At 39.3% G+C, this 72,089-nt stretch overlaps 1 protein-coding gene across 1 annotated transcript; it reads left to right on the top strand.

Annotated features, from left to right (window-relative positions):
- The first annotated feature begins 34,614 nt into the window (after nucleotides 1-34,614).
- SLC15A5 (solute carrier family 15 member 5) lies at nucleotides 34,615-70,764 on the top strand. The gene is made up of 9 exons (XM_054848758.1): nucleotides 34,615-35,024; nucleotides 36,756-36,978; nucleotides 42,847-43,016; nucleotides 46,760-46,980; nucleotides 49,581-49,767; nucleotides 55,896-56,084; nucleotides 60,316-60,447; nucleotides 68,411-68,519; nucleotides 70,345-70,764. Exons 1-9 carry the CDS (start codon nucleotides 34,673-34,675, stop codon nucleotides 70,487-70,489), a joined length of 1,728 nt encoding a protein of 575 aa, XP_054704733.1. The 5' UTR covers nucleotides 34,615-34,672; the 3' UTR covers nucleotides 70,490-70,764.
- Nucleotides 70,765-72,089: the final 1,325 nt, after the last annotated feature.

Here is a 72,089-nt window from a genome sequence, read left to right as displayed (position 1 = left end):
ACTTCAAGGCAGGAATTGTATCTTCATAAATTTTTATACAACACCTAACGCATATCCCAATCACATAGTGTAATTAGTGCTGTTGCAGTAAAACTATAATTAGTTTCTATTACCACCTTTTTTTTGTTGTTGTTGTTTGGCATTCTAATCATTATCCAAAGCCAGTTTAAAAAGAAGGTAAACCTACCAAATTAACAGAGTTAAACTAAACCCATATTATTATACTTGAGAAGAAAAGCTGGTAATTGATTTATATGTAGTTCTCAGAACTAGACCTGGAAATACCAGAAAGCCAGGAAAGGCCATTTTCATTAGTTGTAAATAGGATATAAAGAGAAGCATAAATGCAGCTAGAAATTCTACAAAAATCACCCTTTCCTTTGGATTTCACATTCCTGTTTTACAGGTTCCGGAAATTTAGATTGATTTATGTGACCTTAAAAACCGTTTCTGAAATTGGGAAAGCTTATACATTCCCAGTCTTTGAATTTTGAGGCCAACACCTTGTTGAATGTCATTGAATGTCCTTAATTCTAAGGAAGGTACAGGAAGAAGATATGAGCAAGGGAGGAGGACAAGAAGGGAGAGAAAAGAGGAGAGGAGGAAGAAAGAAAAAGGGAAAAAAAAGGAAAAAAGAGAAGGAAAAATAGAAAAAGATAGAAAAAGAAACAGAAGAAGAGGAAGGGGAAGGGAAATAAGAAGAAGGAAAAATGAAGGAAGGGAAGGGAAGGGAAGGGAAGGGAGAAAGAAAAAGGGAAGAAAGAAAAGAAAGAAAGAGAAAGAAAGAAAGAAAGAAAGAAAGAAAGAAAGAAAGAAAGAAAGAAAGAAAGAAAGAAAGAAAGAAAACGAAAGAAAGAAAGAAAGGAGAAAAGGGAAAAAAAGAGAAAAGAAACAAGAAAGAAAGAAAAAAAGGAAAAGGGGAAAGAAAGAGAAAAGAAACAAGAAGCCAGTATTTCTCGCAGACCCTGAGCCACTTTAGAGTGGAGAGGAGTCTAAGTAGAGTGCAAAACCGGGGCCATAGTCAGTAAAGCAGAAGTAAACTTGTGCTCAAGGTCTATTTTCTTCTCAAAGTTCAGTAGCAGCATAAAGTGCCTGTACAACATTTGAAAACTGCTGTGATCTAAGTGAGGTTAGATACATAACTGTGGTGATAGTTGCTCCTGAGGGGCCCATTCCCACAGTCCTTACTCATGTGAATTGTTCCTTTGATGCTAATAGGATTACTCTTGTAAATCAGGGATGCCGTATCAGCCCGATGCCCAGGGTTATACTGATCATGAAGGGCTTGATCTTGCAAACCTCATTCCTGTGAGCAACCCTTTTTCATGACAATTTTCCCATTGACTTGAAGAACTACCCATATAGCCAGAGATAGTAGAATCAAGACACAAATTTAGGGTCAGCATAAAAGTAGGAATACAAGAGTTTTTCATTTAAACTCCAGCAAGGAATAGATACTCCTGAAGAAGGCCAGATTAAGCGCTATCATTCTCTTTTGACTGCAGGGAAGGCGAGGGAGAGGCATGTATTGATCAGCCTTGTTCCGTCCTGTCTCCTTCTCTGGCTCCATTTATTCACCATTATTAATTTTGGCACTGTCCCTCATGACATCCTTGTCTCTAAACTGAAGAGACATGGATTTGATGGATGAACTACTTGGAGGATAAGGAATTGGCTGGATGGTTGCACTCAAAGAGTTGCAGTCAATGGCTTGATATTCAAGTGGAGATGAGCAGCATTCCTCAGAGGTCGTTATTGGGACTGGTGCTGTTTAACATCTTTGTCAGCAACATGGACAGTGGGATCAAGTGCACCCTCAGCAAGTTTGCTGACGACACCAAGCTGTGTGGTGGGGTCAGCATGCTGGAGGGAAGGGATGCCATCCAGAGGGACCTTGACAGGCTGGAGAGGTGGGCCCATGTGAACTGCATGAAGTTCAACAAGGGCAAATGCAAGGTCCTGCACGTGGGTCTGCGCAATCCCAAGCACAACTACAGGCTGGGCGAGGAATGGATTGAAAGCAGCCCTGAGGAGAAGGACTTGGGGATATTGATTGATGAGAAACTCAACATGAGCCGGCAATGTGAACGTGCAGCTCAGAAAGCCAACCGTGTCCTGGGCTGCATCAAAAGAAGCGTGACCTGCAGGTCAAGGGAGGTGATTCTCCCCTTCTACTCTGCTCTTGTGAGACCCCACCTGGAGTACTGCATCCAACTCTGGGGCCCCCAGCATAGGAAGGACATGGAGCTATTGGAGCAAGTCCAGAGAAGGGCCACAAAGGTGATGAGAGGGCTGGAGCACCTCTCCTGTGATGACAGGCTGAGACAGTTGGGGTTGTTCAGCCTGGAGAAGAGAAGGCTCCAGGGAGACTTTATAGCAGCCTTCCAGTACCTAAAGGGGCCTACAGGAAAGCTGAGAGGGACTGTTTACAGGGGCATGTAGTGACAGGACAAGGAGTAATGGCTTTAAGCTGGAGGAGGGTAGATTTGAATTAGATACAAGGAAAAAAATCTTCCCTGTGAGGGTGGTGAGGCACTGGAATAGGTTGCCCAGAGAAGTTGTGGATGCCCCATCCCTGGAAGTGTTCAAGGCCAGGCTGGATGAGGCTTTGGGCAACCTGGTCTAGTGGAGGGTGTCCCTGCCCATGGCAGGAGGGTCGGAACTAGATGATATTTGAGGTCCCTTCCAATCCAAACCATTCTATGATTCTATGATTCTATGGTTAGAGTGGTAAATAAGGCACTAACAATACATTTTCACCACACCTGAAGCTTCTGTTCACATGCTAATATAAATTAGTTGTTTCCTCAAATAGTTCTTCTGTAAAATTGACAAATTATGCCAAATTATGCTTCCTGCGGTAAATCAACCAATGATTTACAGAGTAAAAAAAGTCATTAACAGTAAGATTCAGTCCATATTTTAAGTTAAATTCTGATGTACTGTTTACATGCCAAAAGGAAAGTGTTACAAAAATGTTTAGTATAATGGACAAGAGTCAGTTTTTGTGCTACTCCATTAAAACCTACACCTTCTGGTTAGAAAGCACTTTTGCTATATCACATGTTGACACCTGTGTAATTTTGCTGTGATTCACATGCTTCTGTTTCAGAGGATCTCAAACTGCTCTCTGGTTTCTCTGGGGAACTGCTTCAAAAACAGCAAGAAAGGATCTTTCTTCAGTTAGGAATGCTTCTGGCTGGGTATAGCTCAGTGAAGGCTTCTTTGGTATAAGCTACCTTTTGGTTGAGCTTCTAACTCCAAAACAGCAGTGTCCACCCCTCCATCTCTTTTATTCAGGCCACTGTTTGGAGACAACAGTTCTCAGTAGTGGAATTCAGCTTGTTTGAAGAATTCCAGTTGCTCACTTGTGAGGCGGAAACAATAGTATATCATTTAAGTGACCAGTCACAGTGGGTGGTGACGAGCAAGCAGTGAGAGAAGGTGAAGCAATCTCCACAAAACACAAGAATGGTCCTATCTGCTGATTGTCTGCTCAGTTATACGTCGTTAATACATTATTCAGAAATCCCACAAAGCTCATTTGCTGGTTATTTAAAGAGACAATGAGTAAGATTATTCTCTAAAGTTGCTTACTGACTTCCGTCAAGTAGCACCATTGCTACAAGGACTATGCAAGATATATCAAAAGTCATGATGCGGACATATAAGAAATACTTCAACACATGAAAAATATCTGTAGACTGTTGCCCTACACAGCTTGATGTCCCAGCTGAGGAACAACTCGGAAAGGGGTTGGCGGGCATATAGGTAAATCTTTTCAGTAGATCTATATATAAGCATGTCATAGACCATTTTTTGCCGTGATTCCTGTTTCACTGCACGTGAATACCAACGGTCTTGCTTCTGAAAATATGTCTGCAGCACCGAACCAGCTTTGCAGCTGACAGTATTGCATACACGGTGAGGTAGTTAAAGTCCTGTGCTGCACTGAAGGGAAAAGAGCATTAACTTCAGCTTTTGTGATGCTATTTGATCTGTACAATTGTTTTTATTAGGAAAGCAAGATATTGTATATCATTAAAGGCCACAAGAGTCGATATCATTATAATGCTCAGATGTGCCAATAAAACAGATTTTGCAGAAACCATAGTAAGTTACTTTTAAACTAATCCAGTGAGAAGAGTTATTTGTTAAGCATTATTAAATACAGCTTGCGGAACAAAATCTGATCTTTTAAAATAACACTGAAGTAGCAGAAGGAGAAGAATACTCATTATAAAAGCAGAAAGGTTATCAAGTTTCACTTCACAGATTGAACAGAAAGTATAGAGAGCAAAATGAGTTTTAAGACATTGAGGTTTTACTCATTGATAGAAGAGTCCAGTAAAGATAAGTTTTCCTTGTACTACTGCTCTGCTCTGGTGGCACAAGCAAATTACAAAGCTGGAGACCAGACTGGAATGTTTCTTGCTACAGTGCCACTCCAAATGCACATAGAAGGCTTGCAGGCAGTTTAAGTGAGCTACTGAGAAGACACAGAGATGATTAAAAGTATCTGGCAAGACGTTGCCAAGGTATCTCTGCAGACAAGACATTCCTAGAAGTAAACAAGCAAAAGCTTTACAGATACTGGAGATATCTGTAGATGTACAGACCTGGTATGTCTATAGACAAATAGGTAAAGTTATAAAGTTAACTTTTAAAGTGCTCCCATATCATACTGTGAGGTTTTTGTACTCATGTACACATAGGTATCTATGTAAGCCAGTGAAAGAGCTAGGCCCTGTGGACTGAAGCAAGCTCATTTTTCCATGAGGGTACAAAACCGCTTTATGATGGTCTGAACCTTTGGTCACTGTTAATCTTAACTGGATTCATATCAGTTGAATGTCAGTAGGCCAAATGGTCCTGTCGCTCATTATTAGGCATCTAAAATTGTTTTCTTAACACATTTTGTGTGTGTGTGTGTGTGTGTGTGTGTATATATATATTAAAAAAACTGGTGGGATGTGAGCCATGTTTAGCTAATAGAGCAGCTTCTGCCTGGCAGTTCGGAGATGCTTATGAGAGCTGAAGGCAGGCAAGGAGAGGTGCACTCCTGCACAAGTGGTTATTTTTGAGGAGTAACCAGCTGGAAGAAAGAACTTATGTGTTGCTTGTAAGCAAGATATTGATCAGTAATAATCATCTGTCCTGTCAACTGGCATTTATCACTGATCTGCTGCTAGGACTGTGGGTGGGATTCTGTAGAAGTACTAGATCAGAGCATGTGGGGAGAGGAAGCAGGCGCCCCAGTTTCTGCGTGTTTGTTGTCATCCTGCAGCAAATGAAGGCTGGAGATTCCTGCCTTCAGCAATTCAGCTGTCTCCGACTCACAGCTTGAAAGAAGTTGTGTAATGAATGCAGAATGAGTACATTCTGCTCCGTGAGGAATGAGTGCCCAAACTGTGCTTGTCTGGGAGTTAAATTTGTCTGTGAGTTGTTCTTATGTAAGGGTTAAGAGGCAAACTGTGTAGTCAGTGTGAGCCAAACATCATTGTTTTAAAAAATCAATTATCTGCAATTATAGGGCCTACTCCAACAGTACCTTTGCAGTGTGCAGAGCCTTCCCAGGTAGCACAGCTATTTTTATTAGCAACCTCCCCTCCCCCAGCTCTCTGTACCAAGCCAAGTTTAGAGTCAGCAAAATTACTTGGAACCAGCGCTTTTTATCCCCAACAGGCCAACCAACCACAATTAAACTGCATTACCATACATTAGGCTTTAAGGGGGTTCCTTTACTGCAGTATATAAAAGGCCGTAAGGAGAGACAGAGAGGGAAAGGAGAAGACAAACATTTCACGTGTAATGGGTTAAAGTCCTCCCCGATGTAAGTCCATTGACTTCAGTTGGCTAGGGATGAATACAGAGAATTCAATATTTAACAATCAGCAACTTTTCCTTAGTTGGCAAGAAAAGGAACAATTTAAGGTCCAGAGCCTGTGCTCTTTCTGTTTTCCTGAATCTTCACTCGGATGCGGTAGCTCTCTGCTAACAGGAACGACACTCTGCAGGGTTGGCTGTTGGGTATTTTCTGCTGTGGTGCAAGATTACTCCTCATGGTTTTATGGTGCAGCAGTAGACTTTAATAGTCACCCGAGACAATTATTCAGATACTGTATTGTGCAGTAAGATTGCTTTTGAACAGCTGCAGAAATACTTAGAGGAAACACACTCCCTAAAGCCCCGGGATGAGAAATAAAAACAAACAAACCTCAGGAGCAAGACAAGAGTCTGCGTCTTACTCTGTCTTTTAGCTTATAAAAAAAAAGGAGTAGTGTAAGTGATTTAAAAGTTAATGGGGACAGGGACCATTTTTCATTTAGTGGTCCATATAAAGCCCAGTAATAGTAGGCTACAAATTCATATTCAGTCACTACCCAAACACAAATCCTCTTTGGGCAGAGTTGTGACCCATTGTATGGTGCTTTGCCAGGCAATTCTCATTAAAAAGATAAAAGAGGTGATAAGATATGGATGCAATTATTCTCTCCAGTAGTGATGATGTTCTTTGGTGCAATCCCATTTACAAAGAACATCACAAAATCATGCATTATTCTGGTAGAAATGGGCAATTTTCTTTCTCATAGCTTCAGCCTTGCCATTCTGATGAGTAGTATGCCTTAACAAAAATACCATTTGTTTTTGTTTCCCCCAAGCCATGATAACCAGTGTTTCTCTATTACACTCTGTTGCAACCAGTTAATTTCCCTGCCATTGCAATTCTAACTAGTCCTGGTGAAAATCTTTTGGCCGATATGACACATTGTGGCTTAGCTTGATGTTCTATGTTGTTTCAAGTCTCACTATACAAAGGGATTTTCAGCTGCACTGTCTCTTTAGGTTGAATAAAGAGTGCTTCTAAATGCATAAAATTTTACAGAATATCTTAATAGCTATCTGGTCATCAAATCCTGCCTCCAGCTCTGTACTCAGGAGGATCTGGCAGTATAGCAGAGGGAGAGAAATACTATTGCTTAGTTTGGTCTCTAAGAAGGATTCCTGCTTCTTTTTTTCTGCAGGTGGGCACTTGATGGGGGCACAGTAGGCTCTACTAACCATTCCTCCACTATTTCATAACCACTTTTCTCTTAAGACACACTTTGAACATTTCCTCAACATTTTCTCCCAGGATGACCCTGCAAGCAAAGTCAAGCTGGGACAATGTTTTGTACTAAATACAGTGTGTGATATGTTGGGAATTTAGTGGCTGAAAGACTGCTTGTTCACTTTTTCCTGATGTGTGCTTCAGTGAAGTTGCACTTGATTTATAGCTAGATAAGCAAAATCAGAAACACACCCTTGCTGCTCATTTCTGTGGGAGCAGGACTGGGCCTCACATACTCTTGTGCTCATTATATACCTCAGTATCAAGTCTCACAGCTTTGATTCATAGAGTTCTCTTTAATTTGGTAGATGCAGGCTTCCAGACTAGATCACATAGCGGCAGGATAACAATCCTCAGGAGAGCATTTCAGTTTGAGAAATTCATGAAGAGGGTGACTTTGCTGCTTACTTTCAATGACACTTGTGGAACAGGAAAGAGAAGTGAATGAAATGGAATTGCCAGCCTGTTTCAAAATGTATGCTCTATTATACAGCAGATGACAAATAGCATCCTCAGTAAAATAGTTCTGGTAGCTGTGTGAGTTTTTGTTGGGTTGTTGTTTTTTCCCTGCTGTAATCTGTCTTTTCACATTTAGGGCACAGTTTTCTTACCTGTGTGCACTGCACAAGGGAGGTCTGAAATACTCCCTTATGCCCTTCTGCAGAGAAGGTATCCACAGGCCTTGCCTGGGGTAGAGGTAAGCAGGAGGAACAGAGCCTCTTTCTGCCATGAGGCAGGGAAAGATCTTGAATTCACCCCTTTCCCCCTCCTGTCTCCAGCACCGTGACCAAGAGTGTTGAATTCAGAATGGGAGAGAAGTCATCACATTTTGAGATGGTACAGATCTTGGGCAGGTCACTTCCTCATGGAGCAAAACCAGTTTTTTTCTGCTGCTTTTCTGAGCCATGAAAAATCAATAACCTTGCCTTCTTTCAGCAGGAATGAGCCCATCTCCTTTTGGCTACGGCATTTTACTATATGTTTGGGTATATTGAAGCTGAGGGAAAAATACATCCTTGACAGCAAGTATAGTGAATCATCAATATATGTATATGTATAAAATGACTGTAGGAGCTCTGCAGCAAGAGAGGATGAGAAAGTGTTCCTCAAAGAAAAATAGTCAGCTTCCCACTTTGAGGACAGCAGGATTTTGCCCCTTTCCATGGAACATTGGCTTCCCAGCCTGGTGGCTACACCAAGAGTACTGGGAACTGAACTATTGATGCTCATCACCCCATGCTGATTTCCACACAGATACATATTTGCAAAGGGCAATATTGGCCTCTATTGGTAGCATGAACTGTCTTTGTACAAGAAAAAATACTTTCTTGTGAAGCTGAGTAAGGGATTTTGGTGGGTTTATATGTTGAAGAGAGTTGGAGAAATGCAATTGACTGTATCGTAAGAACAGGACAAAGCAAAGGTACCTGACATACATCCTCCTCCTAGTCCATGTCATATTGCCCTGGAAAAAGTGTCCCAGATCATAACCTGGACTTTTAGCTGTAGTGAAGTCAAGAAGCTACAAGAAGCTACAAACTGAGGATCTGTGTATTTTGAGGGAGTGTGGAACACAGGAAATAAATGAATCTTAGAGACCCATGTTCTTAATGCTATTGGGAGGTGTCCTTTAAATGTAATTTGCCTTCCAAAAATCATGGGTTAGAATGCAATCAGATAAGGGATGGGATGTATGTTAAGAGAAGGGAAACTTGTGGTAATGTTGCTTCACTACTTCTAGTGAGATTGCATGACTGCTATCACATAAATCATGTTTGGATGGATATATATTTGGGCACTGCAATCCAACAGAGACCCAGGTACTGATGCATCCTGATTTCAGAATTAGTTCCTTTGCTTTGGTGGGGTTTCATTCCATCCTCACTGCGTCTTTTAAAAGAATTGTTTATTTTGTGATGTAATTAATTTCAATGCCTCAAGATTCTGTATGTGTGCGTGTGCTGACACCATTAGTGTTTGTGGAAGTATGCCTGAAAAATGAAAAAAACAAAAAATAGTCATATGTGTGCAGATCCAGTCATTTACCGCCCTGTCCAAGAAATTAATTTCTTTCTGTTTCATCAGATGATCTTACTGACAACAACTGTCAAAAAGTTATTCAATTGCAGTCATATTCGTACCTTTTACATATTTTCTTCCTGGAACTTTATAGCCCATGTGAGCTCAGAGAAATCATCTAGCAAACAGATCTCCAGCAAACATTTTTCAAAGCCTTCTTTAAACCTTTTAATGGACTTCATGTGTGTATATATTTTTATGTTTTGTGCTATAGTGTTCAGACTCAGCAAGGGATCATGAAGAATAATGATCTTGCTCAGCTGTGCACAGTATGGAGCACTGTACATACAGTCACACTGAGGCCAGTTATGCAGTAGTTCATGAGATACAAACAAATAAAAGCTGATTCAGTAATAATAATATGGTCCATATTGGCCAAGTTCAGTTTTTAATGCTTTGTGACTGAGTAGAGAGTTACCTGATTAATCAGATAACTCAATCTGAGGTGGGACAGGCAAATGACAATCTTCCTAAAAGGGCGGATAATACTTAGTATGTTACTCCTCCCTTCCTTATTCCCAGGACAGGAATAGAAAAGCTTGTTATACCCACCTCAACAATGATCTGAATGAACTACAAGAAGAGGTGAAAGATTAATCAGTCAATGACAACTCAGTTCTTGGATCCTCCTGTGAAGCCTGACGAATATGCTGCTGCAACAGTCACATACTGTCATTTGCTGGGAGGTGAACTAAGATCCTGAACTTGTTTCAACAGCCAACTTAACAATTAATTGTCAGGTGATGACTTTTGGTCACTAGGCATCCTGACATTATGATAGCAGGGATGAAGATTTGATCCTGCACTTCTACCTTGTGCGCTTCATAAATGTCTGTGTTCAGTAGCTTTTGGTCTTTCCAGTTGTGATCCGAAGTCTACCAAAGTCAATGAAAAGACCAACTACTTTACACCTTGTGTTCAGTAAATGTTAAATATCCTTTTCCAGAAAACTCTGTATCTAAATTCAGTGAAGTTCAAGGCCATGAATCATACATGGTCTTTCTAGCTCCATGTTGTCTGGACTTCGGTGAACAACAACTGTCACCTCAGGAGCTCTGTTGAAGCCTGTTGCTGAGTACCATGCTCAGGTGTTCACAGAGTGTTTTTTATCAGAAGCATCTGTTATAACACTTAATCCACCCTTACAACGGGCAGTCTTTTGAAGAGGAACGTTCAGATCTTGTGCTTACTCTAGGATGGAAGCCAAGTTCTCTCCTCCCTTGTGCTGAAACTGACTGCTCTTCCTAGGCAAGACTGCAGGTTTTGCCCCTTTACTTAATAGCAGTTACTTAACTTCTAACAGAGTTAAGTGACTATCCCTAGTTTGGGGGTGTAGCTTTTCCCATCCTCCTTTGATTTTTCTCAGCTGTTAGCACTGGACTGCATGATGCACTCAGTCACTTCATTGCCTTCCCAGTCTACAGCAGTCAAAGCTAACAGCTGTTCAGCAGCATAAATGAACCCCACCCTACATAACCTTATAACCCAAGGGCAGATTCTAGCCCCATATATTTAAATTATGTATATGCTCACCATTACTCTTAGTTCATGTTTTCTTTAAATCTTTCATGAAGTTACTTCAGTCATTTAATTCTGAATTTTCAGATGCAGTGTTTCATTTTTAGGCTCTAAAAGACCTCTCTGAAATTGTGCTCACTCTACTTTTGAAGCCAGTTCAGGGACTCTTATCACTCCTTTCCACTCAGTATTCCCTCCACTCTTCCCAAGACAAGGCGGATGATAAGTTGATATTAATGTTATGTAAGGGAGGTCAAGGGCACATTACAGTGGCCTGATTTGCCTGAGTGCGGTCTTTCCACTGCTGGCCTTCCACAGAAGGTCCTGTTAAACTCTATGGACATTCCATTCAATCATGAGCGTCAGTGCAGGTTTCCTTCCTTTACTAAATTTTATTGAATAAACAAGCCACCTAGAAAGTTTTGTGACCTTTTACGATATGTTCAGAAACACATAAAATATAACTATTGCTTAGTGGGCTGATCCTCACTTGAAGTCAAGTCCTTTGACTACCATTCTTGCAGAAATAAGAGTAGCTGACTAGTTGCTTCCACAGCAATAGACCTGATCCAAATTCTATCGAAGCCAACAGATGTTTTTTTCTAACTTGTAGGCTGTGGCTCACACTCAGCTTAAGTGGCTCACAAGGATTTCAATTATTTTCATGCTTTTGAAAAATAAGCCCAGTCACAAGTAGTGGCACCTCCTTTAAAACTGAATTTTCCCAGTGATAAAGAAGATTCATAGAGTGGATGTTGAATGAGTAGCACCTATCTGCAGTTTAACTCTCGCAAGTGCAGAGAGTGATAGCTGTGGCATATATTTCCTAAGAACTTTACCCTGCAACAGCTAGAGATAACTTATCAGAATAAACACTGATGGGACAAAGTTTCCATCTAGTAAGTCCATGCCAGCCAGGAATCTCGACTTCTTTTATAAAGCAGCAAACTTAATTTTTCATTTCTGCACTTTTATGCAATATTTTTAACAAAGAATACTGGTCGGCTCCCTGTGTAAATTCCTTGGAGAATCAAAGTTCATTGTATAACACTGGAAGGAAAATAGTATTGTGTTGTATTGTATTGTAAAGTCTCTCTGCGGAATGAGTGGTGGTTAAAATCAGTTTGATTTACTTATCGGCAATGGTGGAAGATTAGGATAGGTTGTAATGAAACATGGTTTAATTTCTCCACTTTCATTGTGGCATCAATGCTCTAAATGTAACATGCTTTATTAAAAGTAACATGAGTACTGTTATTTGATATTTTAATTGGAGCAGTAGCTACATGTTCTAGTTTAACTCCATGCTTTAAAAGCATAAAATAAAAGTCAGATCTGTCACAACACCTAAAAGTGGATGCATGTGATTAACTGTGCAGTTGCATTAAGGTCAAGAATGTGTATATTGTGCACAAATTTAGACATGACCATAACTCATTGCAAGATTCAGATTTTCATTGGAGCAGTAGTAATTTTTTTTTCTTTTTACTACTGCTAGTTTAACAAGCAATGAGAGAAGATGGTAGGAAGGTTCCAAGATTATACTCTATACATGCTGAGGCCTAATTATGTACTGCACAAGCTGGTGATAATTCCTGTTACATTTGTGAAAATACCTGAAAGAAACTACAGAGCGATTTGGGTAGAAGGAGTTGAGATATTTTATGGAAGTTCCCTTATGGGGGCTGGGTGAGTTGAACTTCTCCCACAGTGCTTAACTTCTTCCTTACAACCTGAAGGTATTGACTTTTACACAATTCAGTGTTGTTGCTTCTCGTGATTGTGTTGCAAGTTCTTTGATACGTGATGTTTTTCCTGAAATTCAAATCCTTCAGGCAGGTCAATCTGTGAGAATTTTTTGGTAATCCTTTGTGCTAATAGGGGAGGAGGGAGTTAAAAAATGTTTAACTCCGAGTACAGCCCTAAAGGTGAAGCCAACAGAACAAGTAACACTAAGAAACAATGCTCTCATTTAAAAAGAGAAATCCATTATAAATATTTTCACTTACAGACTTTGCTTTTTCTAGACCTGATTTTTTTTTTTAAATTGGTTTACTTCCTGAATCAGTTACTTTGGTTTAGCTTGGGTCAAAGGTTTGGCAACTGTTTCCCCTCATTTTAATTCTCTATTAAAAGAATATTAAAAAACTGCAAATTCTGCAAGGCCTACTTTTCTGGTCAGTACAGAGGGCCCTCACATCACATTGCTCTTAATGGAAATTAATTGTATCGTGCCTATAGACCTTGGAGCAATTTTGTAGATATTAGTTTCTTAGACATCTGTGCTGTTTTATTATTGATTAAAGAATGAGAGGAAATCTCATGGCTTAAGACCTTGCGCTGGGATTTATGAATTACTTTTTTTCCTATGTGGCCCTTGGCAGGTCATTGAATCTGTCTTTCAGTTTCCCATCCGTGAAGCAGGGAATAAGGATGATTTTCTGCTGCTGCACTTTGTCCATCATGCCTACTTAAATAGTTTGCTCTTTGGAACAGGTCTTGTAACTTGCTAGTGCAAAGAAATCGCATTCTGAGTTAGGATCTGGAGCTGTAATACAAATAATTAATATCAGCATTAAACAGTCAAAGGTATTACATCCAAGATGCATTTGGCCTGAGGCCCACATAGTTCTTAAAATGATGGATTTTTAATTGATTATTTGGAATGAGACCTTTTCTCAGACTAGCTAAATCGCTTAAGACCCACGCACGCTAGCTATATTTAGAGGCGAGGAGGTGGCAGAGTAATTCTTCAAGTACTCTGTTTCTAATAACCCAGGTGAGTGACAGTCTGTGAGTGCTGCCTCTTTTAAAACAAACATGACTCACAGCCCCCAGGCGGCAAGCATATGCAGGTTAGAAATTGTATTGAACTGTCCGCATTCAAGAAACAATGAAATACAGCCATAATCATAAACATTTAATTTAATAATTTGAGGTTAGTACAAGAGGGTAGGCATACTAATGGCTTGGCGTCCGTAACAGCAAAATGCAAAAAGGCTGTGTAAAATCTGTGGGGGGGGTTTAAGGTGAGTCTGGAGTAAACAAGGCAATATTTCCATCCCACACTACAGCCTGATGCTTTTAGAAAACAGAGATGTAACTGGCGTATCAGACATTGTTATCAATTCTGCATAAACTACATCTTTACGAGAACAAGATTATCTCCAGTGTCCAAATGACAGGCAAAATGTAAATGGCCTTCTAGCTGCATTGCTATTTAATTCTCATTGAAACGGATCCCCACACATATGGCAGTTTCCCAGGCGTTCCTTGTCCCAAACAATTGCTAGCACCCATGAATGGTTTCTCTCAGAGAGCGTGCATGGTGAAATGAAGCTACGTCCTTAGAAATTGCCAGGGAGCTGCAAGGGAGGAGTGAGTACCACGCTAGCCTTTTCACATCTCTGACCAAAGCTAAAAATAAGCAGCAGAACAGGGAGAAGCTGGTTTCCCACTGGGAGAAGAATACTGCTGTCTTTTTGAAAGATGCTTTATGTCAGTTGTGCTCCTGGGGACAATGGGCCCAAGCGATTCTTAATTTGCGCCCTGAGCTTGTCACTGACCTCGGCACCCCAGCCACGTTGCACTGGTTTCTGTGAGATTACCCAAGGCAAGCTCATCTCTGGGAATCTTAAGACAGGAACAGTATTGCCAGGAAGTCCCACTGATGCAACAACTTTCTTTCATCATGAGCTGCAAAGTTAGAAGCAGACTTCGATCTTAATTGCAATAACAACACTCGGCCAGGCTCTGGCATAGCTGCATCTTTGCTCCAGCAGATTGTCATTAAAGAAGTTAATGGCTACAAGAAAAATGAAGCCAGTTCTAACTACTTACCTTCTTAAGGTAGTTTCACTAGAAATTAGATATGGTCCTTCTTCCCCCAAATCACTGCCTCTTTATTTTAATAGTACCCATGTTTCATTTCCAAGAATTTACAGTGAGCACGAAGTGACGTTTTTGTGTAGTTTGCCAGTTGGTGCAATATGTGTAAGAACACTGAAAACAAGTTAGGCTGAAGACACAATGCGGAGGCTTTGGTTCAGAATTTCCTCACCTCCTTGCTTCCTTTAGAGCAAACACAATATTGATTTTGTATTTGCCTCCTAGTTCTGTTTCTCTGCATTTAACCCGGTGAGAGGTGAGAGCTGGGCATAATACCTGCTTAACAGCAAGTGCACACCCAGCTCTGCTACTGCTAATGAAAACTCCTCATGTCAAAAAATCAGGTAAACATTACTCAGTGGTTTTGCACCAGAATAGGATTCTGTGCATTTTAAAACATCTTCATGTGGACTTGAGGGAGCCTGACAGCCCTGGAAAATAAAGACTCAGCACTGTGTAGCAAGGAGTTAGTAGTGGAAGCTGTTCAGCGTCCTCCTGCCTATCTGCAAATGTGCCTCGAACTCTGACCCACTTTACTGGGTGGCATCTCATGTAATCCTTTGTCTTTTTAAGATTTACGTGTGCAAATAACTCTATAATACTAATATATAATCTATTCTATTCCATCAATGTAAATAGGCTGGCAAGCTCTGAAACTACCAGGGTGTACTAGATACGAGGTTCGTCTGTTTCCTGGGGGTGTTGTACAAGCTAAGATCAGCTTAATAAAAATATGAGAAGACTGAGAATTAGTAATATCTGCAATGTGTAGTGGTTTATGTAATATCTCTTTAACTGGCAGTATTTCGTTCAAGTTATTGCCTAAGATTCAGATTTTGTTCTACTTTCAGAAGTTCCTTTATTTCCACACCACCACAGTTAACTATTTATTTGCAGCTAACCAAATTAAACTGCTCATCGTCTTTGTCAGTTTGGGCTGCTCAGTTTACAGTCACTAAATATCAGAAGGATAAAATTTAGCATCTTTTTGAAACATTTGTTCCTCAAAGTTAATAATTCTATATGTAATTTTCATTGTCTGCATAAATATCCATCCCCTTTTTTTATCTTGTCAAGTTCTTGGCTTCCAAGAGAAATTAATTTCAAAGTCCAATTATATGCTGGCTAAAAAGGTATTGCTTTTTCAGGGTTGGATTTTATTCTTCCTAATGGCATTGAATTGAATTTGTCTTCTGATTCTGTATTATGAGACAGTGAGAAAATAAGCTCCCTATATCTTAGTTACTGATATACACTTTTGGGATTATCCGTTTTATAAAGGACAGTCTTATTATCCTTATTTAAATAAGAGACAACAATTTCAGGGATAGATGCAGTGATTAGCAGATGAATCATACTTACATTTCAAGCTAATATTCTCAGGTTTTTTTCTTCCTTAATATTTGCTACTATCCCTACCAACTTCCAGGAAAGGCTTTACATCTGCTGCCTGTGACCCCGCACTTTACCTGCAGTAGTGAACCCTTCTCTTCCAGTCACACTGCCTACAAAGTCCAACAGAAACAGTGGAAGATTCCTCTTGATTGCAAAAAGCCTGTCATCAGGTCATGGTGAAGTGCAGTGTTAAAGGGACAATTGTCTGTCTTTGTTTTAACCCTTCTAACTCAGCCTGGGAAGATTTGGCACTGCTTCCAGGCTGCTTCAGTCTCGCTGCCCAGGATTCAGTTTTATTAATGTATGTAGAGAAAGTATAATACACAAAGTGACCTTTTCTCCTAAACCCAGGATTCTTTTGGTGCCTGTTTATTCCCTTGAAGTTTCTATTTAATAGGCTGCTGCCCTGAGTTGTAGCTTCTGTTTCCTACAAGAACTAACTTGCTTCATTTGTCTGCCCCCACAATACAGGACTTTACTCCTGAAATCATATTCCATATAAGCCATTAGTCTAATCAGTCCGACACTTGAGGAAGCTGATAAATCAACAGTAATCTAAACCCCAGCCTCCCTTCAAGTGCCAGCCTATGTCAAAGGGCTTTGGAGTTCATGCTGTTCTGTGTAATGAGCTCTGCCCTGGGAGGACGGAGAAAATATGGCTTGATAGCTGATGGTGTTTGAGATTTTTTCTCCTTCTGAGCAGGATTGTGATTTTCCTGCATTTCAGTAAAACAATTAAAAGCTAATTTAGTCAGTGTGTTGTTGGTGGTGGTTAGATGTGAATGCTTGACCACTAAAAACTGAACTGGCAAGCTACACGCTCCTTTCTCCTTAAAGTCACTTAAGAGAAGAGGAAATGATTATCTAGAGTGAGCTGTCAACCTTTATGCCAGCTTTCCTCCTGATATGATTTATAAAACAGCTAAGATAACCTCTGGGGGGGAGCTTTGCAATGGAAATAGCAAGTGATTCTTATTCTAATGAACATAACACTGTCACAAGTTTAAAGTTCAAATCTGAGGTACAAAGGTTTGGGGGAAAAAAAGAGCCCGTAAAATATGAATGTGACAGCATATGTGTTCATTGCCTGCACCGTGTATGAAACAGGAGAAATAGGCAAACTTTATTTTTCTAATGAGGTTTAAAATATTTTTTCAGTCTATCAGGCAGAAGTTCCTCAATACTGGTTGGGGCTTTTTGTTGCGAGGTTTGTTGGTTTTTTTTTTTTTTTGCTTCACACTCCCCGATTGAGACGAGGCATTTTTCTCAGAGCAAGTCGTGCGCCCTTTGGTCCTGCAGCATTGCAAAATGTGCTGTCACACTTGGCACTTATTAAATAAGCCTTTGTTGGTAGCTGCAGCCAACAGGCAGGAGGCTGAATGGACTACAGAAATTTAAACTCCTGGAGGAGGCTTGTCCTGACCAGCATTTAGAAACACCAAACGAGGATTTATCGGAGAACTTATTTCTTCCTTTTCTGTTAAAAAAAACCCCAACAACAACAACCAAACAAAAAACCAAACCAAAACAAAAAAAACCCCCGAATCCCATTAATGGGTATCTGACAACTTTCATTGATATCTAGCTTACTTCAAAACTACTTTAAATGTAAAAACAGACCCTCTTCTAGAAACTGTTACATGCAAAACAACAACAAAAAAAAAATTAGAAAGTTTATAAATCAATGGCAGGTTAACCTGCCCCTGAACTTATCCAGCATATTTCTCATGACGAGAGCTGTATGAATGCAATTTAGATAGTCAGTGAACCATAGTATCCGCAGGTTTGCTGAGGCTGATAGCTTTTCATTGTCCAGCCAGTATCTTTCTGTCTCAAGGCTAGAGTTGCACTAGATCCTTGCTATCAGCTGAAGTAGAAAGAGTCAGCTGAGTTGAAAAGGATAGTGAGCTAAAACTTTAACAAAGCTGTAAAAACACTTACAGTAATTCTGCTTACTAGCCTCGCTTTCTGAAGGTATATCTCACTTTGACGCCTTGTGTTAGTAAGAAGCTCACATGTTGTACTTTCTTCTGGGTGCACTGCCCGATTGGAAATGGTGTGGTGGTGTCTCATGGGGTTCAAGAGTTCTGTGTTGGTCTCTTCTTCAATGGCCCAAGCCACTCCCATTAGGAACAGAAGGGAACAACATGCATGTGGCAAACTCCTGCTCAGTGGAAGCATGGAACTTTTCAGAGAGACATCAGTGGAATGCTTATGACCTGGAAGCAATATTGAACGTATCAGGAATCCAAAAAATCCCTTCTGGTGGTTTGGTGGGGTTTGTGCAAGTTGTACAGAAGGTGTTCACAGCCAGTAGGGACAGGTGCCACTGCTGTGTACTTGCTTGCTGTGGAGTCCTGCCATGCTGAAGTTCCATAACTAGCACCAATATTAATTTGATCCCCCTTATTTGTTCTCACACAAAAGCTGTGTACTTACAAAAAAGGTACTGAATAGCCTAGAGACGTAAAGAGTTAAAAAAGAGGAAGTGTAGAGCTAAGTTATGTTTTCCAATGTGGCACATGATTGCAGCTCACTTTACTGTGTTGTGAAAAACAGAAGATAGTCTAAACTACTTTCAAAAAAACCAAAAACATGCTTGAGAAGTATTTTCTTACACCTTATCTGCTTAAGTAACTAATTGGTAGGACAGATGGTAGATAAAAGAAAGCTGGATCTCCAGGAAACCCCAACATCCCCTTTGAATTTTTTGGGGGGAAAAAAAAAAGGAAAATGAACAGCTCTTATCATACTCCAGCTGTTCCCAAATGATAGACACTACCACAGCATTAGGAGGTTCGTATTTACTCGGGGAACCTGACTGCATATGGGACCTACCTGACATTCAGGGAGCAGCAGCCAAGTGAGAAGTACCCTGTCCTTCTGTGGCACAAAATGAGCACTGAGTGAGGGCAATGTAGCTCGATATTTCTTTCAACAATAATGTTTCCTGAGATATGGTCAGCATAGGTTTGGATTAGGAAATACAAAACTCAGTATCACAGCTTGTTGAAAAAGTCAGGAAAACACTGAAAATTCTTTCTCTTTGTTTTTCAGCAAAGTTTGAATTTCCACAGGAGAAATAAAATCAGTAATTCCTGATAAATATGAAGCTTAATATCAAAAAAACTGTGAAGGTATGTCCTGCTTTTGGCTGGGATAGAGTTAATTTTCTTCCTAGTAGCTGATATAGTGCTGTGGTTTTGATTTAGTATGAAAATAATGTTGATAATACACTGATGTTTTAGTTGTTGCTGAGCAGTGTTTACAATTAAGTCAAGGACTTTTCAGCTTCTCAGGCCCTGCCAGTGAGGAGGCATGAGTCTTCCACAGGAGGTGCACAAGAAGCTGGGAGAGCACAGCCAGGACATCTGACCCAAACTGGGTGAAGGGTTTTTCCATACGATATGACATCATGCTTGGTGTATAAGCTGGGGGCATTGGCCAGGGAGGGCCACGGCTCAGGAACTAACTAAGCATCGGTCAGTGGGTGGTGAGCAGTTGTGCTGTGCATCACTTGTTTTGTATATTCTTTTATCATCATCTTCCTTTTCCGTCCTATTAAACTGTTTTTATCTTAATTCACAAGTTTTACTTTTTTTTCGCTCCTCTCCCCTACCCCACTGCAGCGGGGAGTGAGCAAACGGCTGTGCAGTTGTTTTAGCTGCCTGCCAGGTTAAACCACGACAAGGTGATGAAAATAAGCAGCCTCTCTGTTTTCCATTAGCAGGTGTCTGAAGCCTTGTTGGGTCTCTTACTGGCACAGAGAGATGCTAACTGCAGTATTTTGCTACCGTCATGGGATGATTTATCTATGAAATATAATTTTTTATGCAGCTGTTATACCTCAAATGGTAAATAAGGCTTTGTCTGTGCTCCAAAATTGTGCCACTTTAAATATACCACTGTAGTTAAAGTAATACAACCCATTGGTTGTTGTTACAGCCCTGTAAAACAGCATTCAGTCATGTAGTCATCCCTGTATAGCGAGGGGAACATATCTGTGGTGATTTTGTACTGCATTGCACACTGAAGTTTTTATTGGTGTTGCAGTAACAGCTAAAATAAAAAAAGGCAGCCAAAATGTTATGCTGGGAAAGGTCTTGAGCGCAGATAAGGCCCAAATCAGAGAGACTGTGAGCAGCTTCAGGTACAAACCACATTTTCCTGTGGCCAAGGATAATGGTAGCACATTATGGGCTGAATTAAGTATCATTAACAATGACAAGAGCGTGGCAAAAACATTTTACTGAGGCAACAAAATAGAAGGTTTCTGGCAGTAGCATCATCATCAGCACCTTACCACTGAGCACAGAATAATTTCTCAGGATACAACTCTTGTGCAGAATAAGACCATTCTATGTTTACTAACTATCAGAAGTCTCAGTGTCACCATGTTACGAAGCCACTCCTGAGAACTAGATAGAAGTCTGTGCCATTGTAAAAAATTGCTAAATATCTTGCAATACTTGGGGTATAGTATTTGTTTTCTGATTTCAAATAGGCAGTGAAAAACAATTCTTGCCAAGGGTTTCAAATAAGGATTATATCTGGGTAAGGCTTATTTTAATGCCTGATTTTGGAAAAATCAGATTCACTTAAATTAATTGCCTTTTTGCAAGACAGAGCAATTTAGAGAAAGTCCGCCTGGAAAAATTCTGTGGGTTCAGGACAGAAGTTATTCTCCCAACAAGACAGACATCAACATAATGCTCAGTAATAGTGACGGAAAGTCTTTAAACGGTGTGCCCCACATATCAAGCCTATGATCTGATTGTCACACTGTTGGATATTTTGAAAAGGCTTTTTTTTTTTCCCCTCCCATGTTAAATTTGGAACGACTTTGATTTCATCTTTATGAAATGACTAGTAGAGTCATTATTTAGGATCTTAGTTTCTCCTCTGATCTGATTTAGGAGTCTTCATTTCTGTATTTGGCCCTGCTGTTGATTTGCAAGGGAGCCATGAATTCTCTGTATCATAATTGACCCATCTCTAGTGTGGCATATAACATTCCCTGCCTATCTGACAGAAACATGCCAGACTTAATTAGCAACAAACAATGTTTTCAAAAGTGACTAGACAGAGACATCCTGTGAAAATTGAGCCTCTTGAACACTATCAGGTTGAGCCTCTGGATACGCGTTCACATGTAAAAATTCACAAATAAGTTGTTGAAAAACAGTTGGTGCTCTGATAAGATCCATTTTAAACACGCTACTATATATATATATATATATATAGCAAATTTATTAATGGCTACTTTCATACACATATTCTGAAACCTAACTCTTCCCCTTGTTCAATGCCAAAGACTTGAAATCCTACCTACTCTTGGTTGATATATTCCATTTTCTCTCACTGAGAAGGGCAAACTCTGCCAGACCTGCTGAGGTTACCTGCAAAATCCAGAGGTGAAACACACTATGAACTATGAGAAGAAAGAAGTTTTAAAAAGACTCATGCTTAGATCTGCTCAGGATTTTACAACTCCATGAAAGCATGCTTGTGTGACTGCCAAAATCTTCCACTGTGAAAAATATGTATCGCGATTTCCTCACCAAACTGGAAGCAGCAGCCACTTGCACAGCACACACAAGTGCTATACAGCTGTTTCATGATGGATCTCTTGCTTGCTGACCTGATTTCAACTGGTGTCAAACCAACACAACACTGTAAACTTCTTTGGATGATTAGGAAACATTCCTCTGAAGTATGCGAATAAACATGAGCTGCAAGCACTGTGTTGGAGATTATCTTACAAATGTAACATCTCTGCAGTGGGACTATATAGCTATGCCTTTTTTTTCTTCTGTCATCTGCCTGAGTATTAACAGTTAGTTGCAATCATACTAAACATCTCCCTGCCATTTTTTTCAGCAGGAAGCATGATTCTTTTCTCTTGGAAGGAGCCAGCACAAGTTATGTGCTCTATTAACCATAAGTAAATGTAAGAACCGATCTGAATTCAGTATTAATTTTCATGTAGTGAGGTACGGTAATCTGGGAGACATAAACTCATTGCAAGTCTTCCATGGAATGTGAACTTGAAATTATGGAAAGGCACTGGAACCAAAGGTGCCTTACTCATCCCTTGAAACACTTGCCAAACATGCTAAATATGTGGCTGTATTTAGTAACTACATATTCCTCTGAAATCTCAGTTTTGTATGCCCTGGAAGGATTGTTGAATTTGTAGCCCTGCATCTTCAGAAGATTCTCTTTGCACAGAGCGTACTCTATCCCCTCCTTGCTCCTCAGTGTGCAGCAAATTGCAGACAGCACCTACCTACATTTTTGCTGGTTTTAGTGCTTCTGTCCATCAGAAGGTACTGGGGGTCTGGGCACTGAAACACAGAGGAGAAAATTCCATTTCCCAACTGTCCCAGCTAGCCTGCAGTGTGGAGAGGATAAAAAAAAAAATTAAAAAATAAAGTAATTCATCTTCATAGAGTTAGTATTTCAAAATTGTGTTTGTGGCAGCTTTGGAAGAAGACCCCAACATTTTTAAGTTCTCATCAATGGAAACAGCTATGCTGGTGTGTTCCAGCTGTTCCAAAGTCCAGCTGTTGGCCTGAGGATCTCAGTCCTGATAGATGATTAAAGAGATGTAGGCTCTGGAGCATCTCCTGCCTTGAAGGCAGTCCAGCCAGCAAGATGCCATGGGAATGGCGGAGAGCAAGGCAGGTGAGTCTTGCACGAGTCTTGAATCCGCGGGATTTTTGGTAATCTGGACCCATGTAGTGTAAATGTTCAATTTTTAAAGAACTGGCGTATCCTAAGAAAAATAAATTCTCACCAGCTTCTGGGTTTTTACATCTTTCTTTACCTCTCCATCCCCCTCAAAGGCAAGGCAGCAAAACTGTAGAAAGGGAGAATGAAGGAAAAGGCAGTGATAATAAAAAGGAGCCTGGGAATAGACTGAAGAGGAATAATGATAGAGAAATCTCCGTTCCTGCTGCTCTCTGTGGAGGAATAATAGAGTGTGCAGGGATAGAAAAAAGTAAATAAAGTCCAGGTTAAATTGGAGATAAGTAAAAATAGCAGCAGGGCGGAGGAATAGAGAGGATGGGGAGGAAATTATAGCAAAAGAAAAAGGTGGAAACTGGAAGGAAAAGGTGCAAGCCAACCTGATTTCCTTAGCTTAGCACTTGGGGTTTGTAGTAGTTTGTGGCCCTACCCCTCTACTTCATCTGCTCCTCACTTTGAACCCTCTGCATAAAGCCGAGTTTTACAGAAACTCTCATTTCACGGCAATTATCCCCAGAGTAAATCCATCCTGTGCTTTGAGATTGTTAACAAATTTTATTTTTAATTAAAGACTAGTCACAATTCAGGAGAAAAAGAAAAGACTGAAGAGATTTGCACAGATCGTCCAAAGTTTAACACTTACTATTTTTGAAGTACTTGTCTTAAAGTCTTACTGTTCTCTCAAGTATGTTTGTGGTGTTTTGTTTGGGAAAGGGGACTGAAGGGAATTGTGTATAGCAGATAGAGAGACACCATGGTAGTAAAAGCTAACTCAATCTTTACTAAAACTCTGCAAGGTGCTGAGGTATTGGTTCCTTTTACATGTGCACAGACTGATTTCTTGGGCCACTTCCAGACTTTTTTCCTGTTACAACCTGAGATCTTCCCTCCAAAATTCATGCCCACTGCTATGCATGGAGAAAGGCAAGCATTGTGGTGATATGGCTGTATCATTGTTAAACAGTGTAGCCCCTGCGTCCCCTTATGCATCACTTGGCACGTAGGCTTCTCCTTCACAATTCCAGCTCGGCCAGAGGAACTGGGTGAGGGAATTAGGGGGTCCCTTTGCTCTGCTTTTCCTGTCAGATCCTGGTGTGATAACCAAAACCTGGTTTGCGTTCCTCCACCTTCATCTCTTCTGCCACAAATATAATTACTTGATGTACGTCCCACTAAGAGATTTCATATCTCAGATCTTCAAAAAGTCTGTCAAGGAGAAAGCAATAGGGAGGAAAGCTGAGAAACTCAAATGTGGTTTTAGGTCAATGTGTAGTATGAATGTGACAAAACTTTACTGATGTACAAACGCTTATGTATCTAATTGTAAAATATGAATACATAATACCAAACTTATTTCATTATTATTCCCTCTCTGTCTTTCTTTTTGAGTTTAGTCTTTCTTCCTGTAACAGTATCAATTATTTTTCAGTAGTGTCTTGCATCCCATTCTTTCTCATCTCTTTTCAGTGCTACCCTTTTTCTCTGCTAAATCATCAAAGATATTTCTGTTCCTTTACCTATTGTGGCAGAGTCTGTAAACATAATCTTACAAAGAGAATTTCTAAGTGTAAGCATTTGTGATGCATTTGCACTAAAAGCTTTGAATTGCTATCTTTGATAAAGCTATTTGGTCTGATTATATTGTTTTGGAATTGCACATTCAAGTGCACCTCTCTGAAAAATGAATTTTTCAAAATGTAGCATATTGCATGTCTCAAAATGGGGGAGGATTATTTTTAAATACTGCGTAATCCATGTAAGCAATTGTATTTCTATCCTGAAATTCACACACCAGTAATTAAGAGTGAAATTTAAAGTCCAGTGTTTAAAAACCAACAACTCCTAATCTTAAAGATGTATCAAATATAAACAAAGTTAATAATAATTATTCTGGTTTTCATTCTCTTAAATTGCTTTCGTGCATTGAAGACTGCACAGACAGATATTGCAGGTGGTTTTTGTATCGAACATGACAAGCATTCTGCGTGAGCACTGAATAGCAGGTGTAACAGCCATTGATGGTTGTAGTGTATTTCTTAAGCAGGAATTGAGAACAATATTTCCAAATACAAATTCGGATCTCGTAGACTGGAATTTAGGTGGGAGTAACTTTTCGAAATTCAGTGATGTCTTTAAACTGCCCTAAGTACTCAGGAAAAAGTATATTCAAGTCATCAAATAGCAGAGGCCCAGAAGTACAACTGGCCATAAAGTTACAAGATGTATTGATCTCAGCATTAGAAGCATGGGCAGACATTCCCTTCATAAACCTTTGCAGCTGAAGACATCGCTACCCTGGGACAGACATCAGAGCACCCACCAATTCCATCAGTGGAAAGGATTATGTGAGCTGCCTTTAATCTGTTTCAGTCAAAATCAGTCGGGTTAAACAGTAACTGAAGCTGAAAAAAGTTAATCCACTATGTTTAAATTGAAGTTAATTACCAAAGTTTTTTTCACCTGCCATGTTCAATGGAAAGACATCCAGAGAAATCAAATACAGATGCTGCCCACACATGCACATTAACAAAATATATTTCCTTACTCTCCCACATGATCGGTGCAAGCCTTTGAACACTCTCTGAGTCTCAAAATGTCTATTGATTTTCAAAAGCACCTTCCTGACAGAGCTGAGCACCCTCTACTGAGAGTGTCAGTGGGCCTTTGAAATCATGCTTCTGCATGATTCCTTAGCCATATTCTCAAAAATATTTTTTTTTATAGCAACATACTGATTTCACTCTCTATTAAGTTGGTATCTGGTGTCCCTCTCCTTTTCCTGTGTATTGATGGTTTTAAAACAAGGAACTGAACTGCTTTTAATAAAAAAGCATGCTTTGTTTGAAATGATAGCCAAATCACTTATAACATGTAACAGACACTAGTCTGTCTTGTCTCCAGTAATAAATCAGTAGCATATATGCTGCCTTATGATATTTAAAGACAACTCAGGGTACTTTATTACAAGCTGTACAGTGGTTTAATAGTGTTTTACTCCAGCTAATTAATGAATGTCAGAGAGAAAACAAGCAAATCCAAGGCTTCCTTCTCTTTTTGCCTGTGTACAGTGTACTTAACCTCTCCATTGCATAGGTTTGAAGGACTGCAGGAAGAAAGTACTAGATAGATTCAGTGACAGCATTTTAGTACGCATTAGTGAAACTCATAAGCAATCATCTGAGGAGCTGAGTTGTGTTGAAATCTAGAGGTGTCGGTGCCAGAAGATTGGTGTCTGAGTACACCCCACGCCTTTCCCTAGGCGCCAGGCAGCCATCGCTTTTGTGGACTGAGGTGAAGACTGGAGGTGCTGAGCACTTCTGATAAGGCAAGCCATTCTTGCATTGAGACTCATATCTGGACCAAGGATTCTGCCTTTTGCTAAGGTTCCTGTGTGCTCCTGGACTAACATTTGGAGGCTGTAAAAATCCTAAAGACAGATATGCTGAAAGCTAAGCCTCTGTGCAGCCCCTTTCTCAAACTCTGGTACAAGGGTACTGGGAAAAGGAACAACAAAGAAGAGAAGATGGAGAGTTTATGGCCCATACCACTGACTGAAAATTGTAGGATATCCCAAGCACTGCCTGACTTCATTGGAAACTAAAACAGTTTATGTGACCTGCTGCTGCACATGGGCTGGGCTTTCATAAGGCATGCATGGAATTCCCCAGAATTATTGCTAAAATATTGACTGTTTGTCATCTGCATTTGAACATCAGAGTTCAGAAGAGCTGATTGGAACAAAATGCATACATGTATGTCTGCAGACCAATACGCTTCAAACAGCCGTATGATCTGGGTGGCCTCTAGTCACCTTTATGGTCTCACTGTGCCATACAGGGAGAAGACATGCCTAAACAAGACTGATTATTAGGATGCATATACGTCTGCATCTAAATACGTGGAAGTAACATGGTACAATCCTCCTCAGCAAGCAGGGAAATTCCTAATGACCTGCCTATTTCAAATTAGGGATGAGCCTCATTCCCAGGGGTTTTAGATGTAGAATTCTTATTCAGGCTCATTTTTCTTCGCAAAGGTTGAAAAGACCAGAGAAAATAAGAGCTCAACCTGGATTGTATTGTCTGTAGTATCCTAAGAGACCTTTGGTTTCTTATTTCCATAATTAAAAGTACAACTGCAGCTACTTATTTACCCTTCCTTATGCTGGATGAGATCCTAGGAGTGTTTTGTATTACTTGTAGCTTGCGAATTCGTGGTGCTGGGACACGAGTCAAAGGTCATTACAATAGTTAAATGCAGGTGACATAGAGGCCCTAACGTAGTTGTGCGCCAGAGGAAAAAAACAGCAACATGTGGCTTCCACATTAAATGTCAAATGTAAGAGAAAGCTTGAAGAAGTGCCTGCACTTGGGAGATCACATCAGGATCCAAACTTGCCCAGACCTGTTCAGACTCACGGTTTCAGTTCAGATCCACACCTAGAAGATATATCCTGAAACCCTTAGCAAAAAAAAAAAAAAAAAAAATCTGTTTGGATTGTGCTTGGTACAAAATTTCAGCCTGCCTGTCTTTACTGCAAAGAATAAGAGCTAATTTTGAAAAAGCTCTGCTGTACATATCCCCAGATTATTAGCATAACTTCAGTTTCACTCATTTTAGGCAAACTGCTGATAATAGAGGACATTGTACCCAGTACTCCAGACATCCCCTCATCTAGTGCTGTGTAGAGTGGAAGAATCACCTCCCTTGACCTGCTGGCAATGCTGACACCTTTCATAAAGACTGAAAACTCCATTAAAAATCAATTTTAATGCTAAAATATTGGCCATTACAAGAAGAAGCATTTTCAATTCTGCCAGTTTCTCCCTCAATCAAGCCACACAAGGTACTGTAGACAGAGTCTGTAGTAAATCACAGTTTTCGGCTTGTGGACATTCAAGTTTGCAGCTGAGTAAATAAAGTTATGTTACACTCTTTCCTGTACCAGTTTACAAGGCAGAAATGTGTATGAACAGATGAGGGAAACAAAAAAGTTTTCGAGATGGCTATCTGAAACTTTCTGCTATCAACTTTTATGCAATCGTCTGTTTATGAGAAATTTATATGGACAGATGATCTGGATTTCATATGATCATTGACACATCCCATGAAAAGTTGTGAGATTCCAAATATTATTTTGTGGACAAAACTGAAAGCTTTAAAGTATTTCTTTTCCCTTTGTAAAAGGACGCTCTGCTGGCTCTAGCATTCAGCTCTCATTTTCTACCATTCTCCTGCATCCAATGTGCCAAACCGTGCTTTTCTCAGACAGCGTTTTCTCGCTCCTGCCTGTTGAGGACAATCTATTTTGTAGACATCATTAACTATTCATTGACACAGAGCCTTGAATTTGCCTCTCCCCAAATTCCAGGAGAGCAGCCCTAATCTGTAGGTTACGAAGTCAGCTTCCCTACAGCTCGTAAAACTTTACACAACGTGTTACAGCTCCAGCAGGAGAGATTAAGAGACTATCTGGGCACTGCAGTGGTTGGAAAGCTCTTCAGTGAGGTGGGAGATCTACTGTCAATCCCCTGTTCTGATGAATATTTGCTTCTAAAAAAGATGCTGACATCTTTTCCTGGCTTCTCTGAAACCAGTTACGTTGGATCAGGGATGAATTTAGAGCAGAAACTCTGCCATCACATAGTACTTATATATGTATTTTAGAATACTAACCACAGTCTTCTAAATGGACTTGAATATAAATGAACTGTCACTATGGGAGAATAGTTGAAATCATCTTGGGTGTACAGATAATATTGTCTCAACTATGAACCCTGCTTTAGAATCTCATTTCGGTCTCTACCTAAAAATCTATATGTCAAAAGAAAATATCCTGAGTGCCATCTACAAACTATAACATGACACAAAAAAGCCATCTTTCTATATGATAGAGCTACTTCTAATTTTCCCATTAGACCAAACGACATCATAAAGAATATCTGCCAACAACGTGATATAAAACCATACCATGCATCATGAAAAATAATTGCAATTCAATTACTCCTGAATTATAAAACCGTCAGCTAGGTGCAATAAGACAAAAGCCTTAGAACATATGAAAAACTGCTTAGCATAGATAATTATATATGTTTGAACAAAATCCCCAAAATAAAATGTGTGGTTTGAACGAACAGGGTAATCATGCCAAAATAATTCTCATTTATAGTAAAGGTTTGAGGATCAGCAATTTTAAAACCGTCTCCCCGAAAAAAATTAGAAAAGTAAATTAGCAAACCTTTCTCACTCATTAGAGGGCATACCCAGCAACTGGGCGAGAAACTTTTTTTTTTTTTCTCTATCATCCTCTTGCTTAGATTCTGCTTTGGCATTTACTGTTGCTGCTCAGAATCACAGAATGGTTGAGGTTGGAAGGCACCTCTGGCAATTGTCTAGTCCACCCCACCTACTCAAAGCAGAGTGACCTACAGCAGGTTGCTCAGTGCTGTATCCAGCTGGGTTTTGAATATCTCCAGGGATGGAGGCTCCACGACATTTCTGGGCAACCTCTTCCAGTGTTTGACAACCTCAGAAGTTTTTACTTATGTTTAAATTCAGTTCCCTGCATTTCAGTTTGCACCCATTTCCTCTTGTCCTGTAACTGGGCACCACTGGAAAGAGCCTGGCTCCCTCCTCTTTGCACCCTCCCTACAAGTATTTATATATAGTAATAAGATCTCCCTGAGCCTTCTCTTCTCCAGGCTGAACAGTCCCAGCTTTCTCAGCCTCTGCTCATATGTGAGATGCTCCAGTCCCCTTATCATCTTCATGGCCCTTCACTGGACCTGCTCCAGTATGTCTATGTCTTGTACTTTCTTGCATTCGCACTTGCGTAGCTACTGTGGAAAAAGCTATGGAAGTTTTGCTTCCTGTCAGTTCCGTGCATTAGCCACAGTCCCTGCTCGAATAAGAGAAAGAGAGAGAAAAAAAAAATACACTGGGGAAAAAGTAAGACTCGGGGAGAAATGGATACAGCAGTCTTTCACAGGACAAGCAGAGAAAAATAAAGCCTTTTGCAGAAGAGGTCCTGTCTGCACTCTCCACTGAGACGTCTTGGGCATTCTTGAGAGAGGGATTTGATTTTCTTTCATGATATGTTACCTTTTGGTAGAATGAAGAAGGCTTTACTACGTCATTTTTAATTATGACTACACAAGGAAAAATAAACAAGTATACTTCTTAAAATACAGCTTTTTCTTAAATTAAAAGTCTCAGCCTGGTCTTGCACTTTCACAGACAACAGTTGCCATGGAACAAGACAGGCATTACATGTATCCTGCACCAAGGCAGAACTGGGCTAAGGTTCCCAGTTACATCTGGCTGAAGTGTGGAAGGTTTTGCAAGAATACTTACCTAAGGAAGAATAAAATTATTCAAACATGATGTGGTACCATAGTCCCAGAACTTCCCAGAGAATTTCTCATACAATCAGTAATTTTAATAACTGGTTATTTCATAGATGCTGTTTTTCAGCCTTCAAAGTGTACTTTTATAACATCTAATAGATCTTTATAACATATAAAACAATTTTATTTGAGTAGATTTGCTAATCTAACAGATTTCGCAAATAAGCTTTCTCAACCTCCCAATGACTACATTTCAGTTTCTTAATTGACCTTTTACATGATTCACGGAACACTTGGCTCTTGTGTGTATTTGTTCTTCTGGTACGTAGTCAGTCAAATATTAGCCAGTATTTTTACTGATGCTCATGAAGTTCTTCAGAAGCATCAGATACAGGTTTCAAATGCTGTGAACTCCAAAAGAAGCACCGTCGTATTCTGTCCTAGTTCTGATTCAAGGCTGCCTGCACAGCAGCCAGAGTACTCTGAGACGGCAGTGACAGGCAGTGCAGAAATCACTAACACGGTTGTCTGAGGTAACATTTTAAATAATAGAAGTTTCATTATTCATCTGTGAAACAGGATATAGGACATACACAATAAGACATTGCCCAAAGTGACACCTGAAGGTGAAAACAAGGGACAAAGAAAAGAACAAAAAAAGTTGACAGAAAAAGACAAAGAAAATTCACCATTGGAAATTAAATCTATTTTTTGAATATGAACCTTTGCTTTACGCCTCCACAGTTAAACTCTGTCCTCACAGCTGTTTTGGAGTCCTGTGAAGCACATTCACAGGTGGCAGGTCACCTCCAACCTGTACAAGACCACAGCTTCTAGTACTTATTTTTTATGCCTCATAAGACTGGTAATTTGCATTTGTTGATTTTTCCCCTACTATAGATGTAACTGCAGGGAAGTTAAAAAAGAGAGAAGGATATACCTACTGTCAGAGTGCCTGACCCTTTCTTGGAGGCCACAGATTGCCCTAGACGAAAGCAGGCATGAGGAATGCCTGCAGAAAGCGATGGTTAGCTGCCCTCGCTGAAGGGCATCCTGTAGCGATCAAATCTGGGCTGGGAACTGCTATTATGTGTTAAATTGAGCATTTCTCATACACATAAGAGAAGTGAATTAAAGTGGTGATTTTGAAAAGCACGAAGTCTAGTCTTAGCCTGTTCTTTTACACATCTATTTTTTCTGTCGCTAACCTTGTAACTCTTCTAATTAGTCACCTGGAGCTGCAGCAAGACACTTGGTGCCAGAAGCATTCCTCCAGTTCTCTTTGCAGCATTTTCCTGCTGTCTCCCTTTCTGTCATTCAGCTTTGAGCCGTGTTTCTTTACTGTGGCTGCCTGCTCAACCTGCCACCTTGGACCTGTGTTTACACCATCGGGTAGCAAACCCCAGGCATGTTTGCCCCTGTTTGGCAATGCTCTCATCCAGAGCTTTTTGCTCTGCCTTTCTTCTGACTTTGAAATTGCAGTCCTCAGGTCAGTGCTCGTTGAGCTAACTTCTCAACCCGTGGAAGTTAATGGGAATCCTGGTGCTAACTAGAAAGATTTGACCCATGTAATTTTTTATTTACAGTGCCAAAATTGTTGTGTTGCATCGTCAGTCTTGTCCATATCAATTATGTTACCGCCCCAGATATTTGGCAGGAACCACAGCTGCTGCCATGATGAAGGGTAACACCTCTTACATATTCTTTAAAAGAGTAAAGCTGAATTAGATTTGCTAAAACATTAGACTGACCCTTCAAGAACATAAACAGAGGTTGAGAGCCACTACTACCTTTCAGCCAGAGGAACTGTGGTGCTGGACACTGACGTTCTGCCTCTTCACTTTCAATAAAATAACCCCATAATAAAAACACTGACAACTGTTACTTGTCAGAGAAAATTAAGACAAAATTTGAGCTCCAACCTGTCCAACTTAATTCACTTGCCTGATGATAATTTATAGGTTCCGGTATGAGTAGAAGTAACCTTCTACCTTGGGTGATAGGCCACCAAATGGCAACACTTTAATAAATGGCCAGCCCTCTAGTGAGCTGACACTGTCATGTCAGAGCAAGTATTTTTATAAACTTCTCTCCAAGATCTGACTGCCCTGTTTTGAGAGCTATCTTTTAAAAAAGGTTTAAAAAAAAAAAAAAAGAAAAAAAAGTCCTTACTGGCAGACAGGGGTACTGCCAGAAGGGCTGGATTTTGAAATACCAGAAATAACAGTTATTTGGTGGAGCTAGTTTCTAGCCGCTTCATTGTACATAAAGCTCTACATATGTTAATACAAATAGAGTTTTTCATCAGGCATTATGCAGTCCTAATACCTTGTATATTAAGAGTAAGCCAAGTGAATGCCAGGTGTTTCAATTAGAACTCAACTAAAACCATGTCAAGTAATTAGATGGAACACCTATAATTGCTACAGAAGTGATAAAATAAAAATCAGTAAAGATCACATTGTTATATGAAGTTGTAGATTTTCTTAGTACTGAGCATGTTAACTCATGTACCAATTGTGATCTGTGATTATCATAACCACCACACCCATGTGAGTCACTGCAAAGGCAATTCAAAAGTAGCAATGAAAATCACCCACCTCCCCCTTTCTATGGCATTTATAAGGCTCAGTCAATTATTCTTTTTCCCTAGCTTGTAACCCAAGATTAGGGTAAATGAAACCACATGAGGACTAAGATACAGCCATCCCAGCTAGTAACCCGGCTGTCTCTACGAGTTCCCATGATGTGATTCACTTTGAATTGCTAGTGCCCATGAGAACAGGTAAACTTTGCACTCTTTAAAGAAAAATAATTTGTAGGAAAACAGACTATTTTACATTGAAATGTCTATAGGAGCAATAGTGTATTTATCCTGATGTTTTCTATCTGATTCTAAAATAGAGTTGTATTTCCTTAAAAAAAAATAAAATATTCATGAACAGTTAGATAGGAGTAGCTTCCTGCAATGGAAGATATACGTGACTTTTAGTTAAAATAGTATTGTCTGCCCTGTTTTGATTTGGGATTGGCTTCATTAGGCTTTGATGGAGAAGCTAAACTGAGTTATAAGTAATTTCTGGTTTGGATTTCTCTGGTGGGTTCATCCAAGTGAAGATGATTTTAGCTATCGTAGATCAGAAGACAGAAATAGTTCTTGGCATGCTACAAGTCACAGCTGTTTTTATCCCCAACTGGAGGTCTCTGAAAACTATAAGTTCTTTGCTGAGTTCTTACTTTAGACTTGTACTAGATTAAAAAAAATATATATTTCAGAATTATTTTAGGGAGCAATCTATTGCTTCTTAGATTTAAGCTTCAGAGCTTCTAGGCTTTGTGTTTGAATCACAATTGGTTTGGGTTTTTTTTTTCCTCCCTCTGGAAGTTATCTTGGAATCTATCTCTATCCATACTGGTTATATACTACTGTACATCTGTTTTGGGATGTAGGAGTTCTCTTATACTAAATAGATCTGAAGAAGTTAAATTTGAGTCGTTATATGGACAGATGGAAACAAACAACAGAGCCTATGTCTCAAAAAATGCCATCAGTGGCATTGAGAGCACTAGAGAAGCAGACTTGATTTACCACTGCCTTGTAACACGTGTATGCATTTATGTTTGTGCAAAATAAATGCAGAATGCTTCCTATTCTTAGTTGGGAGTATTTTGAATAGGTGTTAGTGATCTTAATGAGCTCCACAAAATGGAGAAACTGATCTGGGAAATCAGCAAACTTCTCTGTGGATAAGGTAGTGGGAGCATTATAAAGCACTACAAGTTTAGCTCTTCCTAATTTCCTTTTGAGCTTGTAGTTGCTTTTGGTTGGTATGAGAGAACATATCATCTGTGCCCCTGCCCCTTATGATGCATGGTAGCTATGGTGCGATATCTGGCTAGTGAAACAGTTCTGGTTTAGGTTGCTTTTAGATTGCTTTTTTTCTTTGCTAATAGATTCAACTTACTTTCTTTTAAAATTTGCTTTTCTAACTTAAATGTAGTAACATTACTTATTTTTATAATTAACTTTATCTGAATTTCAACCAAAAATAACAAAAAATATAATGATTAGATATTGTTAACCTTAAAAAAAATCCTTCTCTTTATCTTTGCTTGCAGTTTTTCACTTGTTGCCTAATTAAAGTATCAGATTATTTTAAACTAAATTATTTTCTTGATCTATTATTTGAATTCTGCTGAAAATGTTTGCTTTCATGTATATTTAAACCTTTATCTTTAACATACAGATAGAGTTTCACATACTGTATTGGCTTCACATAATTTAATAGGTAATATAATTCTGGTTAAGAATCTTGTTGACCCCCAAATGGACTAATTAAATAAACTGCTTGAGTTCCTGAGTGTTGCTAAATTCAGAAACTGAAATGTTGCTATAGCTCCTTTTTTTTTTTTTTTAATCCTATATGTAATGTCACAAAAGTGACAGGTGCCCTAAGAAATTGTAGTAGTGAAGTGTGGAATTCAAAGTGAGAGTCTTACCAGTTTGCTAATTACAGTGGAGGAGAACAGAAGTATACCTGTAACTTAAGCTGCTCTACTCAGTCGCACTCAAAACAAGACAAGAATGCCTGGTGCAGAGAAGCAACTTTTGAACCACATGGCTGACGAGGAGCAAAGGCCATTACCTGGGAGAAGCAACCATGCTGGAAACCTGTCTCGATCCGAGAAGAAACTCCAAGAGGCTATCTGTGTGCTGCTGGTGGAGCTGTGTGAGCGATTCACGTTCTTTGGCATTGTCTGCAACATGATCCTCTTCTGCACCGTCAAACTTGGCTATCGCAACTACCAGGCGGCTATTGTCAACATGTGCTTTGTGGGCACCTCCATGTTGACACCAGTACTGGTTGGCTGGCTTGCCGAATGCCTTGTGGGGAGGATCAAGCTCGTATGTATCTGCATGTTTCTGCACTTCCTAGGTAGGTGATACCCTGGTGACTTTCATCTTTTAGTACTTCTGTTGCAGAAACGCATTACTGAGCACTGTGTTTGAAATCTAACAAGTTTCTCCAGCCTTGTGTCCACCTTCTCTAACAGCTAATTACTTAAGTTTCTCCTCTGTAAAATGCACTGCAGTGCATTTTTGCAAGCGTACTCCTGTGAGGCAGCGATTTGAACAAGACTAAGGAACGTTTGCCTGTGCATCTTGTGGCTAGTTGGTGCACAAACTTGATTCTTCTGAAGTGGCTTAGCTATTTAGAACGCAGATGCTCAACTCTTAAAATTGGTTCCTTTAATAAGTAACTAAGGTTATTAGTGTTTGGGGCAAATGCAAGGCTTTAGTCAGAGAGGTAGTTTGAGAGAGAATTTGGAAACTGTTTCCCACCTGTTAGTAGTAACATTTTATCGTATGTAAAGGTACATGACTGTTGTATTTGGGCAAGAGGGAAAGATATTTTTAAGCACATACCAGTACAAAAAAACTTTGCCTTAAATAGAGAGGCTGTATCCTAATACCTGTATTAAGAGCCTGCTTTCTGTTAGCACATTCTGAATCTTCCCCACATGTTATTCTGGAGATCTTTTAAGTAAAAGGACTTTTCAAACTAAGTATGACTGTTCTGTAGCAATTAGTGTATTTCACAGCTGATGGCTGTTCTGTCAACTTAAACCAAGCTGACAGAAATACTTTTTACTTGGACCAGTTGTTGAGCATAAGCAAGTCTGATTTCTGCAACAGCCAGCCACGTTGTTATTTAGACATGCAACAAAGTAAGGAAAAAAAATCAGAGTAATTCCTGAAATGTTCTTGAGCTTATTGCAAAACCATTGTGCAAGCAGCCTGACCTTTCAATGCATTTTTTAAAGTAGAGGACTGGTGACACAAAGAGAATTTGATGTATTTGGGTATTGGTTTAGCCAGAACTGTTTTTTTGGGGTTTGTTTTTGGGTTGGTTGGTTTTTTTGGGAGATAGATCATGAAACATTCCTGACGTACTAAGATCTGATGCACAATCATAGTTTTAGTTGTGGCTCATGTTGGTGTTGTTGACGCATCAATATATTTTGAGTTTAGTCTCCAATTGCAGCTTTGAGAATCTGTAGCTGATTAAATCTGAAAGACTTGCTTTGCAGACTAGAGGTGGTAAATGCAGTGCTTCTGTAGGTAAAGTTTCTGAAAATCATGTATTTTACATGAAGCTGCAGAAGAGAAAAAAAATCCCCAAAAATTTTGGGAATTTTTGTTCAATTATGATTCTCATTACAATTCTGGGGTTTAAGGAAGATGAAAAAAAATCTACACTCCACCATGGGGTGGATTTTTTTGGTTGATCAGTGGTTCATCAGGTGGAGTTACATGTTTTAACTGGTGCCCTCTGGCAAGTGGAGAGCTACTGCCCTCTATGTGCAGGCAATGGGGAAGGCCAGCCAGAGGAGCTATGTTTCCAGAGTGAGCTCTTCAGTGGATTGAAGAACCTGAATCCTTACAAGGATTTCAGAGGAAGATTGCTTTCTTGGAGGCCCTTAGTGGTATTGCCTTATTATATATAGCGACTTTCAGAAAAGTTCTGCCTTTCTACAGAATTAAGACTTCCTCTTTGCACTGCTTTGTTGTGTATCTGATTTTTTTCAACATAACTGCTTAAAAATATATGTCTTATTCATCAGTCTGATTCTAATCCAGATGACAATTTTCTTTCCAATTCCAGGCACAGCCCTATTACCTGTTGTGGCATTCCCTTTTGAAGATATTTACATCGACAGACGACATATTCTTCATACCTTAACCAAAAGGGAGCAGAAAATAGTATTCTACTTTGCACTGCTCACTGCTAGTCTGGGAATAGGAGGCATAAGAGCTATAGTTTGTCCATTAAGTGCATATAACCTTGAAGACTGTGGACCAAAGGAACTTCTTTCTTTTTTCAACTGGTTGGTAACTTAATGTCAGCTAAATATCTCTTGGGGATGGTAGAGTATTGCCTTGAAATTCACTGCTGATTTACAAGACAGATTCGACAGATGGTGGGTTTCACGTTTTGTTTTTAACTGCAAAATATTTAGATTTTGGAAGAGTTTCCAAGAATTTCTGTAAAAACTTTTCCTAAATTTTTCCTTTTGCTAGGACCAGTAGGTGATCATCTCTTTTGACCTCCTACAGAAATCTTCGATTAGAATGAGGATTAACTGATTTGCCCAAATGCTTACAGACTTGATAGCCTAGCTGCTGTTAGAACAACATATTCCATTTGGTTTTCTACCTTTAACATGTCTATCCCTTTCAGACATTTTACTGTTCCTCCCTAATTAACAGTGGCAAAATTTAATGATATAGTAGAATTTACATCACAGTAAATATTTAGCAATGACAGGTAGCAGTAGAGTCTGCTAATTTGTTGGAATACAGTAGTTCTCTAACTGCTAAGCTCAGTGGGAGGGAGCTGCTGTATTGTTTCAGCTCTGTTGCTGTGAAGTTTTCACATCAGATAAACCACTTACATATCAGTTGAATGTTAGGTACCACTTGTGTATCAGTTTGAATATTTTAAAGTTTTTTCAGAAAATGTTGAGGAGAAAATGCTCCTAAAATGGTTCTTAAAACTAGAATTTTTTGCATATTAACTATTTTTCTCTCTGTGTGTGTCACAGAGGTTAGTTTTTATGATATATTTGCCTTTACCACTTCTGTAGCACTATACAGAGTGCTGTATAAAATCACCTGAACCTTCTGGTTAAACTGTGGAATAAGGATCAAAGAAGTCACAGTGGGAACCTCCAGATTCCTGCTCTGAGGCAGGGTGAAATAAGTCCTAAACCGCTCCTTTTCTCTTCTTTCCCTGTACATGCACAGTTATTAAAATCAAAACTGAGCACATTTGCATATTGACAATGCAGTGCTGAAGAATCAATGAAGATCTTAGTGAATCAGCTCTGTCTTCCTTTGGGAATGGCTTTCCTGGCTATTCTTTTTTCCTCCAATTATGTTAATATCAAAGAGTTTTGAATTAAATCCAAAGTTCAGTGAATAAGGCAGCTTTAGCAAAGGTGGATGAGACTGTTTAGTTCCTTAGAGCAGATACTGCCTCCTTGACCTGCCTATAGGAGAGAAGAGGAAAAAAACTCCGTCCTTTTTACTCTATTCTGAGTTTTAATCCTTAATTAGCAACATCATTTTGATTAAATAAGACTCTGGGGGATTAAGACTGGAGAGCAATCAGTTGTTCTGAAAGATAGCTCTGGAGAATTTATTGTACTGTGGTCTTAGCCATTCAGAATTGTGTTTAATCAAAGTGACATTTCTCAGTGTTGATTACAAAGGAGACATAATACGAATAAAAAGTTCCTTGGGGGAATCCAAATGGATCAGTTCTTGGAACTTTGGAAATATCAAGAAAGGCACATGTGCAATTAAAAAAAAATTAATAATTTTTGCAGTGGCGTCTGAGAAGGGGCTATTTGATTGGTAGGTACTTTCACAGCATTGAATTTTAAAATAATATAAAATGAGGTGGTTGCATACTCTTGGTGAGTTTGAGTCTGTGTACTTAGCCAAGTTCTGTTTAAACAATTGAAATTACTGGGTTAAAGATTGGGTTAAAAGACCCTGTAATTACCTGTTGTCTAATTCAATCCTTGAAGAAGATTGCTTTGCACATCTAGGGCCTGGTTCTAACCCCTAGTACGAGTATGACCTTTTAAATAAACAGAATATACCAATGCTAAGTGAAGAAGAGACTTGGATTCTGCTGGACTAAGTTTTCCTAAGGGTTTCTGCTTTTCTAAGGTTATGGAGTGGTATTATTTTTGCAGCAGGAGGAGTAAATTCTGTCTATGAGAGCAAAGGGTGCAATCCAGACTAGGGATGAGACTTAGCAGTGTTGTGTCTTTACTGATCTGCTGTATTAAAAAAAAAAAAGTGGAGAAAACGGGACGAATAGTATTTCCCCTTCCCCTCTCAATAATTTTTCTGTCCATATACTGCAGATCAGTATCTGCTGTTATCCTGGACACACGTTACTTTCACTTTTAAAAGTGATTTTCTACCCCTTTGGGGGTTTTTTTCCCCTTTGCAGAGAACTCCATAGTGATTCTGAAAAAAATTACCTCCTCCTATAAAGCTGTAGTACAGAAAAATACATAGCTTGGATAGTGGTTCATACATGGAATATCTGGGTCTGAGTTTGGATAAACCAAAACTTAAATTGTGAGAGCTAAGCATGCTTAAAAGCAAATAATATTTCAAGTAACAAGAAATCTACTGAATCTTCAAAATTAATCCAAAAAGTGACAAAAGGTCAATTTTGTAATATTTTCCTATATTTTCCTTGATCTCAAATTATTTCATTCATCAGGTTCGTCTCAATTGTTACACTGAGTAAAAACTTTTTGAGTACTGTATAAACATGAACAATACTTTTAAATAAGAAGTCACCTGGATGTCACTTCTTCAAAGTTATCACAATGAATATATTTCTGTAAAATGTTATAATAAGTATTAGGGTTTTGTGGGTGTGGCACAATAGCATTTAGGTTTGTATCTAGACTGCATTCTTGAAATGAACCTCCCAAGTTGGCATTTGGCTCTCATTGTGAGGAGACCTCAGAGTGCTGAAGCTCCAGGAAGGAGCTCTTCCCTGCGAAGCTGGACATGATATTTGGTTTGACATAGTTAACTAACTCAGCTATGCCCTACTGGGATCTCTGAGACACTTCACGCAATGCAAGTCCAAATATTGCAATATTAGATAGCTGTGGTATATGAGAGCCAGCAAGATGTGGTTTTGTTTGTGTAGGTTCTGGTCTGCTGCTGTATGATGGGAGCAAATCCCAAAATTCTGAGGTGGGTATTGTGGTTAGTTTATCTTTCTCGTCTGGTCCATAGCGATTGCTAAAACACATTGGGGTTTTTTTTGTTCTCACTTCTGTGAGGGGACAGGAGCTTTACGTCTCAGTCTTACAGTATTTTGCTATATGGTGCTGAAAAACAAAAGCACCCCACTGTACTCAAGGATTCTACATCCAGTGAAACAGTCGTAGAGTCATGAAGCGTGTCAGGATTTCAGGGAGCTCAGGCACACTTTAGAAAGTTTGGAAAACAGCCACTGAAACTTCTAATTTAAAAATTGTCAGTTAGGAATTGTTTCAAAACTTTGGCACAAGTTCTAGCTGACCCAGTTGTGTAACTATTTTTTAAAAGCTTTAGTTGAACAGGGGTCAACATGTGTATGTACAAATCCCTCCAACTATACCATAATCACAGAATAACATAATTCCAAAGTGCCCAGAGACTGCTTTCAGTGGAGGGGGAAAGTCCATGATTCTGAGGAGTAGCATCTCCTGAAAATGTAAATTACTTAAAGGAAACAGCAATTGGTTTGGAACTTTGGACATGTTTTGGTGTGACTTCAGAGAAACGTGTGAAGCAGGAGAGCTCGCTGCTGTGCCTGTCCTTGCTGGTTCCAGGAGAGCTGCTGCTGCGCGGCTCTCGGCAGCACTGCGTTTGCCCTGGTGGAGTACGTCATTTTTCTTCCGCCACTTGCCTGGGGTCCTGTGAGGCAAGCTGCATAAGCATGTTCCCATGCCTACTGCTGCACAGCCCTGTTGTCATCTCACATCCCTTAGCAGGGTGAGAGCGTGTTGTCTTTGTAACTGAACAGACCTGAGTAGCGTTACCAAGGTCCATACTTCTGACGTGATAAAGGTTTTTCTTTCTTGGCACTAGCTAGATGTGATGTAATGGGCAACGTCAGAACAAATGGAAGGAGTACAGCAGGTACTTCCATACTGTAACTTGCAGTATGACATGGTTTGTCTTGGCAGTTATGGCAGGCCACCTAGAAGTCATTTTAATTAATGAAATGGGGTTGAGGAACTCTCCTATGTGTCAAGAGAGTCTTTCGATCCTCTTAGGATTTTCAGTTCAAAACATTTTGCTGTGATTGCTGATACAGGGAGCTGCAGTATAGGCTGATACCTCACTCCTGCCCTACCCGCTCATTTGCAGCTGAGGAGGGATCAAGCCAGAAAGCTTGGGACTTGCATTGTTGAGGGGTCACTGATTTTCTACAATGTGTTAAGATTTTTCTTTTATTGTTGAGAAGGTAATTCTAGATGAATTAGGAGACATAAAAACTGAAGTCCAAACAGCATACGTGAAGTAGAAGTGACACCAGACAGGAAAGCAAGCTTTGCTTCATCAAGCAATATGTATAAGCTGTATAGTTATGTATGAATGTATATTTCATCTTAAAATGAAACCATTTTACTAAGGTTCTAGCAAAGGTGAAGGAATCTCCTCTTGCATTTGCTTACAAAATGTAATCTGTGATATACTGAGGTAGTACTACTCCATTATTGATCCCTCTTCTTTGTTTATAATACAGTTGTTGTCTTTAAAGCCAACTTGAAAGTTTAGTCAAAGTTGAAACTCTTAACTTAAAATTTCAAAGGTGAAGTTTGCAAGCCAGAGTCAAATCTGAAGCAAAAATTGCTGGATGACTGACTCTGACTGTTAAAATGAAGTAGCATACTGATCCCCAACAGTTGGTATTTTTGGAAACTGTGACTCCAACAAAGTAGATCCTCCCTAAATCTCATCTCTCTTCTCTGAGATGCTGAATATTCATCGAGTCTGCTCTGTAGCCTCAAACCCCTGTTTTGTGTGAGTTATGTTTTAAGGGAAACCTTGGTTAAAGCTCCGCTGAAAGCGAAAAGACAACACAAGTGGCCTGAAGAACAGTGTAAGGGGAGCACCTTAGAATTTAAAAGAAGTTAGAGGGGTTATAACTGAAACACTTGTAATTATGAATAGTAGAGTAAAAATTGGTCAGGCATGTTGTGAGAAGAGGGTTATGCAGTAGAAGAATAAATACAGTACACTTTGTTTCACTTCACTTATGTTTCACTTTAATAAATAGCTATACAGTTAACTACTCAAAAAAGCTGAATTTTAGAAGTCATGATTTAACGTGTTACGCGGGAGTCAGAATCCAAGGAAAAAAGTGTGGTGCCAATATACTCCTAACTGTGCAGAAATAAAGTAATTTGCTAGTATTTATCCTTTTGCATCCTATCAGGGAAATGCATTGTTTTGGCATTTTTGGGGGTTGCTTTTTGCTGTCCTTATAATTCACTAAAGCATATTCGTTGTGCTGTTGTCATTGTACTATCGCTAGTGGTATGCTATCTGCTTCTGAGAGCATATGATTTTCATTTGAATATCTTGTGAGCATAGGAGGGGCTTACTTGGGAAGCACCTCTACTGCCAAAGGCAAATTATTTTGGCGAACCTTCTTATCAAGATATTTCCAAGAAGCTAATAAAAATTTATGCAGAGCCTTGGAAAAGCCATCCCTACTGACGAATTCTAATATTTCTTAAATTAGTTGCCATCTGGGGTTAAACCATGACAACACGGGATGGTGGCATTAAGACACTTCTGTCTTAAGCTTGGAGTATGGGGTTTGATGATACTGCATATACAAAACTTACCAGATAGTAAATGTGTAAATGGTAAATGTTGATGTATTTAATTAGTCTGATCCACAAAAATATTTCCAGTACTAGATTGATAATTTGTTCAGCTATACTGCCTTAGTACAGTTACTTTAATCATATATCTCTTGGAGCTGAGACATCCAAGTGAAATTTGATGTTTATTGTGGTGTCAACGTGCACATGGTACTGATGCTGTCTATGCTTACTCTACTTAACTGTGCCTTTAATTTAATGTTCCAATCTTCTGTAAAGGCCTTATATTATTCAGCCTCTCCCCTCTTCTCTCTTGTCTGTGTGTACTAGGTTTTATTGGCTGATTAACTTAAATTCAGCAGTTGTCTTTGTCAGCATTTCTTATATCCAGCAGTCGGTGGCCAGGAACCTTGGTTTTCTTATTCCATTTGTGTCCGTGCTTATGGCTATTATCACAATTCACATGGTGCGCGGTGAAATGATTTACAAACCCAAAACAGGTAAGAGGCAACTGTATCTTAGGAAATAGCTTTAGAGATTATTTTCACAGAAGAGATCAGCTTGTATATCTAAATGAGTTCTTTCACAATACTGCCCTGTTTGGTTGGAGATACTTGGGTTTTAGCTCTACAAGATCTGTCTGTAAGTGGAAACATCCATCCTCTGTAAAGATAGACCTGGAGATTCTGAATAGGCTGAAAAAGTGGAAAGCAGTCTCTGGTGAACTTATGTATATTTTGTCATGTCAAGACATGTCAAAGCATTTGCCTGTGCAGGAAGAGGTATCATATGCAAAGTTGTTCTATAATGCCTTTATCTTGCAGAATGTCTGATGCTTATTGTTTTTTCAACATGCTTGCCTATACAACATTAAGTGTTTTTACACATTTGAAAATAACTAGAAATACTGAAATAGTTCCTGTGCAGACTGTGGAGATATTTTAAAACAAAAGAAGTTCTTACACTACTGGAGCCTTACCGCTTAGTACCTGAGCTCTTCAAAATCCTTTGATGGCCACAACCCCTCTCCATTGACCAAGCACAGAAATGTAAGTGGAGCTTAGGTGACTTGAATAAAGCTGTAAGTGCCCAAACCTTGCCATTCTTTTTCCAACAGAACCCAGAAACTGAAAGCAAGTTGTTATTTCAGTCTTTTTGTTATAAGTGTAATCTAAGCAAAAATACATTAGCAGTGAGGGAATGAATGCATAAATCAATTGCCTGGGAATATCATAGTGAGGATGTCACTAGAGACATTTATTCAAAACAAATAGAGCTAAAGAAATGCATCCTCTCCACAATGCCTCCAAAACGTCATGATAATATGCAACTGAGGTCTGCAAAGAGTAGCATCAAATTAGCTAGCTTCTTATGGAGAGAATGGTGGCTGTCTGGCTCGCTGGGGCTCACCACAGGTTTTACAACCTGGGAAGGTAAAAAGATTCTTTAGCATCCACCCCTGAGCTGGACTATTTCATATGCACTAAATCTGCAGTTTAATACCAAACTAGTTTAATTCTACTAAGTGGAATAACACAAATTTGTAGATTATGTCTATCTTGGCCATCATTAAAACTAGCAGAATGTATTTTTGTATCAAGTGTTTTTGCCCATGAGTGGTTTTTGATTTATCATATATTTTCCATGTCTTTGCAGAATGCCAATCTCTACACTATCTGCAAAGTTTTTATCATCTCCTTAGTCAAAATAAAAGATAAGATAATATAATTTGTACCTTCCAGTGAGATGATGAAATTGGGAGTTCTTCAGAAGTATAATTCAAATCCATAGGTGACCTTAAATAATTTTTTTATATGCTGCCTTTTTTATTTTAAGGTAACTCTTCAAATATGGATCATGCATTCAATTATGTTTAGCTGTCAAGCATGGACTTCATTTGCATTTCCTCCCACTGCTATAATTTTGAGGACTGGCAGGTGACCAGAGATGAAGAAAAAATGTGTATCTGCCATCTAGGGTGCAATGTAGGCTTTTTATTGTAATTAAGTGGCATAGATATTCATGATTAGATCAAGGTCAAAGTAGCAGAACATTACAGCCAAGGACTGAAGTATAAAGGAGAAGGAAAATTGCCTTCTGAAAGATGCCATTTAATATCTATATAGATAGATTTTATTTTTTTAAGAAAACATGAAATACAAGTATAGAGTATATGATGTTGATCTATGCAATAGGTACTGATATAAATATTTATTCTTTTAAACATGTCTCTTACTAGCCGATCAGATTTGTAATTTGAAGAATTTACCACTATGGAGTTCTGTGGGGTTTACTCCTTTTCTTTTAAAGAAGGGGTGAAATACTTATTCTAAATACATCATTGGCAAAATGTTCTTGATATTAATTAGGTATCTGTATCATTCAAGTTGCTTTTTGAACTACAGCTTCAAGCAGCTTTATCTTCCCACTTTACTAGGTCTTATAATCTGCTGGAATTCCATGTTGAGAAACACAGCTAAATAATATAGCTGTCTGTTTTGCTTCATACAAAATAATGTTTCCTGGATAGTTGACTGAAATTACATTAAAGAGGGCCTCAGCTGGTCCATTAGGAAAGGCAGTGAAATGTCAGGGTTTTTTGTCTATTTTAGGTTTGCGGTTTGTTGCTTTTCTTTATGTAATAGAAGGAAGTAAGAAGAGTCTGCCCAAAGGAAAGGAGATGGCCATGGCCATCTTTGACACTAGGTCAGATAAACCAGGACACAGCCGTGGTGTCGCTTTGTTTGAGCTGCGTGCTGGTCTTGTCGTGAGGTGCAGCTTCTGAAATCAACATTGACTGAGTTCAAACCATTGTAGAGCAGTAATAACACCATTTTACAGCTTTTCATTCCTTCTTTGTGAATGTCCAACCTCTAGTGTATGATGAAGCAAAAGATTATCACTTCTCTGACCTAAACCATGTAATTACTAGCTCTGCCAGTGAGCTGAGCTGATACTGACTTTTCTGCTACCTGGGGTTTTTTTACTTCTGAAAATAGCTCTGCTTTGACAAGAGCCCCAAGTCCCACTTGTTTTCTGGTTAGCTTCTTAGTCAAGTCACTCTGGAAGTCTGCAGATTTTTCTTTGAGTCTTCAGATTTGGTCCTGGAATAGTCTAAATCCTAAACTTAAATGTCGCTTACAGTGAGTGGTAAGAATAGTTGCCTGGTAGTCATACAGAACAACAAAAACTGTACCAACTCTCTGTGTTTGCAAGCTTTGATATGCTATTTCAGATTTTATTCAACAATTCCAACAGTCTACAGGTTAATGCTAAACAGCAAATGTTAGTTATCAAGTAAAATGCCCTTTCTCAGTACTCTAGAGCAAGTGCTTCCAATAGGTGTCAATGAATATTTCTAGAAAATAATTTCCATAGTAGGGAGACATTTTCCCTCTACAATCTTCTTAGTTCACCTTAGTTTTTGGAAAGTATTTATTTATAGATACCCCAGTTATTGTAGAGCTTCAACACTCTCAGAAAGCAGAGAAGTGATATAACCCCTATTTGCATGGATCGGCAACTTACCAAAGGTAAATGAATCTGCATTCCCAAGTTTAAAGCTAACAGGTTTGTCCTTGTTTTAGTTCAATTTCCTCTGAGTCTGAGAACAAAGTTAGCAATTCCTGAACCCAGTAACCAGTGTGCAAGTTTTAATATGCCAAATACTAGATTGGAAACTTGTCTCCCACAGGATGCTACTGGGAAGTCCTGAGATAAATATTTCTGGCTTTGAAATGCATCCATGAAAATTCTCTGTCTCATCAGCCCTCTTCTGAGCTCCCTTTCCTTCTCACTTCACTACTATCCTCCCTTGTTGGACTTCAGCAGATATGCAATATTTCAGTATTGTCTTTAATTGAAAACTAACCTCATTCAATTGATAGAACGCAAAAGCAAAGCAAAGTGATGCTTTACGTGCTCAACCACAGCAACAGATTGTTGTGGTGTGTTAAATAATTGGTAGCACAAAGCACTTTTCTCTGTGGATGTTGGGTTGGATTGCTTTTGTAACAGTTAGGTTGAGAACCAACTGGTTTCCGAAAAGGAATGTTTTGGAACAAATCCAGACTGTTATTGCCCTTCCCCCCCCCCCCCCCCCCCCCCCCCAAAAAAAAAAAAAAAGACCTAGAGATTAATATATCGGAATAGATTTTTCCCTCCCAAAGTGATTTGTCTTGTCTTGTTTATTTTGGCAGCCACTAAAAACATACCAATGACTAATGTCTCTGATTGTTTGCAGACAGTTCCCTGCTGACGACTTTTGGGGTAATTGCTAGTGCACTGAAAACGTGCTGTGTGCGATATCGCTACTTTAGTGGAGGCGTGACAAGCTGGCTAGATCATGCCAAGGAAAACTATGGTGGTCAGTACAGTGAGACTCAAGTGGAAAGCACAAAGTCACTTGCCAGGCTCTTCCCGTTGTTTGCTTTCCAAATTCTATACAGAACATGTATTATGCAGGTGGGTACACAGCTTTTAAACAAAACATCTTGACAAATACTATGACACGTGTTTACTACTATGTTTCTAGGCATGGTTTTTTTACTGTTGCTTTACCAGCAGAGCAACTTTGCAGAGTACTTTTAATTACCTGAGAATATACCTTGTTATATCCTCTCATCTCAAATAAGTAAAATCAACTTGATTAAGACTCATGAAGGAGCTTGTGTGACTGCTTGCTACTCTTTTCTCTGAACCCTTGCTGGCTGAAACATCTAGTGCTGGAGTCCTGTGCTCCTCACACTGCTGTGTTACAGTTATCAGAGAGTCGGGCTCAGCACTCTTTTGAAAAAATGTAATTTTCCAATCTCTTAAATGTTCACCCACTCTTTGGGAGAGGTAGAAAATCTTTATTTGCTCTTTTGGTTGCCTATTTCTCTTACTGTTTTGGCGGGATTTACGAGGCCAGTGTACCTACACTAGAAATGGGTGGTTTTCCACTTGTGGAAAGAAGCAGTCCTTTCACAGCCTCTCTGTCAGGCTACATGGTTCTTTCTGCTTCTGAGTGCCTGTATGTTATATAAATGTAAATGTGTCAAGAAGCTACTTAAGCTGACATGATTCCTTCAGGTTCATTTCTGTCTGGATGATCCTGGCTAAGCAGGAGTTTCAGGTAGATTACCCTTTGGCAACTGGCATAACAAATTTATGAGCTGGCTCAAATCAATTTTTACTTATTGGTGTTAAAATGCTGCTTAAGGAAATTTTTACAAATATGTAGCTTATACTGCTTTATTGACACTCCATCTTGCCATCATTCTACGTTCCCATCCACCTGCCTCATTCTTTCTCCTCTTCCCTCCCCCCCACTTCCCCCAAGCACAACAAACTCCAAGCAAACAAAAAGACCCAGACCTCAAACCAACAAATGGACACGTATGGCCGAGGCTGTGCATTAATGACCAAACGGAAATGAATCAGATATCATCAATTACAGTTGTAATAATCAGGTAGATATCTAGAAAAGATAAAAGTATTTGCACTGCTGAAAGAGATTACTTATTCCTTCAGCAAAATTTCCAATAAGTTTAAGGCTCTTTCTTATACTAGGCGATAGATCAGTATCTTTTTTGTAAAGATTAATAGTATTTTCTCCATATTATTAAGTTAGCAGCTTCCAGTGCTTGTGATTCATGTTGATGATATTTTAATTCCTATTAAGAAGTCAATTTGGATTTGCAATAGGCAGTGGAAAGAAGAAACCAACAAAATTTGGCTCAATTCTGATCTTTCATAGTTCTGTTGCCATTTATTCACCCTTTTACAATTTACAGCTTCTTTTGGAGGTGGAATGTAGGTGAAAAATATTTTTATTAAGAACTACTGTTTGAGTAATTCTTTAGTACTGAACAGACTCCAGTGAGTAGGGTTGACTATAACCATTGATGAGAAACCCTACGTGAGCTCAGTTACTAAATATACATTAATTTTGAGACAGCTATAAAGCAGTAATATTCTACCTGGATTTGGCATTACCAGTCCATGTTGAAGAGCCATGCAGAATGCTGCAGGAATTGAGAACTCTCTAAAAAACAGAAAGAAACAAACCCGTTCTACATCCAGCTCTGTCATGACTGTACTCTGCAAATTGCTCATTACCGCTCTTTCTTTTTCCCATCAGTCTGTACAATGGAGTGTATTATAACTCCCTGCTGAAAATGAAATTGCAATGCTTAGTTAATCAAACTTCCTCAAAAAAAAACCAAACTGAAAAATCTGTTGGTAGAAGCCATTGTGATTTTTTTTTTTGTTAAATAAACTCAACAGATCTTCTGTAGAGCTTCACACAAACAGGAGGAATTGTTTGCTCTTGAAGTAAGAGACAGTCTTACAAATCTACTTTCATACCCTGATGACTGCTATTGGTGGGTTCCTCAAATGATTATTCATTTTCTTCCGTTTTCAATTCCTAAAAGTAAAAGAAAACCTTCTATATAGCTGCTATGGCTGTCAGTTACTTTAAGCTGGTTCTAAGACTGTGGCCAAATCTTCATTCCTTGTAGCTTTTAAAGCCATGTGCTGGCAAGAGTGTCTTAAAGATTACTCCCACCTTGAGCACACAATCAGAAGTTCAAAATAACTCTGCATCTTGTTATTCTAAAATTCTGTTCTGTTGGTCACTTCTCACTGACAGTGTTGAAAGTATTAGGCAGAACCATTTAGTATATTGGCTGACAGCTCTAACTAGGGATGATCAAATAAACTCATGGACTGCTGCTTAGATTTGTTAAACTCAGGAGCAAATTAAATGGAAGGAAAATTCTAGTGGAGGGTGTCCCTGCCTGCAGCAGGGGGGTTGGAACTAGATGATCTTTAAGGTCCCTTCCAACCCAAACCATTCTATGATTCTATGAAAATGTTATATTCTGGTAGAGAATGAGAATGTTGCTATCTGAAAAGCTTTCATCATGAATGGTCGTTCCTTTTGGCCAGCAGGTATTTGGTTTACTGTGACTTTCAGAAGAAAAAGACTTGGAGAAGCTTCCAAATATGGTAAAAATCTTATCCATGAAAGGTACCTGGTATACTAATGGAGTGTGGGGGGTTATTTTTCAATATAGATTCCTTCAGGATACTATCTCCAAACCATGAATTCCAACTTGCACTTCAGTGGATTTGTCTTGCCAGTTGCAGCAATGAATGTGATAAGCATCGTGCCACTACTGGTTCTTGTTCCAATTTTGGAATGCATTAACTCGTGTCTCTTTAGTTCCAAGGACACTGGACATTCTCCAACGATTTACATTGGTACGTATAAAGTACATGTGTTTATACAGTTTTGATATGATGTATTCTGTTTTTGAAAGAGAAACTGCAGGAGGTGATAGATGATCCTATACAATTATTTCTGGCTATAAATATTAAGATGGACTTGTTTTGGGGTGATTCTGAGGTGAATATATTTCAAAAGAATTGCTGAAAAGACAGTCCTGAAAAGACATAGTAGATGGAAAGAAAAAATGCATAGCTTTTGTTTAGGACAGAGATTGAGGCTCTTCTGACAAATAAAATATTTTGACACACTCTCACAAAAAACTAGGAATCATCCTAAGGAACTGGTGAGAGAAATGGTACAAATGATTTAGGCTTGAGACTTATTCTGACTTGGTTCTCTTCTATATGTTTATTTATCCATTTACTTTTGGAAAGTTAATTTACTTTGGAAGTCTTTTTTGGGGATGGGAGAGTCCTCCAATTGCCCTCTGACACTGGAGAAACGATCTGTTGCTCAAAATCATGAGTTTGGATTTAAATAACTAGGTTACGAATAAAGGCTTTGTTTTTCTTACATTTTTATGCTATAACTGGATCAACATTAGGATTGCAGCTTGTAAGAGTGAAATTGTGTTATCACTAGTACAGCGTATTCTAGTTTCATCCCAAGTGAAATAAAAGTATCTAGTCTAATTCTGTGTCTGCAATAGGTGTTTTTTAGAACTGGCAAGCAAAAGAAAACATGCAGACAACTATGTAAAGCAAATGGATGTATTATCACTGGACTGCTGTTCCTGTTGAGCAGGCTGGACACTTCACAGGTGGAAGGTTATTTGGAGAGGTACAGCTTTCCTCTCTAGTACTAGAATTTTCATTTGACTATCTAATATGGGAGAATTTTCCAGGAGGTTAGTAATTTTATTTATTAAAATCCTAAACTGAAACATACCTTATTGTACACTCAAAGTAAAGTGGAGTCTACAGAGGTGAAGTATTATCTCTTTCTCATAGAAGTGGTACAGAGAAGTCGTCTTTGTTGTGAGTCCCAATGTTTCCAACAGTAAGCGTTGTAAACTCAAGCTTGCAGATTGGTGCTCATTTCAGAGAAATTCATAGCCTAGAAGTAATGATGGCTTTAGTAGGGCTTGGGCCCCCTTCTGTTTGTGGGGGATGGGGTTGGTTTGGGGTTGTTTGGTTTTTTTAATTACCCTTATGTTCTAGGATCTGGAGTCCTCTGCAACCCTCTTCTGATATCTGCTGCATCTAGTACCACCACAAAAGCAGCTTCCATTCTGTATTCACTTAGAACTATTCCCTTTAATAGATACTATCATTAAACTTCCTACATTTTTTTATCTTCCAGCCTGCATTACAAACCTCAGACAAAAATATTTATAAATGACTATTTTCTCAGTGTGCTACTATTAATTCAGTGCCCCATGGCAAGCAGCACAGTGAGTACTGACACACACAGAGGTATTAATCTGACTAAATTAGCCTAATTAAGAGTGTTATTAAGTTTTATACAAACCAGATGCATATAACGCAGCAGGTTGCAATTACCCTAGTTTTTAAAATAACATCAGTATTAAAACACAAAAAGCACATTCAGATAATAATTCTCCTTAAAACCATGGAAATTTCAAGTTAGTATTAATGTTCTATCCTGTTATGTTGAACAGCAGTGGAATATATGCAGTGGTTTATTCTTAATAGCTTCATTTATTAAAATAGCCTCCTGTTAGGAGTGATAAATTACCTGAGGCATAAAAATACCTGTGGGTACAGGTGATGGCTTTAGATATCCAAGTATATGCCTGCACCTGCAAATATGGTAGACATCTAAGTGCCAATATTTTTGCCAACAGTTAATTAGGTTCACAATTATTTTCAGGAACAAAATTGAATGTATAAATAGGCTGTTGGTGTTAAGCCAGACTATAACTATATTTTAATTCAAATCTAGTAAGAGGAAGAAATTCAAATAGCTTTCTGGAAATTTTCAGTATTTTAAAAATAACAGTTTTCAAGGACGAACCTTATAGACAATATTGAACTGAGATCTGATTGCTCTGTAATAAGGATCTACATTAAAACTGTAGTCTATTTTACTTTCTCTATATTTGTTGATGTATTTGTAAATTAGATATGATATAAAAAATATGGAAATCTTAAAGTGAATTTAGATTGTGTCCCAAATATATTGAGCATCTGGACCTCTATATGAAAACAATGAGTATTTGGTAAACTTTGAGGTTATTCCAATTTAATAGTTGTTTTTATTGTTTTATGCTGCTTGATTTAGTCAATAGTATAGATGATTCAGCAGAGAACCGAAGGTATGTGTCTGTTGGATAGTCGTCCATCAGCTGCAGGGAGTTTACTCAGGAAAACCACAACTGGGAGCTCATGACCACTGAAGTCTGGGCTGCTGCTGCTTTGTGTTCTCCCTACAGCCAGGCCTTTCCTCCCTTCCCTTCAACCAGCGTTGGTGCTCACATGACAGCATGGAGAGTTAAGCGAATAGATAGTTTCCAGGTGTCCATCAGCAGGAAATTACAGGAAAGGAGAGAAACCTTCTGATCTAAACCATCTGCAGGATATCTATTAGCAATTACTTGGAGACTGTCAAGGAAAAAGGTGAATGTGATCTGAGAGCACATGTATTAAGTGAGGTATTTCCAGCTGCAAAAGGAAAGCATCAGCATCATGCCAGGGCAACGGGCAAACTCCTCTCTGGGACCTTGGGCACCCACTTCATCAGCCATGGCCAGAAGAGCTTAGACCTCTAGGTACTCGTAAAGAAACTTATATTATGAGGGAAAACTTGGCCTATTTCAAGTAACAGCAGAGGTTTAGAAAGGTTGCTGTCACTTGCGAATGCTTTCAGGGGTACATACAGGAAAGCAAAAGAAGCGTTTTAACTTAAGACTGATGCTGCGACAAGAATAATGGGTATACACTGACCACTGAAGTACATTTAGACTTACAGATTTCCAGTTGTCAGAGCATTAACGTTCTGTAAAGGATTAGTGGGAACACTGGAAATACCATCTGGTTTTGGAGTAGAGTTAGATATTTTCTTTCTATGGGAATATAAAGTATTCCCATGTTGCATATGTATGCACGTGACTTTAACCAGGCTGAACTGAGTGAAGGAGGTATTACTGCTGCTAGGCAGTGGCCAGGTACTAGCACAGTATCACAAAGGCAGCTGATGTATCTTCCAGTAGAGTGTCTGACGGTACCCATGCAAGTTGAGTTCTGTTTGGTTCTACCACAGGTTAGTGGTCTCAGGCTGTGGAAATGCTGCTGTTACTCTGTTACAAAGAGCTGTTTAGCCAAGAAATTTTGTGATAGATTGTGACTGGTGTATCTGGCGTGACATGCACTGTATTCACTTGAAATTATTTGGCACTGAAGTTTAGCAATGAATCTGTTCTGAAACAGAAGTAAAGCCACTTCCCAATTTGCTTTTTCTAAGGGTGGCAGATTCCCCTGTAGGTCAAAGCAGGACTAGAGCAATATTGTGAGAGAGGGGCCTCCAGTGAAAGGTTATCTTATCCCTCTTTCACATGTCTGCTGTACCAGATTTTTGTTTCTGAATGAACCTAGTGAAAAGCTCCTGGATTTGACGTTTTGGAGGAGTTGCCAGAAAGCTAGCTGACTTCTGCATGACACGTTGCAGTAACTGAAGAACAGAGACATACCTGAGGCTGGTGCTGGTACTAATGAAGGGAGGAGGCTCTAGCTGAAACACCTGAGCCACAGAAATTCTTGCTCTAGTATTTTTAATACCATATTATACTGAAATGTCTTGTAAGTCTTGGTTTTAATCTATCCAAGAATGATGTGGAGAATAGCTCTCCATTCAGTACGCAAAAGCAAGCCTCCAGTTCGATGTCGATTTTCAAGTGACTTAAGAGTTGATGACCTTTTCTCCTTAAAAAAAGTTCTAGCTGGAACAAGTATTCATTTCAGGAAAGCTTTTTGACCTGTTTTACTCAGGATGTGAAATTAGGTAATCACAAAGGTCCAATAGTCTCCAGATAACATAAACAACCTTGTCCTAGAATTAGCCCAAAATGTTCCTAAACCAGCCTGTTCTCCTGTAAAACCAAAGCCTTGGGTGCTCATTCCAAACTGCTTGTTTTAGAGGACTAAAAGGAGAAGAGGTAGGATGAAAACCAGGTCTCCACAGGTCTGTTTCTTCCTCTGCCACATAATGTCTTAAAAGATATATTACAATTGTTGGGCATTCAGAGGTTACTTTTCTGAAATATTTTGGCTTTTAGTAAGGAAAATGCCTAAAATATAGCACTGTGCAGTAATATTGAAGTGCTTGAGGTTTCTTTAGTGCTAACATAATTTTTCACTGGGAGAACTCTTGCTTTAGTAGGTTACAAGAAGTTCCTTGAGGGCTTTGTACCTGGCCTTGATAAGGTGCATTGGCTAGAAAATGCTGCTGAATTCCCTCCTGTCATCAATTTTCAAGCAATAATTCATTGATGCTCTTATTAAGCACTAGAGGGGCCTTAACAGCCAAACAACTTCCAGGACTCAGGTTAGGCAGAGGGGAAGGTATTTAAAGTTCTGAAAATGCAGTAAAACTGCTGGTGGAAGGGTGTGAGAGTTTGCTGTTGAAAGAAGAAACATAGATGGATGCAAAAAAAAAAACAAAACAAAAAAACCACAAGGCTAAGGCTACTTAACTATATGAGTTTTCTGCCTCTTCTGTCCTGATGCCCAAACTTTATATATAGGTTAGAAATATAATAGGAAACAAAAGCCTTTGACTGTCAACATCAAATCTAGTAAGTGTAACAATTTCCAGTCATAAAGTGAGGAGAGGCTTTGTAAGACAAGTAGAAAAACTGTGTAGTCCAGGGTTTGAGCCAAAGCTGTCAAAGGAAACCAACTTCTCACACCTGTACTTAGATTATAGCTTAGAAATACTGAGGAATTACAAACTTAGTCAAAAATCAATGGGAGCTCAGAAGTATAAATGTTTCAAATTCAGGAGACTTACTTGAAAACTTTGCATTCTTGTGGGGTTTTTTTTTTTTTGGAGAGGCTACAACTATTTCATACTGTCAACATCAAGAAATATAAAATAATACATTTAAATAGTCTCCTCTATACAATGTGTGGTGAAGCGTGTGGTATTTAAGATACATCTGCACTTATTAAAAGCTTTTATCTTGCATTATGAGGCTAAACATATACTGGGTTTTTTCCTGCCCTGTGTGCTTGTGCAGTATTTACTTGTGCCTTACCACTGAGGCAGGCGTTAAGACTCCACGCGTTGCACGTGCAGTAACGTACTGAAATGTGTTATGGATCCAGCGTGTTATGGATCATGCAGTGGTACTTCTTCAGGACAGCTGAGGAAGGCAGGAGGCCACTGAAGTCCAACAGCTTCTGCGTAAACACTTAGAAAACTAAAGATTCTCTTCCAGTAACGCAGCTCATCTCATCCTAAAATGTTAAATAGTCCAGTAAATCAAATGCACTATCCAACAAACTTTCAAAAGCAGTTCAAGGGAACTGTATAGTGGAGGGAAGGGGGAAAATGTAGGAATGTTGATCTCCTGAGGTGTGATATGTACTGCTGATCTTTTTCTCTCCTATCCACCATGGCATGCAGCCTTAGAAATCCAGTACTTAAACTGCCTGCACTACTTTTTGTATAGAAAACGAATGAGTAAAGCATACAGTGTATGTCTATATTTCAGAATCTTATTGCTGCTTGAATAGGAGAATTTCCCCTTGCTGGGCAGGCTTCTTCCTACCCGGCCTCTTGTGATACCTGGAAGGGCTGCTGCCTTTTCTTTTTCTCCTCTCTTCTTACCTTCCCTAGTCTTTTAAAAAAAAAAAAAAAAAAGTTGTTCTTTGATTTTGCTCTTCAGAAAAGTTGTTCCTGTCATTAATTCTGCATCGGTAAATTCCCTCTGTGCTGGGCTGCCATCCCTTTGCCATATATTTAGAGTCAGGCTTGTGGTGCAGGAAGTACGCTTTATTCATGTTTGTGTGCAGACAGGATGTACTGGGGGGCCGGAGGGGGAGCTTCTTTTGCATCTCCTAGGACTTGGCTTCATTCTAAATACATGATGATCCTGTAACTACAGCCTTGGTGAATGCTCTCTGTGCTCTTTACCCAGTTGTAGGTCAGTTATCTGCTGCACTTTCTGTGATGGTTGCTGGCTTCTCTGAAATACACCGAAAGCATTTCCCTCAGGTGGAGCAGACGCTTTCCGAGGAGGTTCTCCTGGTCTCCTCCATGCCTTGCTTCCACTTAGCTCCTCAGTACATCCTACTTGGAGTGGCTGAAGCCTTGGTAACTCCCTCCTGTAAGTAAAATCTAACAGGCTAAAGCAAGAGTGTCCTGATTTGCGGAGAATGATATCAGCTTCCTAAAAATAATTACTGTCATCTGATATTTTATCCCTGGCTCTCTTCCATGGGCTTAGTGAGCAGATCTGTGCTTTACCTGCTTCACAGTAGCATAACTTGTCTTCCTGGCTGTAACTCAGAGTGAGCAATGACGTTGTTCCAGATTAACTGGATGGTGACACAGCCCAGTCAGGTCCCTGGGGTGCGTAATGCACCGTTCGGTGGGGGGATGATCACAGCGGTGGGACCCTGGGCTCGGACACGTGACTGGCCTTGGAGCTGAATGTGCTTCAGGCAGGGGCTGGACCAGATGAGCTCCTGAGGTCCCTTCTGACCTGAACTCTTCTGTGATGATTTTCTTGAGACAGAACCAATACACCTATGACAGCTGAGCTGTGGGTTACGGTCTATGAGCACTTTTTAGGCCACAGCCAAAGCAAGGTGAAGCAATTTAGCTTAACCTTTTTCATTTGCGGATCCAGCTAATAGAACTACTACGTGTTTTTCACTGATACAGAGCATACGCAGGTGGGTAACACAAGTCAACTGACAGGCTAACCTGGAGAATATTGTAGGCAGATGCAAGATTTTTGTTTGTGCTCCAATCGGGAGTCACGCAAACATGCCTGCACAGAGCATCGTGCCTTAGCTTGTGGCGTGGAGCCAGAGATAAACACTCCTGTTCCGCGGAGCACGGGCAGAGCTTAGCTCATGCCTGCCATCCATAAATTATGTAGACACACTCTTGATTGTGAGTCTGAACCTTCTCTCCCTTCCATAATTTACCTTTCCATACCTACACTGACATTCCTGAGGCTTATTTTCTTCTGAGGATCACACAGAGTGCTTACCAGTGTTTTACCTCTTGGAGCTTAAAAAAATGTTAGTATTACAAAAATAATCTAATCAACGTTGATTTAAAGAGACAGAGGAAAAGTACTTGACTAGCTGATCTCTGCGGGCATTTAATTCTACAGGTTGAGTGTCTATTGTTTCAGTACAACCCCAGATATGTTCAGATTTTTATTTAAGAGCAGGAAATAACTTCAGTGTCTCAGCTTCATTCTTATACTCTAAGACTACTAAGAGCTGTGGGTCATGGTCTGTCACTAAAAAGGTAATTTTCCCCAGTTTTAAATACTTAGCACTTTCATAATGCCTCTTCATCCAATAGCTCTCAAGTACTTAACTGAGACAGGTTTCTAGGCAGGTAATGTGGTTTCTAGGTTACAGGCAAAGTGTAACTGAAAACTGTGACCTTGTCTGTTTAGTTTAACAAAAAAAAATGGTTAGGAGGCGGCTTGCTTACAGTCTTCTCATGCAGAAGCATGAGAAGAATATTGCTGGTAGAATAAGGCTCTTTAATCTCGCATGCTGGGATACAACAGAAGTCCAATGACTGGAAGATGACATTAGCGTTTAGAAAAGAAATCAAGCTCAGTCTTGGGGTTTTTTTTATTTTCTTTTTTTTAATTTTTTTGAACTATTGTTATTAGAATGTCTTAGGAAGAAAAGCTGTCTTCCTCATTTAAAAAAAGATTAAGCATCTTGCCAAAAGCTGCAGTTACAGGTGCAATTCAAGAAGCCAGGGAAATTGAACTAAGTCTGCATGTGAGACTTGCATGTAGAAAACTAAAGGTAGGTCCCTAAAATTAGAGTAGGCTGCTACTGTGGTCAGTGAGGATGCAGGCCTCCATTCGCTTGCCCACGTGTAGGTGTCCGGCACCATTTGTGATGGAGTACCTAAGCTATGCGCGCGGGGCAAGGAGGCTCTTTATGGTACCTGCGTGGCCTCCAGCTGCTGCTGGAGAAGAGCAGGGATTTTCCATAGGTCCTGCACCTTATTGGACAGCCCCGTGCAGATGGTTAAGGTGCACTAGAGCATTTCAGGCAGCACTGGGCACCTGTATTCAGGCTACTGAACGGAGCTCTAGGTTTCTACTTCAGTCTGAACTTAATTGCCGTTCAGGAACCATTCAGTGGATCTCCATGGATGGTAATGACAGCCTAGACACTTAAATAGTTGTTTCACCTTTCCTGACATTTTACTGCCTTTGTTATGCAGAAGGTCAAATTCAATTATCATAATAATTTACTTGACCTGAAAGTACATGATCCAAGTTGAAGACAGAAATGTTCACACTTGTAATCAGAGGGAAGAGATATCTCATTTCTGAAGTGCTTAGTTAGAGGAGCTAGATTTGGTATGGTGAACTCTTTATCTACCTTTGAGCCCTGATACTTACAGTTGTGTTTATGCAATATATTTCATTATCTTGTTGATAGGAGTTTTATATAAATCATCTGTTTCAGGTGGCATGAGCATCTCTTAGAATAAATAATATCAACATTTAATGTTTCCCTAGCACTGAGGTAGTATTTAAAAAAATAAAATAATGATAAAATAATTGTTCTCCTCCACAATGTTAGAAGGTAAGATCTCACAGGCTTCTAACAGCTTGAATTTGCAACCCCAGCTTGATTTAAAGTAGGAAACTACTTTTTTAAAGCTCAATGATTTTAAAAAAACCCACAAAAAAACCAAAAACAATCCCCAACAAACAAACAAACCCCCACTGCCACAAAAAAACCCCCTCAAAACCTCAAAACAGCTGCATCCTGTGGGACAATATTAGCAGGCATTTTCCCCCACAGCGCAAGAGATGGCTGATGATGGGAAGGCAGCGCGCTGGCCGCAGCGGCTCTGTTAGGCTGCCAGTGTCCGAGCTGTCTGGTGCACTGTAACTGCTTTGCCCTGCAAAGAGTTAGCAGATTTGCAGTGTTTGCTGAAGTGCTGCAAGAATATCATCTGCCAGCAACATGTCTCAGAGCACTTAGAAACGGAAAGCCGTGTAAGAAGCAGCTCTGTTAGTTAAAGGATATATTGGGGATCGCTTCACCCACCAATGAAATGCAATAGTCTCCAGGGTGAAATGCAGCAGCTGTTTAATACTTCACAGCAGGGCCATGGGAGAAGTGAGGAACAGAGTATGCAATTGAAACAGCAGGGGTAATTTAGGTAAGTAGGATGCAATTACCCAAGATGAATTTGGCCAAGATGCATGTTTTGCACCCCTGCTTTTAGAAAGGAGGAATAACCAAAAACTTTTTAGGCTTTTAGTGATTCAAATTAGCCAGGACACTGACTGTACAATGTCTCAGATTGTACTGTCGCATCTACAGATGGTGTCCCAGGCTCACCTACTTTCTCTTGCCCTCAGGCTTTTGGTTCCTATTGTGAATGAGGAGAAAACACTGCCCATGGTATTTTTTTTTCTTTAATATGTTTCCAAAGCTCTCATTTGGATATCCAAATTAAAAAGGGTGGAAGATGGTGATTGCAAAGTTTCATTTGTATTCAGAGATGCTTCAGGCAACTCAGCATCAAAATAGGATCCTCTGCTGACAAGTTTTTCAAGCTGGAGGTCATTCAAACTCAACTAATAAAGCAGGTTGGGAGTTGCTGAGGCTTGGAGAGCAAGTGTGTATGAGGGCTCAAGATGTGAAATTAGGAAACGAGGTGTTGATAGTCAGGGAAAGCTACTCAAAAAGAACAGCTATCATAAAGACTTTTACTGTAATCTAGTTTAGCTACAGTACAACTGGTGGGATTATTTATAGTCATCTGTGCTACAATAGCATGCTACAGCTCACCCTTGCCACCAAAGCTATTACTTCTGGTTTAGTCTTCTGGCAAGAAAGTGAAGAACAATGTCTTAAAAATTAGCCAGTGACTGGAGGGGTTGCTCTCTGGGGAGGAATAGCATTGTCCAGCCTTGAGTTAAAGTAAGGTGACTGTCCAAGTTAAGGTAGAGGCATAGGAGGTCCCACTGTCCTGCAGTGAAATATCACACCTCCTGTCTTCACACGTGCTGACTGGTGGTGTTTCTCTTGTCGTGCTATGTCTGAGGTTTTAAAAGGTGAAAGCAACTGTCTGGGTGAAAGATCTTTATGTACTTGTGGATTATCAATACTTGTATGTGGGATCGTTTGTCACAGAGATGCATTTAAACAATTTAGATAATCTGTTGGTAATAGGGTACATACTAACACGTCTGCCCTTCTGCAGCAAGTATATTCCTGTGTAAAATATGGAAAGTCCCTATTAGAGACATTGGATTTTTTTTTCTGTCTTACCTATCTTCTACTTTTTTTTTAACCTGTAACTGTATCTGCTTCCTTTCTAAGGTTCCTTACTTTCATTCCGGCTTGTGCCAGAAAGAATTAGAGGGATTTCCATGCATTTTTTAACTCTCTTTAATGGAGCTGGCTGCTTTATGGGAGCTTTCTTTGTTCAGACAGCCCATGCAGGCACTCAAGGTAAGAATATGCTCATGACTGGTGTTCCTGAGTAGTTTTCTAATACTATTGATTTGGAGAATTAAGCAGCAGAATTAAGGAGGATGCCAAAGTTTATTGATTTGCTCTCACAATTAAGATGGAATTAAGATAAGAAATAGCCTTATGGCTGTACTCATCCAATTTTAATGAGTCATCTTAGTTTTGATAGGTGGAGTAATTAGAGGATGGCATCTTGCAGGAAGCCCTCACCTCCAATCTCTATCCTTCTGTTCTAGAAGACAAGAAAATAAATTGTCTAGGAAGCACCTTTTTATGTTCATGAAGAAGTACGTTCATGTTAGCCACGCTTACGTGGCAGCCTCTGGCATGAGGGCAAGATTAGTGCTTCAAAGAATGGAGAACATGCCTTTCTTTCTGTTCCACAGTGTCATTGGGGAAAGGAGGTTGGGCTGAGTGTTTCAAAGCTGTCTAGGGAATTTGTACCCCTAGACCCACAGCTTCTCTCTTGCCTTCTTTACGCCTCTCCCTTTGCCCAGCTACTGGAAGCACCAGATTCTGTGAAAATATGGTCTTGCTGTGGTTTTACCCTTTTGCAATACTGCAATTCCCAGAGACTTTACTGATTCAAAAGGAGTTATTTTGGATTCAGCCTGTTGAGGAGTATTTAGTGTAAGCCCTGAACTGAAGATTTTTCTGGGTTGCTGACTTTCAAAATAGGCCAAGAGTTTCTTAAAGTCTTTTTTCCTTTGTTGATGAACCTTTTCAATACAGAAAAGAGTTGTTTCATAAGTAAATTTAAAAAGTAAAGCACTTGAGTTCCTGAACCAAATAGTTCCACTTGCTGAAGCAGTTCTTCTAAAGATGCTTTCCATTGATAAGCTTGGTTGTTACTGTGTTACAGAGAATGCAGAGCACCACTGCTGACCCTAATGCACAACACCCTTGCAATTACTGTGGCTGCAGAATTTTCTAACTGCTCATGGTTAAGTTTTGAGTTCTTTCCTACATAAAGAACCATGTAACCTAAAACCAAGGGGAAGCTGGCTTTTTGGGTGTTTAAGTATGACAAGATATTTTAATTCCTACTTGCAAGATCTTAAATGAATGGTTCTTTGACATGCAGCAATGTTTTTAAGTTAACAATTCAATTAAAATTTTATTACTAGATATAAAAGCATCACCTAGAGATGGGTAAAAACCCAGAATGCTTACCCAAATGAATCAGGCAAAGAACTATTAAGTACCAAGGCATCCAGTGCGGAGAGCAGAGCTCCCTGAATTTTTCCCCAGTGGAATAGATTTTTTTTTTTAATTGGGTAATATGGTTTCAATCATAGAATCTTTAAGGTTGGAAAAGACCTCTAGGATCATCAAATGAAAATAACACTTCAGGAAAGACTATGTTGCTGACTTTTTTTTTTTTCCTTCCCTCCAAAAATGTGGAAACTATTAATTTTCGTAAGGCTGAAATATTTTGTTTTGGTAAAATTGACATATTTTACTGCAACTTGACTTTGGGTATAATTAAATATTTATAAAATAATTAGGCATAATGTCAGCATCAAAACATTTTGACTATGTTGTGCCACTATATATGTAACTTATTCCTTTATAGGATATTTTTATACAAAGCAATAGGGGAAATCGATTTTTGCATTTGGTTCAGAATTCAGTAGTGTTTTGTCTAATTTTATATCAAGGTGATTTTTTCTGTCAGTCTGTATGAAAACATTTAATTGACTAAAGAAAGAGAATGTTCATTTCTTGCCAGAAATACTGTTTTATCAGAGCCTTCAAATTCTTATCCTGACTGGGACCAAAGAGCCTGGATTCTTCCAATTCTCCACAGACTGCAGTTGCCATATTCTAACTCTTTTTACTCAAGATTTTTTGAGCAAACTGAAAAAGTTTCCTGGGTAAAAAAATTCCTTACTTTAATGAATTTGGATGGCAAACTTCTCTACTTATCTTGGGGGGGTGGGCAGGGGGAAGCCTTCTTTAACTTTGTCAGACCTGTGGTTCCTGTAGATGTAACTGACCACACCGTTATCCTGAGCAAAAGTCACTCTTAAATTTGCAAGGGATTCAGTGACAGTCTGTATTCAGGTTAAGGTGCCGTAATGGCACTGAGTAAGCCCCTAAATAGGGGAAGTCCTCTGCAAAACTTGAAAAACTTTAGAGAAAATATAATGAAACTTTTTTAATGTTTGCTCTGTTGCTCTAGTTGGAAGCGTTAGAGATTACTTTCCCTATTAGTATGTAAACAACATATTATTGGACTCTCACATTCTATTTCTAAAAATAAGTGGAATCTCACTGGGTATCTCTTTCCCAGTGTTCCCTGCTTGAATTAGATTAATTAGTCTAAGTTACCATAATTCATGCAATTCACAGCTTGTAAATAATGGAGGTATTCCTGTATCTTAATTTGTGTTATAAGGCTTCTAACTGAAGACTTAGAGTATTCTTCTACTCATCCCAGCTAGACTTTTGTCCTGCTGACTCACAAATCCATGTAGGCTTGGGATCAGACTTCTGGAGCTAGATGTAGACTATAAAAAAACAAAAGAGACATTTAGGCTTGGCTTGCTTTCTTTCCTGGTTTAATAGGAAATGTTATATACAAAATTCTCTTGTTCCATTTGTATTTTTCCAAACTCTTCCATTGTCCTTCTTATGGTGTGCTTTGGTGTTTGTGAAGAAAAGATTAAGACCAGCAAAATAATATTTTTTTTTAATTTATAAAACCTAATGGTTACTTATTGAACCTTCTAAAGATGACAGCGTTTCAGAGAATAAAATTGTGACCTCTTTTAGGTCAAATTAAGGTGAAATGACACAAATTAAGCTCTTGTTACTCACATTTGGTATTTTTTTCCAGCTCTGTTTAAAGAGCTTGTAAAACATTCAATATCTGGACAATTTATGGGACTTGGGATAAAGCAAACCAAGTGGAACTGTTTTCTTTTTCCCTAAAAAATTTAACTTATATTAGAAGAACAAAATTCTTCCTCCTTTGCTGAAATAAGATGATAGTGTTTATGCAATGGTTTTGTAAGATTTAAGGCAGCTTACTGTGTGACTCTTGGGCTGTGGGTGCTTTTGTCTTGTCCCATGATTCTTTTTTCACTAAAACCTGAGCCAAGACTATTTCTGGTTCTCCCATCTCTAAGCAATGAGACCATGTTTGCCATGAAGCAATTCAGGATACAGCGAAGTAGATCCTCCAGAGTGTATTTTGAAGTGCTGAAGCACAGAGGGTGTTGACAAAATTTAAACATTTTAATATCCTATTTCATGTCACTGGTTTAGAATTTTATTTGGGTTTTTATTGGCAAAGTTGATCAGATATCAGTCACAGTCAAAGCTGCATTAATCATTTTTAACGCATCTATGGAGGATGGTGTGAATATGATAAAATAAGACTTTTTTTAAAAAATCTGACGAGTGCAAACAGATGACGGGTGACAGTGATATTTTCAGTACAAGCTGGGAAACTGCTTTCTTTTGGATCTCTTACCTCTCCTAACATTTTAACGGAAGAAGATGCAAGACAAAACCTGTCCTCCTATGCCAATCATTTCAGAATACATTTCTCTAAAAATATTAATGTAAATATGTAAGAGGGGGGAAAAAAAAAAAGGTCAGAGGAAGGAAACTGCCCCAGACACAGTTTTCCTGCTTGTATTTAGAGAACCGGAGGGTTTTTGTGGGGTTTTTTTCTTTTTTTTTTTTTCCCTCCCCCCCAGTTTGGAGCCTTGTGTGATTCTAAATACCAGAGATGATAAAGCTAAAGGATATTTCTTACAGTCCAGATGGTGGTGTCCACTGGTGCCTACATAGCTAATAAGGATTAGAAGCAGACTGAGACTTTAATTTGGATATGATTAAACGCTAAATATATGCCCGCTAACTTGATGAAGTGATAGAAGATGATACAATCCTTTTCTAAGATATGAATTAAATTTTTCTATAATAATAGTCTGGGTTTCAGGATAGCTGTAAAATTATGTGAATCATACAGAATAGACTAACTTCTGGCATGTGACTGTTTTGCTTTGTCTTCTATGTTTTCTCAATACTAAAATAAGACGGTGTTATTCAGTAAAGAAACTAAATGTCTTCCTATGTAACTTTGGGCTCTGTTGTGAATCCCATGAGAACTCCGAGGGCGCCATCATAGTGACAGATACCTTGTGTGCACTAGTACGTCAAAGGTTGGCTTACAACCCTCTCCACGTCTTCTTTCATGGCTAGTGTTGTCAGCAGTTTGTCACTCTCAGTTGTCCACCAGAAGCAGCACAAGGAAAGTGTTTTTGTCTGTGTCCTAATCCCTGCTTCACCTTCTTTTCTGCCTGTGTTGGTAGGATCAGGTGTTTTCTCTTGGCGTTGTATAATATTCCTCCTTCTTGTACTACCTGAGCATTTCTGATGCAAAATGTCAGTGAAAGTTTACCAGGCACTTTATTTCAATGACGTATAGTATAGCAGGCTTGAGGAACTGACTCTGCATAGACTTAATCTTCTAATTTGTTCTAAATTTGCCATGAAATGCATAACCGATTCACCTCTAACCAATAAGAAAAGGCTCTTTAAAATATACACCGCTAAAGGAAACTTCTGATTCTCTGCGGTGATTCATGCTGCAAAGTATTTCCATTGTTGGAATAAAAATGGAAATCAGGAGCTTGTTGTAGAAAGTTAATTCCCAGTGAGCAATTATCTATGTGACAAACCAACCTTGTAATTGGCACTTCTGTTGGCAATCTCCATAGAAAAGTAAAGGATTGACAGAACCCAAAGGCAGTGTCTTTTGGGGGAAAAGTGAATTGTTAGCATATTGCATGCTGATTCAAGAATGAGAGAGTGCTGGACTTCTCAGACACAGCAGTGCCCAGGGCACCTTACTCCATCAAACCCAAACAAACTGGCCCAATAAGTTCCTGGCGTTCATGGCTGAGAGTAAAATCCTGAAAGTATGAACCCCAAACCCAGTGAGTCGAGAGTGCTGGAGTCTGCAGACAGCTTGTGGAAGGTGTTAGTAGTGGGGTAAGGGGTGAAAGTGTCTGAAGGGAGTTTCACTGCCTGAAACTCATGGTTGACGTTTTAACACGGACGGCTGTTCTCCCAAGGCTTCCTGCCTGCGGAAGGTTCTCTGCAGTGAGTGTAAGTAGAACAAAATGTAGTCCAGGTCTATCCCCTCTTCCATGGAAAACCAACTTCCATTTTAAAAGAAAAAGTAGGGGAGAAAAAAGTAAGTAGTAAATATTTTGGGCTGGAAATAATAAATGGTTAAATTAATCTTTGCTCTATGCATTGATGAAAATGTGTGTTGGCAGTAGGATAAGAGTCTGGATATCTTCAGGACTGCTGCCACCCCTGTTTCTGTGTAGGAAAAGGCACCCCTGACAAACCTCGTTGCCCCCTACGGAAGGGAAAACAAAGCCCCGCTTCTACCTCTTGCTTTGGATAGAGCAGTAAACTAGAGAGCGCTATGGGATCTGGAGTCTCACCATGCCCAATCTAAGTCTAGCCCAGGGAAAATTTTTGCTGCTGCCTATGCTGTTGCTCATTTGTTATACAGGATTTTCCAAAGACTTTGTGTTCATTATCGTGGCCTCAATGTTTAGACACTAGCTTCTTTTAGAAGCAGAGGAGACAGAGCAATGATCTTTGACCCAGGCTGAGGAGCTGGCTGGTGGTGAATTGGTGGCACAACCCAAATCTCCTGCCTGCTGGGCTGCCCTCCCACCTTGATAAAACCAACCATTCCCCCTTTCAATGCTTCAATATGGTGCCTTTGCTAGCGTTAAGACAGTTTCAAAGGTCCATTTTACTCTGTTCTCTTAGAAGCTGCTAAATTCCTCCTTTTTTTTTTTTTTTTTAAATCGCTCAGTTCTATTTTTAAGCACATATTTTGTGTTCAGGTTCCATTGTAAATGCTGTTCCATTAGGAATCTCCTGCTGCTCATATAGTTAGCCTAGCCGATGTAAATAACCTAGCAGACAGTGTGAACTCTGCTTTGACAAGCTGTAGCGCCGAACCCCATGCGTGCTTTCCCTTTCATCAGATACACACGCTCTCTCCGTGACTTCTATTGGCCACTGGGGGATGTGAAATGAAAAACTACCTGATTGTGAATTATGACAGTAAAAGTTTATAAGCTACTAAAATGAAGTTATAGCACCTAGGAGCTCAGTCAACTGACAATGTTAAATGACACGTTTTAAAACTCGCCCTGAGATAATGCTACAAAAGGAACCGCGCACGCAGAGGTGTGAGGTGGTGCTGCTCTGTGACAGGCAGAAAGGTAACGTGGCACAGAGCAAACTGCGGAGGAGTGAGGGAAAACTGCTGCACTGATGGCAGTTGTTCCCTGTTAATCTCAGGAGAGCTAAAGGTAACTGCTTTGAAAAGAAATGTGTTTATAACTGTAAGATGTGGAGGAAAGAGAAAAATGTAAATATATGTATGTGGGGGGGTGGGGTGGGGTGTAATCCTTTGACAAGATAAGAATGGCTAAAGATGGCATTAGTGGCCAGAAGATTGGTTAAGGTTTGTACATCACAGCTGTGGCAAAGAAGGCTGGTTTTCCTCTTCTCCTCACCATTCAAGTGGTGAATAGCCGCTCTAGAAGGGTGGGATTTGATACCAGGCTTTGAGGGAACAAAGAAAGGCGACTTTGGGCACATTCAGATCGGGAGCATGCTTTTGATCTGAATCTCCTGATCATCTTCGATTTGCATCGCAGAGTGATCTTGGAGCACGTTTCTTTGGGATGGAGCTAAACAAAAAAAATGCTCGTGCCTGATGTGTTCCAGCTGTTAGTGGGAACTAGTCTGATGTGAACCCCCCTGAGCTGTGTATAGTGTGGACATGTTCTCAGCACTAGCTGTTTCACACTCTGTATTTGCTCCTATTGCATTTCACTACTTGCTAACGAAGACAGTCTCTCTCTCTCCTTCAAAGGCATTTGTATTCCCAAATAATGTAAAAGGACATTACAGCACTGTAGAGCACTCTGGTTTTCTGTATCTACTGTAACTTCTTTTTCACCTTGGTTTTATGTTTTTGCTGCGGTTGATTATGGTACTCTAGGTACTGATTGTCTTCACAAGCGGGGTGGCTGGGGCCAGCTCTCTTTTTAAGCATCTTGATTTCCATAGTTAGCGTTTATCACCTGAGCTTGTTTGCAGACTGGTTGCAATGGACAACATTGAAAGCAATACAGTTGCAAACTAAAGTAAAAAAGAATACAGGTGGGGAAGACTCTGGGTGTGTAAAGATGGCACTGTCCTCTGCTGAATGGAGTTTAAGCTGCCAAAATGTCCCAGACACTATTGCCAAAAACCTTGGAAGAAAAAGGTCTAATTCATGCAAATAAACGCTGTGTACAAGACAAAGACATGTTGCATGCTCATAGTGAAAGGCAGCTATAAAAAAAGGTGAAGTAAAATGCCAGGTAGCATCCTGATAATGGAGCACCATCCAAGGCACTGAACAAATACTTTTTATGCTTTTTTTTTTTCAGAAGGGCCTATTAAAAGCATGAGAGATGTGAATAAGGTTTTCTACAGACCACCTTAATTCTAGCTCTTCCTAAAATTGTCACATTTGACATTCATTAAGCTATGTGCACAAGAAAATATAGAGGGAAGATGGCCCAATCATTACAGTAGTAGCTGTGTAGCGTTAGGTTTTCCAGTACACTTGAGATTTGTTAGGGAAGTCCTTTAGTTTCTCTAGATCTCTATGCCTGCACGAAACCAGTAAAGTACACTGTAGACTCAAAAAAAAAAAAAAAAAAAAAAATGCTATGAGAATGAAGTCTGTATAAATAGCTGAGGGGGGTGTTGGGGGCTGTTGGGTGTTTCAAAGCATCTGCTGTGACTGTGTCTTAGTTACCTTCCTGTCTTTCATATGAGCCACATCTCATCCTGCAAGGTAAACTAATTCTGCTTCAAATGTCTGCTTTGCCAGGCAACTGGTTTCCACACTTGCTGCACGAAGGTAAATTGGAGAGATTCTTCTTCTTCTTGGCTTCCTTAATGATGGTGAACACCCTGGGGTTCTGGACCATTGCACACAGGTATCTGTGAGAAAATGAAAGTTTGATGTTTCGTTTGTAGATATAGGTAGAAATTCTTGAAAAACCTTTAAGCTAGTGTGTAATAAAGAATTGGTAGTGATAGATCATATGTTATTGTTCAGGGTTCAGACTTAAGTATTTTTCATCTGCCTTCAGGAGAGAGATTTCACAGTAAAAATTATGTGGTAAGGTAAAAAAAAAAAAAAACCTGATGTAATTAGCCTTAAATATTTAAGGGGTCTTATTAACATAAAAATACCTTGAGGAAGGAAGAGCATCCTATTCTTTACAGAAGGACATAAATATGTTGGCATGGAGTTTAGATCACAGCACCAAGATATCTCGGTCACGGAACTGACCTCCATTGCACTTGGCTTTGTACCAATATATTGAAAATGTTGCTGTTGTCTCAACGAGCTTACGTCTTTAGTATAGGACAGTAGGCAAAGGGGCTGCAAGAGAACAGCAGACAGCTAGTAGTTAATGTTGTATGCAGCAGTTTCAACAGAATAACCCTGAAATATTTTCTGATACTCTACTGGGCAGTGAGGTAAAAACAACTTTCTGCTGGAGACAATGGAATGGCTCAATTAGCCCCCTCACAGGAAGCAATTTTATGCCACCTATAGAGCCTCAGTTTAATGCCTATATATTGTCTGTAAAATGTAAGGAATCACAACTGCAATCCCTTTTTACATCTAGGGTGGTTTGAGAGTTGGCCTGCCTCCTGAATTCCAGAACATTTAATCACAGTTAACTTTCTGTTGTCCATGTTATAAGTAATACTTGTAGTCAAGAACAGGGAGGGAAGCAACCTGTGTCACCACGAGTGGGGAAGGGTCATGCACGAGTGGGAAGGGTCATGCACGAGTGGCATTCTCTCTTCGACATTGCGCTCCAGTTTTCTGAAAGACTTCCATAGACCTTGATGAAGTAGTGATTTGATGATGATGATAATAGAAAACTTCCAAGGGCAGTGTACTTCTAGAACCCTTGAGAAAAATACTGCTTTTTCTGTTACATAGAGCACTAACTTTGCAGCACCAAAGACTACCGTAGCATCTTGTCAATCATTTCAATGTAACCTGAGACACAAGTGTCCATTTATTCCAGTTGCTAGTTCTTGATTCTATTAAATGTGACCCGAGTCATGACTAGAAATGTTTTTCCTGTGTGTACTTTGTCTTCCTTTTATAAAATGTGATTTTCTTCTGTAAAATGAAATTTTCATTTGTGATATTTAATGCTGAAAAGTAAAAGATTGTGGTTGTCAAAAAGTGGCCATAAAATTGATTTGAGGTCAACAAATAATTTTGCCACAAATTAACATATTTATTAACATATTTTTATGAGGAAATTTGTTCATCTCTAGTCTTCCCCTCCCCCCCCCCCCCCCCCCCAAAAAAAAAAAAAGAAGTTTCATTTTGTGCTGAATAAGAATTCTCCCAGAGGGGAGAAAAAAGGGTGAGGACTGTTCAGATAAATGCTGATTTAGGGGTGGTGGAAAATCAGGCTTTAAAACTCTGAATTAGAAAAAAATATACTAAAATTTCTATGAGGAAAAAAGCATGTTTCTTTTTAGATTTGTTAAAATGACACAGTACAGCTGCTATTAACACCTCTGTCCTGTTTGGCATTTCTCATCCTGAAGTTCTGAAAGGTTCTAGGAAAGTGCATACCACTATCCTATTTTTTTGGGCTGCTTAGAAGTCAAGGACTCAGAAGGCACTGTAACTTGCAAACTATTACCTAATTATCAATGGGTAAAGCTAATCCCAGAAAGGATGATTATTTTAGTATTTTCCTTCCCTATTCTCCCTCACAGATACAACAACCTGAATCAGGAATGTACCAATGAATTCAGAGGGAGTCTTCCTGAAGAAAAACTTTTGAAGCATGAAAAAGCTATCAAGCATTATGATAGTGTCCTGGAAAGTTCTCCCATTTTGTCTCCTATGGAGAAAACTTGAAAAAATTTCGCTCTTGTTTGACTGAATATTGATTTCGTTACCAACCAGCTTTCTAATGTTAAATTACATAGCATACTTCAGTGGAACTGCCAATGTATTTATGAATTATCTTCGGAATAATAATGTTGTTTATAAAATAGCAGTCATCATAGGATTTGGCCTTGTAGGATGCTGCGCTGTCATAATACATGTCGAGGACAATGAGAGCTCACTGCTTGGCATGGCTGATGGAGAAAGGCTTTTAATCTCTAGGGAAATAGATAGGTATCCACATATATTTGTACTTAGTAATGGTCCAGAATTAATAAACTCATGTATACATTTGTTTAGCAAATTACTTTGTGACAGTTGTTTACAAATAATTTTGGAGTCTGGTATTGGCTGGTTGATACTAGCAAAGGTGGGAGACTTGTGCAATATTCTTGGCTCTGCTACCTATCTGCTACCTAGTCTTCAGCAAGCTGCTGCTTTACCTGTAGTTTCCGCTTCAGTAAAATGGCACAGCCATACTAACCCTCTTAGCAAATTGCTTTGAGATATACCAAAAATATGCTAGAAACTATATATCAGTAATAAGCCCATAAAGTCTGTCATGAAACGTTGATGATGAGGCATCTAGTCTTTTAGTTTGCAGAAGCACCATGGAATTTGTCATTCTTAAAGGACAACATGCAGAAAATAGCTAGTAAGAGAACTGGAGACTAGAATATGTTGATGTCAAAATTACTGATTGTAGCCCAGCTGAACGGGGTGAAGGGAATTAGGAAAAGAAGATTGGGAAAGGGTAGGTGCAGTTGGAAGTGGGGGAAAAAAAGATTAGCAAAATGCGTTCCACTTTGAAGATCTAAACAGGCGTAAACACTTCCAAAATTGGCTGACTTGGGTATTGTAAGTGATGCTAATCTAGCACTTAACATCATATTTTTTTTTAATTTTTTTTTAAGTCATACTACTGAAAAGAGTGAGAATAGAATGGGGTCTTTCTGTGATAAGGAAACATATTGAATCCAAAAACTAAAGGAGCACTTTAATATCAAGATGATTGTATTGGAAGTGGTAGACAAGACAGAATTCTTGCTAGATACGAGGAACATTCTACTGCAGGAGAAACTACGTCAAAGGAATATAATGCACTGAAGTGACAGAGAGGGTAGTTTGTGAGCTGAAACTATGAAAGAGCTGGTGAAGGAAATCACCTCTCCACCATTAACTGTATTTAATGCTGCAACTTTGGATTGGGCATTGGGGGGAGGGAAGAGCAAAATTTAGTAACTACATCGAAGAAGTAGGAAGTCAGGCAAGCAGGAGCTGTTAGTTTGATCTCACAAGTATTTAAGGTTTAAAAAAATTTAAAACCCCAACATTTAAAGTCATGAGATAAAAGGAAAAATTAATAAAATGCAACACATGTACCAAAGGTAGATTTGTCAGACTACCTTAATGTCTCTGTGTAATGAGAATTCATTTTCTAAACAAAACATAGTAGAGATGATCTGCCTTGATTTCAGTAAAGCATTTGACATATGTCCCATGGGAAATAACTTGTGAAGATGGAGATCAGGGTCAGCAGAAGAGCTACAAGGTGGCTGAGGGACCTGTT

The sequence above is a fragment of the Grus americana genome, chromosome 1, assembly GCF_028858705.1.
Source record: "Grus americana isolate bGruAme1 chromosome 1, bGruAme1.mat, whole genome shotgun sequence".
Lineage (NCBI taxonomy): Eukaryota > Metazoa > Chordata > Aves > Gruiformes > Gruidae > Grus > Grus americana.
The sequence above is the reverse complement of the archived record's forward strand: the minus strand, read 5'-3'. Positions and strand labels throughout refer to the sequence as shown.

Excerpts from the sequence above, each read along its gene's own strand:
- SLC15A5 (XM_054848758.1), top strand. The coding sequence starts at position 34,673 with ATGCCTGGTGCAGAGAAGCAACTTTTGAACCACATGGCTGACGAGGAG. Across the intron at positions 35,025-36,755 it reads CATGTTTCTGCACTTCCTAG|GCACAGCCCTATTACCTGTT; the intron begins GTAGGTGATACC and ends TTCCAATTCCAG. Across the intron at positions 68,520-70,344 it reads TTCTGGACCATTGCACACAG|ATACAACAACCTGAATCAGG; the intron begins GTATCTGTGAGA and ends TCTCCCTCACAG.